This window comes from Pseudorasbora parva, chromosome 9, assembly GCF_024679245.1.
Source record: "Pseudorasbora parva isolate DD20220531a chromosome 9, ASM2467924v1, whole genome shotgun sequence".
Classification (NCBI taxonomy): domain Eukaryota; kingdom Metazoa; phylum Chordata; class Actinopteri; order Cypriniformes; family Gobionidae; genus Pseudorasbora; species Pseudorasbora parva.
In genome coordinates this window covers 24,601,290-24,673,378 of record NC_090180.1, presented here as the reverse complement: position 1 = coordinate 24,673,378, position 72,089 = coordinate 24,601,290, and the positions used below count along the sequence as shown (strand labels likewise).

The 72,089-nt window shown below is 41.2% G+C and overlaps 1 protein-coding gene, 1 long non-coding RNA gene and 1 pseudogene across 3 annotated transcripts; 2 read left to right on the top strand and 1 right to left on the bottom strand.

Annotated features, from left to right (window-relative positions):
• Positions 1-33,543: 33,543 nt before the first annotated feature.
• LOC137089836 (uncharacterized) lies at positions 33,544-35,130 on the top strand (the record flags this gene model as incomplete). The annotated part of the gene is made up of 2 exons (XM_067453409.1): positions 33,544-33,839; positions 34,303-35,130. Coding segments are annotated over exons 1-2 (948 nt in total), but the record flags the coding sequence as incomplete, so codon positions are not given.
• Positions 35,131-54,683: 19,553 nt separating this feature from the next.
• On the bottom strand, positions 54,684-59,774 carry LOC137089611 (uncharacterized). Of its 2 annotated transcripts, XR_010907726.1 has the most exons (6): positions 59,144-59,774; positions 58,981-59,041; positions 58,813-58,872; positions 58,582-58,719; positions 58,288-58,404; positions 54,684-55,206 (listed from the first exon to the last, which is right to left on the bottom strand). It is a non-coding gene; the product is annotated as an uncharacterized lncRNA (long non-coding RNA). The 2 variants fall into 2 exon arrangements; XR_010907725.1 differs by having other exon boundaries at positions 58,981-59,771.
• Positions 59,775-65,711: 5,937 nt separating this feature from the next.
• Positions 65,712-70,906, top strand: LOC137089835 (HMG domain-containing protein 3-like; annotated as a pseudogene).
• The last annotated feature ends 1,183 nt before the right edge of the window (positions 70,907-72,089 follow it).

Genomic DNA, 72,089 nt, shown 5'->3' with positions numbered 1-72,089 from the left:
TATCCAGTTATGATTTTGCTTTTAGTTTCTTGTTTTCTAAAGTGTATATTTGGTCTCTGAGGAGTGACTGAGGGTCTGGCCTAGAGATGTGTGATGTGTCACTAAACACTGGAAACAAGGTCGTGTGTTTAGATTTTTGAGGTATCACACACCCTTAACATGTCAGGAGTGCAGTAACACGGTTTGCTCACTTAGCCCGGCTTCCAGAGATGAAATATGGATTTGTCTGTCATTTAATTTATTATATTTTATTCCTTTTATATTTCCTTTTACTGAAACACTAAAGACTCAAGATGAATATTGCCTGTACTATTGTGTGTCCCTCTCACTGAAAGAAAGCACATGCTATCAGTATGTTTTGGTAAGAACTAGGGGTGACCCCTAATAGTCGAAGATTCGATGCATCGATATGCGGAGCCTGATTCGACCACCGATCTCATGGTCGAATCTTTGAGGGTGTTATGAAACGAGGATCATACCATTTTGGCAATATGGGGGTGCTCAATATTTTAAAGATGTGTCGCGGCGCTGAGCTGAGCATCGGTGTGCGACCCCTTTAAGGGCGCTGAGCTTCGCACCGCGCCTTTAAAATTAGAACACGTTCAATGAGTGTACACACGGGCGGCAGCATTCAGCGTCTGTCCGTGGCCACTCGGGAAGTCGTTTAAAATCCTGCTGCACCACAGAGCGCTTTCGTGCAGCTCATCTGTCAGTCAATTCAAAATTGAGCTTGCGTGTATATAATGGGCGCGTCAGGTTGTGGTGTGAGTGAGATCTTGAGGCGCGGGGCTGAGCTTTGCGTCCTTTACTGCCTTTAGGCACAATTGGCTTCAGAACGTGCATGTAAACGCACTCAAAGTGTTATTTTCCTCTCTAGGCAGGTATTGTTTTAGTTTTATTTATCAAAATGTTGTTTTATATATTTGTGTGATGTTCTGTATTTCGATTGCGGCTTTAACATCTTATGAGAAAACGGTTTATTAATGTTTATCCGGCACATTACCTTTTAGGCGATTTAAACCTAAATAAGAAAGCCATTGTCAGTTCGTCTGTCAGTTGGCAGGCAGTTTTGGTTGCTTTATTAAAAGTTGTTGCTGTGTGCAGTGTGTAAAGGAAAATAAAAATAGTTTAACCCTTTCTGCTGACAATGCCGTGCCCCTCCCAACCCATTCACACACACAGATGATTCGACTATCAGTCGACCATAGAGAGATTCGACAATTCTGATTCGATTGTCTAAATCCTTATTCGAGGACAGCCCTATTAAGAACTGGTTAGAACTGGAGCTTAATCAGCTCCAACCTGGGAGAGACTGTGTATCTGTGTATGTGCGCAATATTCTATGTTACAGATCAGAATGGTGTACAATGGGCACCCTAAGAGATGGGTGGACTTGTTGTTCTGGGCAAGCTGGCGCCTGCTCCAGATCTGGATGGTCACTATGGGCCTAATTCTGGGGTGAAAGCATCAACAAGTGATACGTCAGTGGAAACGTGCATCAGATTAACTGACATGAGTGGAAATTTACCATGACTGTGCATTGTCTCTGAGCCAATCAGAACCATCCACATTGCAGTCATGACGTGGATAGACCTTGAAAACGGTATAACTGTTGGGACAATTGTATGTACGATAGGGCGAGGTAACGAGACAGTGAGAGCGGGAGCGCAGCCTACGAACTCCCGCTGCAGTGGGGCACTGCAGCGGCAGTCTCAAAATGGCGGGGCACTGCAGAGGCAGTCTCAAATTGGCAGGGCACTGTAGGCTAAGTCTCAAATTGTCGGGGCAAGCAAAGCATGGCAATCAAGCAAAGCATGGCAGCGGCAGTCATAAAATAGCGAAGCACTGCAGTGGCGATGACGCCCGCCGAAATTAGCGGCGGACATGAAAGCGTCGGCTGCTGTGGCTGCCGGCTGAAACTGAAACGGGCCGTATAGATCGTGCAGTTGTTTGTGTTGATTTTTGCGTGTTGCTGGGAGAACGCTGAATGCGGCGTGAGAGTGAGACTTTTGGTGAGAACACACGATCAGGTCATGAAGTTGCGCTTTTGAATTCCTCTGGGATTATTATGATAATAATGGGACATGTTTCTTTTATTTTTATTATAACACATTATAACATTATAACATAATAATGATGATGTAGCACTGTGGAACATGTAACAAACACACATGTAAAATGTTTTTAACATTGTACATTGCATTAACTTTTGTTTACAGTATGTGTTACAGTATTGCAGGAGTAGAGCAGGAGGCTTAGTTTTTCTTACATCCTAAATTATAATTGTACGTTGCAGACTTTGCTGCTCTAAGTACTCCCCTGGAGGGAGTGTACTTGTGTGCAGGGTTTGTGTAGTTTATTTTGCAGCACAAGAGAGCACAAAGTGTGCTATTACTCATGCTCATCCGATTTTCTTTTACAATTTTTCTTACTATGCTGAATGTTCTCTCTGAGGAGGCATTGCTGTGAGTAATGCAAAGTAGTGCCTTCATCAGACTAGCCAGCTGACTAAACCTGGTCTCAGTCTCACTTTTCCCTACAAGGCCCCAGAATCTGTCCACTCTCTCTTCCTGGGTTAACTCCTTTATGTCTGTGACCTGGTAGTCTGTGATCTCCTCTCTCAGTTTATCTGCATCAAGCCCCAGTTGTGGAAACATGCAACCTAGCCTTGTCACTATGTGGTATGAACAACATTTCCAACACATTATCAGTTAGGTTAAATACTTCATACTTAAATGTACAAAGCTGGTATTCTTACAATAATAAAATAATTTGAGGGGATAGGTAAATCACAAAATAACAAGGTCAACCTGTGTCACATGCCTGTCCTGTCTTGTGTGCACATGTGGGTTTTGTCATTCTGAGCATGTGCTAATGTAATTGTCTGATCCCTCCCCCCTTGTTATCTGATTAGTGTTTGATTTCTCCCACCTGTTCCCTCTTGATTTCTTCCCTTTATAAGCTCCTTGTGTTTGTCAGTCTGAGTCGTATCCTTGTACTGTCTACGTCTTCCGTTCCCCTGTGACTTCTTTGTGGTATGTGTTCAGTTTCAGTTTATGTATTTTCTAGTTACGTTTTCCCCTTATTGGGTTTTGTTTTGCATTTATGTTTTATTTGTTATAAATAAATATATTATTCTTCTTGCACTTGAGTCCTCGCACCTTTTCCATTGTCTGTGATGTGACAACCTGTTTCAGGAAAGACGTCCAGGCGAGAGGCTGAATATAACACCTTCAGGTCACAGAGCAGCTGTGAGTCTAAGGGAAAGACCTTGAGCATCTTCCCAATGACTTCCACATAGAAAGCTCTCACTGTCCTAAGAGCACAATTATGACAGAATCACATATTAAAAAGGAATCATGAAGAAAGACAAATAAAGCATGCATGCATCATTATTACTAAGGTTATAGCTTACTCAGGGCTCTCAAGTCTCACGCATTGGGCGTGAGACACACGCATTTCAACCCGTTCACACGCTCACATGCCACACCTTGTATTTCTCACGCAGAGAAATCGCCAGGGTAACACGCGCGCTATTAGAGGAATCAAGCGAGTTCCCCATAGAGTTCTGATGGCCCTGCCACGCACCAGTTAATCTAATAAAATTAGAGACCGAACAGCCAATCAAAAATAGATTTGCTGTATCTGGGTAAGATATAGATATTCCCTCCACCCAAGAACGTTTACGTTCTGATTCCAAAGTCACATTCTGTGATTCACGCCACGGCCTCGCTCATTGAATCAAATGCTCGCTGAAGTACCGTTAGTTGGCAACTACAAGCCCCGATGACAGGCGCAGAGACAAAGATAATGGTGTCAAGTTAAGTTTCTGACAGCACTTTGTTTTCTGTTCTTAATCCCTCAACAAAACTTAAAGGAAGCCTTGTCTCAATCATGATTTGCATGAATTGCATTTTGCAATCGTACGTTATTGCGCTCTCACTCAGTGAACATCTGTGCTCACTTGCACTCGTCAATGCGGTGATGGACAGCTGTCCTCATTCGACTGGTGTTTGGATGTGATTTTTTTAAAACTCAATTTCATTAATTAATTTATTAAAAGTAACTAAATTTTGTAAGATCATTTTCATTTAAGTAATTCCAAACATCACGAGGCAGACGACATTATGATCAAATACAGTCGAGTTATTAACACGCTCCACAGCCCCACCCAGTGGATTTAGTTAAAACTGCGAGATTTAGAGGGATTTATAATGGAGTCACTGCATTTAGGCAAGCGAAGCAATATAGTAAAATTTCAATATTATTTTTATTTTTCGAACATTAATTACAGATCAAATATATTCGTGCTCACCCCTATTTATGGAAGCTGAAGTGTAGCGATATAAAATTTGCAATGCAATATGTAAAATGGCAATGCATTTCAAAATTTACATTTACATTTTCCATACCATGTGTGCAACATTTGGAGCAAAATAATAATTCAAATGGAATAATATAATTTACATTTGCTATTTCCTACACTAGTTTTAACATAAAATTTAAACATAAATTGTATATTGTAGGCTAATACTTTATATAAGTTGCAAAATTAAAATGTATTACAGAAATAATTAGATGTGTTTAACATGTTCAAGCAATTACAAAAATTATGCCACGTCACCGCACTAGCCATTATTTTTAATGGAAAGGTGACATAGGTGTTATTCAAGCATTAATTAAATTTTGCATGGTGGCAAAATATTTTTTTTTTACATTTTGTTATTTTAACTGAATTCAGAAATGCTTTTGAAATTAAAAACTTTGCTTTTAATAAACAAAATACATATTTGAAATAAAGACTGTTTGGAGTTGGGTGCTCCGTTACCTGAATCCACAGCCTTTGTTGTTATTTTGAGTGTACACAAATAAAAGTAGACAGTTTATAATTATGTCTTGTACTTAGCCTATCTGTATGGCTAAAAAATGATGGGGTATTGGTGTGGGAGTTCTTTTTCTGCTGTCATAAAGAGAGGAAAAAATACAACCATACTGATATAGCAAACAATAATCATAGGCAGCTTGTCTAAGATTATTTGAGAGTAAAATAATCTCTGTTGTAAACCACAGCTCACTTCAGCGCGACAGTGCTCATGTTAAGGTGACACCAACCCCTGTGCTGAAGGCCTCAAAAACCTGCTACCAACACCAATAAACAACACTAACCATTCTCTCTCTCTCACAGTTTATAGTTATGACAGTTTATAATTATGTCTTGTACTTAGCCTATCTGTATGGCTAAAAAATGATGGGGTATTGGTGTGGGAGTTCTTTTTCTGCTGTCATAAAGAGAGGAAAAAATACAACCATACTGATATAGCAAACAATAATCATAGGCAGCTTGTCTAAGATTATTTGAGAGTAAAATAATCTCTGTTGTAAACCACAGCTCACTTCAGCGCGACAGTGCTCATGTTAAGGTGACACCAACCCCTGTGCTGAAGGCCTCAAAAACCTGCTACCAACACCAATAAACAACACTAACCATTCTCTCTCTCTCTCTCTCTCTCTCTCTCTCTCTATCTCTCTCTCTCTCTCTCTCTCTCTCTCTCTCTCTCTCTCTCTCTCTCTCTCTCTCTCTCTCTCTCTCTCTCTCTCTCTCACTCTCACACACAAACACACTAATTAAATACATATTTATTTTATTTGTACGAATTTGTCATTTTTCATATCAGACCCCCATACCCAGCCAAACCCACGGCCGAAATCTCACTCTGAACTCAGTTCAAAACTTGAGAGCCCTGCTTACTTATATATTTTTGTCATTAACAAGGGGCTAGGTCTTCATTTTCAAGAAATGCTCTGGCCTCAGCCCCAATGAACAGATCCTCATTTGCCAACTGGTGTTCATGTCCATATGACACTTCAGTAATTGGTATATCCACAATTAATCTAGCTGGAACAATGTAGCCCAAGTATCTCTTGACCAGTCTTGTCATCTCACTGTGTAGCTTATGGATCATCACTCCCTCTGCCTATTGGGCAAAAATGGGTAAACTTTAATAAAACAAACATTTTTTTATTATTATTCTTTTATTATTTAAATATAATGTATAATAAAGAATGCTTGTTCTCCACTATTCATTCTGAAACACTGAAAGGCAGTGTTGAACGTAACCAATGGCTTAAGAGCGGCACTCAGAAACAGAAAGTTGAACTTGATCTCAGGATCAGTGAAGTAGCCTGCCAGGTTCCTGATTTTAGCACTCCTCTCATCTTCATGGCTATTAAAGTAAGCCTGCAGAGCAGCCCATTGATTCAGCACTCTTTGTATGCACGTGTGGAGGCTGAGCCATCGTGTACTGCAGTATTTCAGTAGATTCAGATTGTCTGTGTCTGTGAACTCCACAAACTCTTTATACACTTCACTTCTCTTGGCACTACTGGAAACACAAACAACAAAAAATAAGGACAAGAAGATTTACATGAATAGTGGATAAACTGAGTCATCCTTAAATTTACTGAACAGAATAACTAACAGACAAAATGTTCTTCTTTTATACTGACCTTTTGTGGAAGTGGCTATACACACCAAACAGTAAATCCTACACTGTGGTCTTGATGGCCTTCATGCCACAGCCTGTGACAAGTTGGGCAAGGTGGCATATGCAACCCACATCCTGGACATAAGGTTGACTAGATCTTAGTTTGGTGATGACTAAATGGTGCTTTCCTTTCATTACGCTGCCGTTGTCGGAATTAAAGGCCCCCAGGTTATCCCATGAGATGCCTCTATTTCTGTCATAATCAGACAAATTTTTTTCATGCCATTGAATTCAAATAAACTCACCTCAAAGAGGTTTCCAGCTTCTCATAAATATGTTCTGCAGTACCCACATTGCAGACTGGCATGTCAATACATTTGGTCACAACCTCAAGACTGTTCTCATCATACACTTGCCAGTATTACTAGTTCTTTTTCTGTCTGCATGTTGTTTGACTCGTCACAAAGTAATCCAAATGGCTGGTTCTGGCATATGTTTTTGACCTCATCATCAAGCTCTGGGGCAATGGCACCTAATATAATAATAATAATAAGAAGAAAAAGTGGTCAAAAAAGATTGATGATATAGATAAAAAAAAAAAGAATAAGCTCATTATGTATTAAAAAGTTTGTGTTTTGTTTTAGTAATGTTTTATGTCAGAAGGCTAACATTGTAAATTCCCATTTTAATATTATTTTTTATATGCTGAGGAAGGATGTTTTAAATAATATTAAATTATACAAAACTTGCACCTAAGCCACATTAGCCTACAGCCTAAACACAAATGGGAAGAGTGAGTGATTAGGTTGACTACATCTAGCATTCATTGCACAAACTTTTCATTAAGCACTTTAAAAGGTTTTTGTTTTCCAGTAGATGGCAGCAATCCTTCACTAAACTATGGCACATTTCACTTTTTCACTATGGATTAAACTGAGAAATGTAGAAATGAGAAATTATCTTTTTTGTGATTGTTTTTTTTTTTTGTTGCTTTAATTGTCTATTATTTGAAATAATAGTATTAAAAAAAATATTATTCAAAAAAATAAATAAATAAATCACTCTCTTTGGTGCCCTTATTGATGAGTGGCACTGGCGCCCCTAGCATGTGACTACCGGTGTTCTTTCAATGCTGGGCCCTGTAGACAGATTAACTTACCTTTAAGAAGCTGAGTTGTTTTAGTCTTTTCAGATGAGTATTTTCTAGCTATGGCAGAATCAGGAAACATGCCTGCCACACTAGCATTGAACTCATCACAAAGAGAAAAAGGAATTAACATTGCCATTTTCAGTTCACTCTGCAATACGTTTTCAGCCTGCATCCATACCTTTGTAATAAAGGTTGAAATCGCCGGTGTGCTCTTCTGTGCCTCCGAAGCGTGATTGTGCCGTTGTGATTTAATGTGCTGCCGAGTGGCACACTTTGCAAAAGGCATGGGAATTGTTGATGTGGCTTCGAGATAAGAAATTAAATTCCTCCGTCCAGCTGTTGTTAAATTTGCAGCTAGATTTAGGTTTTTTGGCCATAGCACCACCAGATGAGCCATCTAATGCAATTTCTTTCGTTCATTCACATTCCCTCATCTGCCTGCGCAGAGATCAACAGCGCAACTAGGTTGTGGGTTGCCAGGTGGTCACAAATGAGTTTAAAATTGTATGATGTGTCTATTGTGCGAAAAGGATGCTTTTCTCATACATGCTCTGGCATAATAATGTAATGTAATTATCACATAATAATGTGAATTATTATTAAAACGAGGTTGGGCTATACAAATTATGGGAGTTTCCCGGAGGAAATAACAAAACGGGAGGGAGGCGGGAGATGGGTGTAAAATACGGGAGACTTGACAGGTATGTTCTAGATGTAGGAAGAGAGAGGTCTTCTTGAGCGAGGTGTTATGTGGAGCGGAGAGACCAGCGATCTGGCGGTCAACAGGTGAAATGAGCAGCGAAGTCAGTCAAGCAGATTTGTCCTGGTGTCCGACACACCATGGCGATGGCCAAATCTACCTAAAACCAGTCCACCTTCATTACTTAAGTGAAGTTTTATTAACTAATTTCGGGAGGAGCACGTTCAGATAATTAAACAAAGGAGCATGTCTGATAATGTAATCAAGCCAGGTGAAGCATGTCCAGACAATTAAACCTAATCAAACACGAGTGGAGCATACTGAACTAATCAATCATCAATAACAGGTGGAGCGTATATATACAGCTGCCTTACCTTCCTTCAGTTGACAGTTTCTTAACATTTTTGGTCTGACCGTCTGCTACCATGCAACACCAGTCTTCTTCCGACAACAAACGCCGGCCTGCTCAACCCGCCGGCCCCTGGACCACTCCTTCACCGCAGGACCTCGTACTAGAGCCCCAGGCTACTCAGCGCGGCCGTCGGCCCGCTCGGCTAGCCTCGCTCACACCAAGACGCCGAGGCCAACACTCACCTCCACCAGCAAGACGGCCAACTACCTCCCCAGCTTCCTCTTACAGCTCGGCCGTCCCGACGATTCCAGCTATCGGGAAATGGACAGTAGTAGGATTGAGGCAAGCGCTGGTTAATTCCGACGTACAGTTCTCGAGGAAGATGAATAAAGCGGAACTGTACAGCCTCTACGTCAGCCTGCAGCCAGCCCACCGCTCTCCCAAGTCCACTTCAGCTCCCAGATCAGCCAACAGCAGGCAGAATCGAGCATGCAGAGCATAGTAGTAGCTCGAGCAAACGCAAGGCCGCCCCAACCTACAGCACAAGCATATTTGTCTTAAACGTATCTCCCTTTTTCTCAGGCTCCCAACAACTTTTCCATCCAAGCTCCGGAAGCAGCCCCGGCTCCTCTCTCTTCCAACCCCCTTCTGCAAACTAAATCTGCAACAATTTGTTCAGTTTTCCCCCACAGGCGCCGCGAGCTAAATGATTATCTGGTGATCATAGCCAAGCTCGCGCTGTCCTATGGGGGAGGACACTTTTACACGTATCACAAACTCTTTGCCGTAAAATGTGCCATGCGGCTCGCTCAGTGGAATCAGTGTGCCTACTGGGGTGCTCTCAATACAGATCTCCACAGCAGAGTGTTTCTGGGCTGCAGGAACATCTCGTGTGCAGTTTGCAAGTCAGTGGCACATTCTACGACGTCATGCCCTCAGATTAACCCCCGCCTGGAGACTACCCATGCAAAATCAACAAGTTATGGGCCACGACCTGCAACCAACTCCGCAAACTGCGATTCCAGAAGCGATCCCCCACGCTTCACAGACAAGGCAGCCTGGCTTTAATACAGGGAACTGCACCAGACAGCGTTGTAAATACCTGCATATCTGCAACTTCTGTGGCGGTGCTCATGCAAAATTTGTATGCCCAGTGTCTAAATCACTAAATAAAAAAATAAAAAAATACTTATTGACTCCGTTGAATTAACTCACCACCTGGACATCGAATTTACAGATTATTTGCTGTCTGGGCTTGAACACGGCTTCAAACCTGGCGTTGAATGTCCGCTCTCCCAGAACACCATCTGCAATAATCTACAATCAGCTCTCGCTGAACCCGAAGTCGTAGACAACCTGATTAAAAAAGAAGTCGAATCGGGTTTCATGATAGGCCCTTTTGACAATTCGCCTTTTAACACTTTTCGTATTAGCCCCATCGGAGTGGCTACAAGAAAATTTTCGGGTAAAAAATAATCAATCATAAGCGATCTCTCAGCTCCGCACCATTCCCAGTTTCCTAGTGTAGCCGGGTAAGGTGTAGCCCTGGTATGATTGGCTGGTGTCACTCAAGCTGATGAACCAATCTGTGTTTCTATTACACTGATTGGTCAGTGTTATTGGGTCATGAGCCTATCGGTGCCCATTATGGGAGTATAAAAGGGTTTGGTTGCTTGGAATGGATCTTCCTTGGGACTGGCCTCTTTATTGACGTTTGGCACTATGAATGAGGAATGGTGGTTGGAACATCCTTCCTTTCATTGTACTGGCTGTTAGGCAGCTTTCAGTTATTGGCATGCAAGTAGCTGTAATCCTGCATGGTGAGTGACCATGTGTATCGTAGTATGATGACTCGCTTTGTTTCGGTTTAACTGAACGTCCAGGGGTTTCCAGTGCTTTTAATTGGTGCCAAATGTACGTCAAGTGACATGACTGCACTGCTTTTTTGTTTTATTGTCATGTTTTAAACTTGCAGTTTGCCTGGATCTCACCTGGCCATGTTTGTGGTGTTAAATACAGCCACCGCATGGTACTAGTGTGTATTTTCTGTCAGTTCTGGATAGCGAAACCATATCATACTTGATCAAACGAAGCAAGACAGACCAAGCCCAAAAAGGCCACTTGATCTACATTTTCAATATCCTGTCTCCAATCCAACCTTACCAAACAGTTTTCACGTACCTCCAAAGGAGGAAATATCAGGCTAAATCTCCATCTGAACCCCTCTTCATAAACTCTTCCAACAAACCTATTACATGCTTCTGGTTCCAAAAACATCTAAAATCCATTCTCCAGCAATCAGGCACGCCAGCGCACAATTTTTCAAGTCACTCCTTTCGCATAGGAGCAGCAACAACAGCAGTGAAAAAAGGCCTCTCCCAACAGCAGATCCAAGCTCTTGGAAGATGGTCGTCAGATGCTTTTCAAAGCTACATCAGGACGGACCGTTTCCATATCAGGAAAGCTCATCAAACCCTTATAACATGATGAAAAAAAAAACATGCTCACCCATCCGATCGCAGTGAGGCCTGTTCTCCCGTCGGACGCAGCGTGAGCCCTCCCGATCGGCTATTTTCAAACCACACACACATTAAATCTCCTTACTCCTTCTTTCCGGCCGTTAGGGCTTTTTTCTCATCTGTTGCAGTGAGCCTGGCCCCCCTCAGACACCGTAAGAGCCTTCCCAATCGGCCTTTCTGATAAATGAGGAGCATTCCTCATACTCTGGGTTCGGGCAAAAATCAGAGCCCGGAGCCCTCCCCTGGACAGCACGCCAAATACGCATAATCTTTACTCTGTTTAATTTGATGTAAGTGTGAACTCGTGAATTGGTCCTTCGAGCCGGATTTGGGTCGTTACCATGGCAACCCCAGAGTCTGAAACGTCCAAGTCTGCCCCAGCCTCATCCCGATGTCCACGCAGAGCAATTCAGAGGCCTGTCTACCTAGATGACTACATGGCTGACTACGCTGGGAACCCATAACGGCCGACTGTTAGACCAAAGCAGAAGTCAATGGTGACTTCAACCCCGATCTCCACTCAGCACCCATTTGGAACCGCTGGTTCATCAGAGGACTTTATGTTGCAGATAATGGAAATTACCAAGCAACAGAGCGAGACTGCTAGGCGCCAAACCGAACTTTTGGAGAAAGTCCTGCTACATAGCACTCCTCAAACTTCTGCCCACTCCTCACTAGGGATGTAACGATATAAACGATATAGCGCTATTGCGGTGGTAAACGTGTCTCGATATTGTCGTGGTTGGGTTGCAATATTAAAAAGACAGGTGTCCATCAAAAAGCAAGAGGAATAAACAGTCCCGCGGAACAAATCATTGTTAACTACATAGACCATGATCCTTTGCTCTGCGTCATCACAACAATCCAATAGGATTGCACTCTGCACGCTGTCCACACTAGCTCACAGTAGCCAGCAAGGCCCGTAAGCGATACTTGTAAGGATGAAAACAACAAAACCGAAGTTGAGATTGTGCCCTGCAGCTTTTAAATCAGATGTCTGGAAACATTTTGGTTTCGCAGTGTCAAAAAACTGCAAAAGGAGAGAAGGTGGTGGACAGACGATGGACTATGTGCAAGCACTGCCACAGTAAATACACAGCAAATTACTGAGGGATAAAAACCTGGTGTTGGGCATCTAGTGATAAAATCTGGTGTTAATTTACAAATAATATATGCTTTATCACTTGTTTAGTGATAAAGCACAGTGTTTCCTTTGGGTGATAAAGCACAGTGTTTCCTTTGGGTGTTAACAATCAACATCTGCGCATGTGCAGAGCATTTTAAATTTCCCAGCTCATCCTTCGGTCTCTCCATCTTTATGGATTTCCCTGCACACACAACGGTTACAAGGACAAGGTATAGTATAGTATTATTATCTTATCAACTTGTGATTTATTAATGAGCTTGTATAATGAGTAACGTAGCCGATGTGGTTGACTTAACTCTGTTAGCGTTTTTTTTTGTTTTTTTTACCTCAGTTTAGATTTAGCATTCAGTTAAACATAACTGAATAACCCCCACTAACACACTAAATTTGTTAATGGAGGACGAGATTTACGTGAGTGACTTAATTTCGTTGTACTAATTTTGTAATAATGTAGCAGCATTAACATTACGTGTCATTTTTTAACTCACTGGACTTGGATAGTTATTTCTTCTCATTTGGCATAACGTCTTTCACCCCGTAACTGCGAGTTAATTCTGGTGTTTTGAAATGTCATTCAAATGAGAAAGCAGACGTTAATCGAATGAATGAATTGCTCTTAATTTTTTTTTCTTGTGTGACGCCGGGGCTCGATCCCTAGCCGAGCACCCACGGATAGCACGGTCCATCATTGTCGGCGCTGCGCATACTGATCGGCCTGCAACATTTTGCGAGTGAAATGCTCTATGTGTTCTAGCATGAGTCTTCTCGTGGTACTTTGATAACATATGCCGACCATTCTGTACAGCGCTCCAAAATGTCGAAAACATCGTAGGACACGCTTTTCTTCATGAACTGCTTCAGTCAATATATAGAAACTCAAGATCGAGTACAAGTGTGCAATGTCGTGGAATGTATACGCCAAAACTCATTTTGGCGTGCATATGATACGCTGTTTTTTGCGTGCATGTGATACGCAATTTATGGCGTATTATACATACGAACCCCCCACCCCACTACCCTAAACCTACCCAAGAGAGCGTGTCATATATACGCCATAAAGTGCGTATCATATGCACGCCGAAAGGAGTTTTGGCATATACATTCCACGACATTGCACACTCGTACTATTTGACATTTTTCGTCTTATTTTGTATTAGTTGAGCAGACATGCATTAGTGCCCTTCCATGCGCGATTTTTTTCTGTACAACTTAGTTCTAGCCTTTTCTAGTTGTAGCATTGTAAATCTGTAACAGTAGTGCTCATGTTTTGAATATAACGTTTTCTTGCTATGTCTTGGTATAAAAATAACCTGAAGTAAAGCACAAAGTGACCTGATTATTTTGAGTCTTTTAGTTTGCTTTCTGCTTTGGAGGATTTTTGTTTCATGGAATATTGTTTATTATTGCAGAAGGAAACCACTTAAGGCCACAATCTATGTATGGCCTTGGCATTTTTACTCTACAAACCTAAATGATCCTGAAAGGAAGACAGGCTATGTAAGTATCTCTGCTTGTTGATTGAAGATGTTTGAAACTTTGTATCTTAGATTTTTTTAATGTGTTTGTTTTAACCAAATTTGTCTCTTTAACAGGAACGATATATGTGTTTGGATCATTTTGAGGAGCGCTATCAACGCCAAGATCGTGGGATCGATGAATTGGGAAAGCAAGAACTGACAAAAAGTAAAATTGCGTACATTGAATGCAATGTAAGTCGCTTTAGATAAAATCATCTGCCAAATGTAAATGTATTAATTTATAAAGGAATAGTATTTTTTATCAGAATGAATTACAAACCAGACAGTTTTTTAACATTAAGGTTGATTTAAGATATACAATGTTGAATTTCTGTATTTTCAATTAAAACATTACTTGAGGAATGTTTCTTTGTTTAATCTTGTTTGAAACGCAGTAGAGATTTATCATGGTGTAACAACAAAGACTGTGAGTTTAATGTCTCGGGGAATAATTAACTCAAAAGGGATTTAATATTCAATATTCATGAATTTATGAATATAATTGGCTAGTCGTTCATTACGTATTATAAATTTCCGATAGGGAAAAATGTTTAATTAAATACAAGTAACCCTTTACGGAATTGCTTGAAATTATCTTACCAAGTTTGTCCTGCAAATTAGTTATAGACTTTCACATCAATTCTCAATAAGGGATTACTGCGTTACGAGCGCATAAGAAACATTAACTTTACTGATCAGGACAAGTTCAATATTTCAAATGGTCGTATAGTTTTACTTTACTAAAATAGTAGCATAAGCAGTTAGGTAACGTTAGATCATAAGTTTCATTGACTTTGTGTATGTGGAAGAATAACAGATTCAACTCATTAAATGTCTTTTGGAAGTTTAATAAACACAGACTAAAAATAACACTACGATTCACACAGAAAGTACACACTAAATATGCATCAAGAGAGTAGAAATATAGATAGTAACGAAAGAATACATAAACGAGAATAATGAATAGACTAAAATTAGAGAGATAAAGAGAGATAGGGATGAGAAACAGAATTAGGGATGAGAAACAGCTTTCCTTTAGTTCATCAAACACAGAGGCCTCAAGAAGTTAACTTGTCCCAACGGGAAAATAACACAACCCTCTTAACAGCAGTTTGAATTTGGAAATAAGAATACCTGCTTTTAGTTTTGGCTTCTCGCGTGTGTGCGTGTGTTCCGAGTTCAAATGTCCTGCGTGTCCGGCGGTTCTTTCTGAGGTCGGGGTGCAGCGGCTGGTTGCTCTAGAAATGCTCTGTGTTCTCCCTGAAGAAATGCCCTTGGGGGCTAGTAAGTTGATGAAGCAGTAGGGAAGCGAGGAGGGCAAGGAAGAGGGGAAGAGGAAGAGGGGAAGAGAGAGAGGGAGGGCATCCGAGCACCTCTTTTTAAGGTCTGGGAGTAGTCACGCCCTCCTGGGGTAGACTCAACCAATGAGATTGTTGGGATTTCCAAGCGGGAAATTCCTCTGGCCTCTGATTTTATGGCTCTTTGTTTCAAGCTTGAATCAGTGGGTCTCTGACGATTCATACTCTAATTAATGCAACAAACACACACTGCATTTTCTGAATAAGTGATATACATGGAAGTGTAAGTCGTGAAGTGAGCATTAATTTGATAGGAGACATGACATATATGAGGTTACCTGAACTAGTAAGTTGTTAAGACAAAGATAAAAAGATGCAAAATACCATACAGACGAAACATTTTACAAGACAGTTATGTGTTTACATACAATGTCCTGGGGTGCATGTTCATTTATAGATGGTTGTCTATAATTTGAGGCAAAAGCGTGTGTTTTACAAGCTTTAACTCTGGACTTTCATGTGGCCAAATTCTTTTGGGCCGTAAAGCATCTTATCAGATGGTTTCCAGGGTAACGGAGAATCTTTCTCTGTTGTGTTGGGGGAAGGTATGTTACTAAGCACAAAGCATTCAAAACATATTTGTTAAATGTAACTGGCGATTGTGTGTTTGATTCGCCTGAGTTGCTACATAATTCCCCCCTTTCGATAGTTGTTGCCCCTCCTATGGACAACAACAAGCGATATCAAAGGTTCAGGAAGATCAGACACACCACAGCAATGTTAGGCTCCAGTTGTTTGTGTCTCCTGGAGTGATGGTCGTTCCACGGCAGATAAGGCAGACAGTAACCAAGTTCAGGTCTCTGTGCTTGTTCAGCAGGTGTCGAGGCAGCAGGTGCCCTAACGGTGCGTCACCTGTCATCCAGAAGTCCGTTTGTGTGGTGCAGGTGTCTAGTTTCAGGAAGTGGTTAGGGGTCTGTGTGACCTGAAGAGGGTTTTAGACTGACCTAGTGCTCGTAGCAGGAGGGCAGCAGGCTGTTGTTAGCCTCTCAGTCACGAGAAGTCCGGAGGATTGGAGTTCTGCTCTGCTCTTGTGGCAGTGCTGACAGGAGCTTGCCTGAGCTGTGTTGGGCAAGGAGTTGGAGGCTTGTTCATGGAGCTATTTTGCTGGTGTCAGCAACTCCTGTAACTCTAAGATAGTCGCATCCAGCAGTGTGTCATACGTGGCTCTGGTGCTGTGGTGTCCAGCACATGACGTGTGTTGTGGGCGTACATTAGCATCACCCCCCTTTGCGGCCGTGGCACCACAAGCCGTGGCGCTGTGTTGCCATCGGGTGCAAACCAGAGAATGTTGTCCAGAATACGCATCATGTGTCTGGAGTTATGTAGATGTCTGTGGCTCATCAATGAGCTCAGAGTCAGTGATAGGGTGGTTGGAGGGGTCTGAGAGGTGGTCAAGAATTGTCTTTATTGCAGTGTCAGAGGCTTGCATATCTGCAATATCGTTGTTGGAAATCTGCGGAGTTAGCAATAGCAGTTGCAAGGCAGGCATTGTAGCCGGTGTCGATCGCTTGCTGTGGGTTAGCACTGCAACAATGGGGCTGGATGTGGGGTTTGGGGGTGCCCACATGTCGTACGGGTGGTGTGTTTTTACTGATTGCATTGCACAGTGAGAGACTTTTGGCTGAGTTGTCTGCCCACAGTGCAGGGATACTGTTCGTTGTGGTGATGTCATTCAGCTGTAGGCCATTCATGACCTGGGGGCAGAAGGTATCAGAGTCTTTGGTTAGCTGAAATGTGCAGAGTAGCGAACTTGAACTTGGCTTTGGGGCTGAGGCTGTGTTGTCACAGTGTGCTGCAGGGGGTCCCGTGACCTTTGTGACCTGGCAGTCTGGCTCTGCGAGAGTTCCCGTGACCTTTGTGACCTGACAGTCTTGCTCAGACGAGGTGTGTGTCTGAAGGGGCAGAGGGTCATGCACTTGAGCCCAGACTTTCAGCTGTTTGAAGTCCAGTACGGGTTCGAATCGGTCCAGCAGGTCTTTTCCGATGAGAAATGGATAAGTGTTCATAGGGGAGACATAGACGGGGTGTATCAGGCTCATAGGTCCAATTGTCAGGTGGATGGAAGCTACGTGCTTGAGCTGGATGTCGTTTTGGCTATACCACTGCACATTTAGCTTACAAGTGTGAAGGTTAAGGGTGCGATTTTGCCTCTGTACTTCAAATCTGAGTTTTTCAAACAGTTGGGCGGATATAAGAGTGAGGTCGGAGCCAGTGTCAACTAGGGCTTCGAGCTTAAATTCCCTTTCCATAGTGATGGTCAGATAGAGTTTTCGAGCCATCCCCTTCTCGATTAGGTTTCCCAGGAGTCTTGGTGTGGGGACCTGTGTGTTGCTTGATAAGCCGTCGGGATATGTCTCGAGTGTCTCATTGTGCGTGCAAATAATCAAAACAGCGCTTTCTGGTACGCTGGGCTGCCCCATGATGCTGTCTGGAGGCTGTTGCTGTCAGCTGTAGTGTGGGTGTGCTGCTGACGTGTGGGGGTGCAACAGTTAGTTCACTAGTCTGTGGTTGGGGAACAGTGTTCAGGGTGGATGATTCAGTTGCAGGAGGGTCGGGAAGGTTGATTTCAGGTAACATGTCTAGTCATGCTGTACCTGGTCCGTCCTTCTTGTCTTCCTTGTGAGGTTTCTGTCGGAGGAACTCTTTCAGGGTTTTTATGAGCTCTGTAACCTCAGAAGCAGCTGCACTTTCTTTGCCAGACGTGGGTTCAGGTCTGGGCCTGCCATTGTCCCGTCGAGGGTGGCCTCTTCGCTGGCTTTCTGGGCTGGGTGGTCCCGGAGGTTCGTTTCGGCTCCGTCTGGGTTGTCGGCCAGCTTCCCAGGTGCTCGCCCCCTTTTGGTTGTGAAAGGGGCGTGGCGGGTCCCAGGATCCTTCAGAGCGATCGCTCTGGTACCATCTTGACCACGCTGTCCTCTGCTGGCTTGGAGTGGTTTGAACTCTCTGTTGACGGGTCGGTAACTGTGGTTCTGTTGGGCGCCCTCTAGGGTTAGCTCTGGGTGGTTCTCAGAGACAGGGCAGATGGTGGGCTGTTTTACAGTCTTTTCAGAAATGGTTTTCTGTTTGATGTAAGCTTTGTGAGCCAAGTCTCTTAACTGTTGCGTGTCCATGCTGCGCGGGCACGCCAGCACCCCCAGGTGGTAACTGATGGTAGGGTGCAGGTTTCGGAGGAAAAGAGTTTTGAAGTTGATGTCCTCCTCCATGCCTGGGTCGTTACGTGCTCCAAAGTAAGCACGTTGCAGTCTGTTATAAAAGTTCTGTGAGGTCTCGAGTCGGGCTTGCTTGAGGTCCATGGCAGTGATGAGCCCCTGGTCTGACTCGGGATCGGAGTACTCACGAATTAGAGCTTGTCGTAGATGCCAGTAGTCCGCTTTGATGGCCTCTGGTTGTCGATCCAGAAAACGGCGTACGTCACGATTAGACCCTGAGCAGGTACAGTCTGTCCCAGTTGTTCGCGTGAGCGACAGTTTGCAAGTAAAAGTCTATGTCTTTTAAGTATGCGTGGACGTCGTGTCCTCCTGCCAGGTCTGGGCTGAAGGTAGGAATATTTCTGGCCAGCTTGTCAAGGTTCTTTGAAGCTTCGTGGCTGTTGACCTTGACTTCCTGGAAGGGCGTCCTTTCCTCTGCTGCTGACGGGGATTCGTGGAGACTGGCGGGTGATCTTTTGGTCAGGGGAAACTCTGTGTTGTGTGTTTCCCCCTTCCGGTCACGTTGCACTTTATATGATTGTCTAATTAAAATTAAAAAAAAAATAAAAAATTAAAAATTAAAAAAAAAATTAGAAGCTCAACTTAATTCAAATTACATTCAAAGCAAGTTTAAATGAAATTTAAATAAGCCTGTAAGGAAAATCAAATAAAAGAAAGCAAATCAAAAATCCTATCCTATAACGATTAATCTCTAAGTGGGAGTTATCCAAATAAAATAATTAATCAGAAAGGGATTAGGGATTTAGTGTTACACTGACTTAGCAGGATATAGCCACACGGTGGCGTCCTTCCTTCCAATTGGACTGTCTGTGATTTAAACCTAATTTCACTTTGAGTTAAGCCGGGCATACACTGGCCAAATTCTTTTGGGCCGTAAAACGTCTTATCAGATGGTTTCCAGGGTAACGGAGAATCTTTCTCTGTTGTGTTGGGGGAAGGTCTGTTACTAAGCACAAAGCATTCAAAACATATTTGTTAAATGTAACTGGCGATTGTGTGTTTGATTCGACTGAGTCGCTACAATGGTAAGATGTTATAGCATTGGCGTATAACAAGAAATTGTTTTATTCAATTGTATGTGTGACAACAATGGCTTTACTGTAGCGATTCCTGGCGAAAGCAAGAACTGACAAAAATGTTTTTTTATTTATTAAAAATGGTATTGAATGCAGTGTTTGTCGCATTGGATAAAAGTGTCTGCCAAATACATAAATGTAATGGAATTGATATATTACAATTTCAATAAATATTCAAATAAATTTGTAGTCACCTGATTTTTTGGGGAAAAAAATAAAATAATAATATATATAAATTGTTTTAAATTTCATTCACAGTGCCATTTTAGTATTTAAGTATTTACATTAAATAAACATTAAATACACTGGGTGTGTGAGATTAATCACCATAAAGTGTTAAATGTACACTTATGAGTAATACATTTCTCAACACTTTGAGTGACTAAAAAGAAACACTAACACAGTGTTTGTATAACGAACACTTTCGTCAGTGTTGTTTTAACACTAGCAAAGATGGACCTGTATGTTCACCCGGAAAGTGATAATTTTAACACCCATGGTGATAAATCTCCCAACATGTTTTTTGCTGTGTACCTGCGATACAACACAGGAAACACAAGCAACATGCAAAGTCATCTGACGACCAATCATCCTGAAAAGTTTGCTGATTCTCTCACAAAGAAAGTCCTGTCCGGTCAAAAAACCCTGAAGGAGGCATTTTCAACAACTATGCCACACAACAGCACAAGGGCTCAAGAAATCATGAGGTACATTGCGGAATGCATAGCGTGTGATTTACGTCCCTTTTCTGCAGTAAATGGCAAAGGATTTAAAAGGTTAGTGGCCAAGCTTGAGCCGAAGTATCAAATGCTGTCACAGGCTCATTTTAGTCAAACTGTGTTCCCTGCTTTTTACCGTGAGACAAAATAATGTGTCATGTTGAACCTTAAACAGTCTGAGTGCATTGCTATTGCCACTGATGGGTGGACTTCCAGAGCGACTCACAGTTACATAACTATTACGGCACGTTTTGAGGAGTGAATGGGAAATGCAGAGTTACGTTTTACAAACTAGCTTAGCGAATCACACTCTGGCGTAAACATAGCCGAAATCCTTAAATCTGCAGTCAAAGAGTGGGGGATGGACAAGATTGGAACAAGTTATTTGTTTCTACAAGCTGTTGTTACTGACAACGCAAGCAACATGCGAGTAGCAGTAAAGGAAGCCGAACTGTCCCCTCACATACGGTGCTTTGCGCACACACTAAACCTGGCCTCCCAAGCAGGTTTAAAGATCAACGCAGAGAGCCGCCTCCTTGGTAGTAGAGTCAGCAAGTTTTTTTCACCGCAGTTCTACTAAAACAAAAAAAAAAACTACACCAAACTAAACTTCTACTACACCAAACAAAAAACTACTCAATCTCCCTGTACATAAAATCATTATTTTTTGTGAACAATTTTTTTTATTGAATAGTCAGAACAATAAGGAGAAGACAACATATTTGATTGTTACCATCCCCCACCGCCTATGGTAGACTTATACTGTACTGAGAAATTACAGATCATTGCAGTGGAAAAGGTGAAAAGAAATACCTAATCGTCAGATACAAATAAATAAATGAAAGGTAAAAATACAATAAAAATTAAAACATATACACATACATATAAGTTAAATTAACATCAAAAAGAAGAAACAAAGGATTTAACCATATCAAAAATAGCTTGGATTCCCATCCTAAACATAGACAAAGTTTCAAAAACTAATGTTGGACGTTTGATGGAGTATTCTGTGTCAAAAATACTTCTTCCGGTTTCTCACAAGTTTCGGAGAGTTTTTTTTGAGTATGGATCAGCTTGACATCGATAGAGCAAGAGAGGAAATGCACCCCCATAAACATTCGCTCAGGTGCAGATCCAGTCGTCCGTGAACACTTATGTCGTTATAGTCCGCGCCGCGCTCTACTTTATTCCTATGGGTGACATCAAGCGACTTCAACGCTTCAGCACAGCATTCCGGGAAGGCAGCGCTGCATTTGAACCGATTTGAACGCAGTAATGGAGCCTTTTATGCATTGTCGTGTTTCTTTATATATAAACAATGGACAAATGGAGTCTTTAAACGCCTCAGATGTAAAGTTATTCAGTCAAAGTGTCAAAGTGTCAAAGTGACTCAAAAATGAATGGGAGTCAATGGGATGCTAACAGCAGGTGATGGCTTGGTTAGCAATGGCCGCCCCTAGGGGTGGAACGCTTTCAGAGTGCTAGATTACCCCCTTGCTCATGACGTGCTGGAGTGTGATCCAGCGTCGCCGCCATATTGGTTGGGTGTCTCCACTCAACGCTAGCATTCAGAGTCAATCGGAGTCAACGGAGAGCAGGCAATTATGCCCGTATTTTGTGCAGTTTACGGTTGCAATAACCGACTAAATATAGTTACCAGATCGAATAGGATTACATTTCACAAGTAAGATTGAACAATAATTTAGGTTATTTTACAATTTATACAATTATGTCATCGTGACTAACGTTACTTACGTGTAAAATTAACTACCCTGGAGTTACAGAGTGCAAACATACGCAAGAAGCTGTGCAAAACAGTTATTTTTAAAGGGGGGGTGAAACACTCAGTTTCAGTCATTGTCATGTCAATCTTGAGTACCTATAGAGTAGCATTGCATCCTGCATATCTCCGAAAAGTCTTTATTTTTTTTATAATTATATAAGAAAGATGCGCTGTTCCGAGTCTTTGCGAAAAAAGCCGAGCGGGTGGGGGCGTGTCGTGTGAGCGGAGCTAAATAATGATGTGTGCGCTGCTGCTATTCAGTGTTGCCAACTTAGCACCTTTGTCGCTATATTTAGCGAGTATTCAGACCCCTCTAGCGACACATTTTCAAAAAAGCGACTAGCGACAAATCTAACAACTTTTTCTGGAGTTATTGGAGACTTTTGGAGACTCTCTGAAGTGAATGCATATCGTTCTTACTCTTCTCAAGGAGCAGCGGGTGCTGCCGCGGGCCCCACCCCCGTCCCAAAACACTCACAGGCGGCCTAATCCTCGCGCAGCAGCCGCTCCCAGCTGCAGTCAGAGCAGGAGTTGTTTACCCTTTCACGTCCAGACTGCAAATAAAACGCGCATGCGCGTCAACATGTCAAGCTGCGGCTGGTGGATCCCGCCCTGGCTTACATTCAGCACACACAAATGTCTAAATGTAATTAAATCACTGCACAAAAACCAATCACTGCATTTTATTTGACTCACACAACCTCAGTCACTCACAACTCTGGTCCACTGTGTGTACACCTCTCTCTGAATAAAGCTAAGCTTGCTAGCATATCATGTCGCAATCTAAACTGTATAGTCAGAAATACAGAAAGGAGTGGGAATCAAACCCTGAATTCCGAGGTTGGTTAAAGCCGTTTATCAGTGATAATACAAGGGCATATTGTCTGTATTGTAAGGCTGATTTCTATGCTAAAATTAGTGATATTAAAAAACACAAGGCAACTCAAAAACACACTCAAAAGGCAAAGCCTTATAGTTCCACCCAAACAAAACTGCCATGTATAATACAAAAAATTGACTCTACTAAAAAGGCTGAGGCCACCATGGCATTAGCTATTGCTGAACACTGCTCCATGCTGGCATGTGATCATATTGGAGAAGCATGTAGAGCTGCTTTCTCAGACTCTCCTGATGTTGCCCATTTCAAAATGCACAGGACAAAGTGCACAGAAATGATTAATGGTGTTCTAGCACCATATTTTCTCCAAAAGTTGGTCACAGATGTGGGTGATCAGCGTTTTAGCCTCCTCCTCGATGAGTCCACAGATGTAAGTGTTTCTAAATACCTGGGAGTTGTGATAAGGTACTTTAGTGTCACCAAGCAGACAATTGTCTCAACATTTCTGGGGCTTGTTGAATTGGAGGGAGGAGATGCCAGATCCATAGCCTGTGCTGTTGTGGGTTTCCTCGAGAAGTGTGGTCTTAAAAAAGAGAAACTCCTGGGGATAGGGACTGACAATGCCTCCGTTATGACAGGGATTAACAATGGGGTCCATAAAGTCCTGAAGGAAGAGTATGGCCTCAAAGATCTGGTTCTTATTCGCTGTGTGTGCCACTCGCTGCAGCTTGCTGTAAGTCATGCTTCCAATGACACCATCCCCCGTAGTGTGGAGTACTTAGTAAGAGAGACGTATAACTGGTTTTCAGTGTCTCCAAAGCGCAGGGAGGCCTACAAGGCCATATATGAGACCATCAACTGTGGGGAAAAACCTTTGCAGATAACCAAGGTGTGTGCCACACGTTGGCTCTCTATTGAACCTGCGGTTTCGGGCATTTTGGACCAGTGGGAGGAGCTTAGGCTGCATTTCTCAGTCACGAAGTCCAGTGAACACTGCTACATTGCTGAGGTTTTATATTCAATGTACAGTGATCCTCAAAACATTTTGTATATGACTTTTTTGAAGTCAGTGCTGGGTGAGGTACAGTTGGCCATCAAGGCTTTTGAGGGAGAGCAAGTGGATCCTCTTAAGCTACTTGACAGCTTGGTAAGCCTGATCAAGTCCGTGAGCAGCAGGGTGATGAATCCACTGGCAAATGTTGATGTGCTCAAAGGGCCAATAGATGGATACATCAGTCCCAAACCATACCTTGGTTACCTTTTTGAGTCAAAGGCAGCTGAGCTCCATGTCACGCCTGATGATTTAAGCAATGTCCGTAAGCGGTGTGTAGCCTTCGCCATCTCTCTCACTAATGAGTTGAGGGTGAGACTGCCGGACAACATCGAAGCATTGCAGTACATGTCAGTTTTTAATGTGGAGGAAACTTTAAAGCACAATAAGAGACCTGGAGAAATAGAAAAAATAGCCAAGCTCCTCGGCTACTCCCCTGAAGAGATAGACAAGATTGTCCAGCAATGGCGTGCCGTCCATCTTAGTAAATGGAATAAGACAAAAAACACACTGGGTTTCTGGAATGAGATTTGGAAGTTCAGAGATGCAGCTAATATCAACCCATTTCAAGAACTTGCCATGGCTGCTGTGTCGGTGTTGTCCTTACCACACTCGAATGCTGAAGTCGAGAGAGTATTCAGCCAGATGTGTGTGGTCAAAAGCAAGCTTAGAAATCGGATGTCCTTGCAGACCCTTAACTCCATCTTGTACATTCGATATGGACTGAAGCTCTCTGGTGAGGCTTGCTATGAACACCAGCTGCCTGATAATGTTTTGCAGCTTTTTGGCACATCTGCTGCTTACTCATTTAAGTCAGCTCCCTCACTTGCTGAACCTGCTATAGGGAGCCTTGACCAAAATGACGATGACCCACTCTTTCTGTGAGCCAGCACAGCCTGTGTGTATTTGAAGGGGGATCTAAAAATAAAATAGAAAATACAATTAACCTGAATCAGGGCCAGTTACCGTTTTCTCAGATTGCCATTGACAGGTTTTTTCTATGATCACTTTTTGGTCCATTTAGATTGTTAATCTAGATTAATTTAAATTTAAAAGAGAGAAGGAAAACAATATTGTAAAAAAAGAAAAAGTTATGGTTAAAAATGTTAATGCTAAAGCAATGTGACATGTTCTAGGCTCCTAAGTGAGCCATAAGTTAAAAAAAAAAAAAAAAAAGTATATTAAAAAAAAAAAAAAAAATTAAAAGTAACTCCGCCAGTGTCTCTTTTAGGTCACTTTTGCCGGTCCCAAGCCCGGATAAAGGAGGAGGGTTGGAATTGTGAAGTAAAAAACAAGAGTCGACAAAGGAAAGGTCACTTGTTGCTCTTATTTAGGGTGTGTTTTTACTCACCTTTTGTCTCTCCAACGATTTTATTACTTTCTCTCCTACAGCGTTCATCACAATCACATGCACAATGCACATGGTCAATATGCAAGTGAAGCGATGGTGTCATTTAGCGACACAATATTGGACAGCCAATAACTACTTTCCTTACTGACGAGTTGATTTGGCAACAAAGACGTGAATCAATCAATGAGCAAGCTTCAAACGAGCACAGTGTTGCCACGGACCAAACGGTTATCTGCTTCTCTTTCATTTTAAATTTAAAGAATTTAGTTTGACCGTTTTTATTTCCATTCTTCTTGTGTGCTTATCACTAAATTGAGATAAGAAATGAGAAGAGCTTTATTGGGACAGTCGGCTATATCATATAAAAATACAGTAGAAGGGACTATGTGAGCACGAATTTGTCAAGAAAGCACATTAGGCAGGCAGAATGCAAGAAAGTATGCAATTTAGTGTGATGACTTCATGACATCATGAATATGCTAATTTACGCACGACGTCATCTAGCGACATTCAGCGACTTTTTGGCCAGGCTTTAGCTACTTTCCTTTGAAAATAGTTGGCAACACTGCTGCTATTGTGTTGAGTCGAGTGCGTCGTAAAGCTGTGTCATCCCTAACAGCGGGAAAAAAACTTTATTCAAAATAAAAATATGGCTTTTAATCAGATACAGCCATACATCTATGATCCGGAATCAGACCCAGAGGCTGCAGTTGAACAGGAGCAGCAGCAAAAACGACTAGAGCAGGACGTCTCTATGTGGTACAAGTTATACACTAACTATATAATATGCTTAGCGGTGTAACAACTATGACTTATGAGTTTAATGTCTCGGGGAATAATTAACTCAAAAGGGATTTAATATTCAATATTCATGAATTTATTAATATAATTTGCCAGTTGTTCATTACGTATTAAAATTTTCCGATAGGGAAAATTGTTTAATTAAATACAAGTAACCCTTTATGGAATTGCTTGAAATTATCCTACTAAGTTTGTCCTGCAAATTAGTTATAGACTTTTCAAATCAATTCTCAATAAAGGGATTACTGCTTTACGAGCGCATAAGAAACATTAACTTTACTGATCAGGATAAGTTCAATATTTCAAATGGTCATACAGTTTACTTTACTAACATAGTAGCATAAGCAGTTAGGTAACGTTTAGATCGCAAGTTTCATTGACTTTGTGTATGTGGCAGAATAACAGATTCAACTCATTAAATGTCCTTTGGAGGTTTAATAAACACAGACTAAAAATAACACTACAATTCACACAGAAAGTACATACTAAATAGGCATGAAGATAGTAGAAATATAGATATTAACGAAAGAATACATAAAAGAGAATAATGAATAGACTGAAGTTAGAGAGAGATAAAAGAGAGAGAGAGAGACAAAGAGAGAGGGAGAGAGAGAGACAAAGAGAGTGGGGAAGGGTAAGAAACGGCTTTCCTTCAGTTCCTCAAATACGACCTTCACGGAGTTAATTTATCCCAACGGGAAAATAACACACCCTCTTTACAGCAGTAAGAATAAGAATACTTGCATTCTTTTTGGTTTCGTTTTGGCTTCTCGCTTGTGTGCGTATGTTCCTGCGTGTTCGGTGGCTTTCTCCGAGGTCGGGAGGGAGCGGCTGGTCGCTTTTAGGGATGCTCCGTGTGGTTGAAGATCGGATTGTAGAAGAGAAGATTTTTGGAAGAGATGAGGCCTGCTTGGAGGGCCTGCATTGGTGGCATGGCTTAAGTGCCAGCCCCCCCGTGGGTGTTGGCTCCCACAGGGAGAGTGTTGGAGAAGTAAGAGCAAGAGATTTTCGGAGAAGAGAAGAGGGTAAGAGCAAGGGAGGGCATCCGAGGTCCTCCTTTTATGGTCTGGAAATAGTCCCACCCTCCAGGGTTAGACTTAACCAATGAGAGTGTTGGGATTTCCCGGCAGGAAATTCCTCAGCAGATTTTATAGCTCTTTGTTCTGAAAGTTTGACTCAGTGGGTCTCTGAGTCTTCATACTATAATTAATGCAACAAACACACACTGCATTTTCTGAATAAGTGATATACATGGAAGTGTAAGTCGTGAAGTGAGCATTAATTTGATAGGAGACATGACATATATGAGGTTATCTGAACTAGTAATTTGTTAAGACAAAGATAAAAAGATGCAAAATACCATACAGAATAAACATTTTACAAGACAGTTATGTGTTTACATATAATGTCCTGGGGTGCATGTTCATTTATAGATGGTTTGTCTATAATTTGAGGCAAAAGCTCTGTGTCTTAAACTCCTTGTGTATAAGACTTCATGTGGCCGAATTCTTTTGGGTCGTAAAACTTCTTATCAGCTGGTTTCCAGGGAAACGGAGAATCTTTCTCTGTTTTGTTGGGGGAAGGTCTGTTCCAAAGCACAACGCATTCAAAACATATTTGTTGAATGTAACTGGCGATTGTGTGTTTGATTCGCCTGAGTCGCTACATAATCCCCCCTTTCGCTAGTTGTTGTCCCTCCTATGGACAACAACGAGCGATATCACAAGTTCAGGAAGATCAGACACACCATAGCCATGTTAGGCTCCAGTTGTTTGTGTCTCCTGAAGTGATGTTCGTTCCACGGCAGATAAGGCAGACAGTGGCCAGTTCAGGTCTCTGTGCTTGTGCAGCAGGTGTCGAGGCAGCAGGTGCCCTGACGGTGCGTCACCTGTCATCCAGAAGTCCGTTTGTGTGGTGCAGGTGTGCTGTAGGTTTTCTGCAGCCCTGGGTGGAACCATGTTCCTCGCAATGGCAAATCAGTCCTTTAGGTCTCCTGCCTAGGAAGATGGACTGTGCATCTTGACACTTTTATGTCCTATGCTGACTAGGAACTTTTCAGAGGGTGCCTCGCATTGTGGCCAGGCTGGGTGCCTTCTGGTGATCCACTTTGGTTTCTCTGTTTCAAAGTTCAAAGTCATTGGGGTTTTGAGAATCCCTTCAGAGGCGGCCTTGTGTTCGTTTAAGGCCTTCTTTCTCAAATCACATGCATGACATAGTGTGGGGCTTGGCAGTATTGCCTACAAGGTGACTAACTGGTGTTGGAGGAGAAGGTTCTTGAAGCTGGTGTAAGGTTAGGCAGAGGGCTTGGGCTCCTCCCCCCCTTTGCGTTTGTGTGTAGGGCTGGAGGAGCTTGCGCTGCTGATGTGAAGTTCAGGAGAGTACGTCTTTCTTTTGAGGATTCATTTGCAGTTGGTGATAAGGAGTCCAGGTTGCTCTCTCAGAACAATGCCCGAGGCTGGACCCGGTGTGATGATGTCTGGTGGTGGCTGGCCTCTGATTGTCTGGAGGCACAGGAGCATGATCACGGCCGCGTTTCTTAGGCATTTCCAGATCTGTTGCATGGCCTCAGTAGTGAAGTGGATGCCTCTGTCTGAGTTGATTCTCAGTGGCAATCTTGACAGGAAAAAGATGTGATTCATCAGGTGGTATGCCGTGGTCTGGGCGGTGTCGTTGGGTGCTGGTTGACACTCCACCCACTTGGTAAACTGGCACACCACTGTGAGAAAGTACTTTTTGCCTTTTGTGGACCTGGGCAGGGGTTCTACCCGGTCGATTTGTAGGTTTGACCATGGGAACGTGGTCCCTCTGTGTTGCAGTGGGGCTCTGTGGTTCGGGTTTGCTGGTTGGAACCGGCAGCGAACTAGCCCTTCTCTAACATACTCTGCTGCATCTTGATGCATCCCAGGCCCATATGCCACCTGTTTCAGTGTGTCATACGTGGCTCTGGTGCCGTGGTGTCCAGCACATGGTGTGTTGTGGGCGTACATTAGCATCACCCCCCTTTGCGACCGTGGCACTACAAGCTGTGGCGCTGTGTTGCCATCGGGTGCACACCAGAGAATGTTGTCCATAATACGCATCATGTGTCTGGAGTTATGTAGATGCTTGTGGCTAGAGTCATCAATGAGCTCAGAGTCAGTGATAGGGTGGTTGGAGGGGTCTGAGAGGTGGTCAAGAATTGTCTTTATTGCAGTGTCAGAGGCTTGCGTATCCGCAATATCGTTGTGTGAAAACTGCGGCGTTAGCGATAGCAGCTGCAAGGGAGGCATTGTAGCCGGTGTCGATCGCTTGCTGTGGGTTAGCACTGCAACAATGGGGCTGGATGTGGGGTTTGGGGGTGCCCACATGTCGCCGTGTGGTGTGTTTCTACTGATTGCATTGCACAGTGGTAGACTTTTGGTTGAGTTGTCTGCCCACAGTGCAGGGATACTGTTCGTTGTGATAATGTCATTCAGCTGTAGGTCATTCATGACCTGGGGGCAGACGGCATCAGAGTCTTTGGATAGCTGAAATGTGCAAAGTAGCGAACTTGAACTTGGCTTTGGGGCTGAGGCTGTGTTGTCACAGTGTGCTGCAGGGGGTCCCGTGGCCTTTGTGACCTGGTAGTCTGGCTCTGTGGGAGTTCCCGTGACCTCTGTGACTTGACAGTCTTGCTCAGACGATGTGTGTGTCTGAAGGGGCAGAGGGTCACGCACTTGAGCCCAGACTTTCAGCTGTTTGAAGTCCAGTACGGGTTCGAAGCGGTCCAGCAGGTCTTTTCCGATGAGAAACGGATAAGTGTTCATAGGGGAGATATAGACTGGGTGTATCAGCCTCATAGGTCCAATTGTCAGGTGGATGGAAGCTACGTGCTTGAGCTGGATGTCGTTTTGGCTATACGACTGCACATTTAGCTTACAAGTGTGAAGGTTAAGGGTGCGATTTTGCCTCTGTGCTTCAAATCTGAGTCTTTCAAACAGTTGGGCGGATATAAGCGTGAGGTCGGAGCCAGTGTCAACTAGGGCTTCGAGCTTAAATTCCCTTTCCATAGTGATAGTCAGATAGAGTTTTCGAGCCATCCCCTTCTCGATTAGGTTTCCCAGGAGTCTTGGTGTGGGGACCTGTGTGTTGCTTGATAAGCCGTCTGGATATGTGTCAAGTGTCTCATTATGCGTGCAAACAATCAAAGCAGCGCTTTCTGGTACGCTGAGCTGTCCCATGATGCTGTCTTGATTAGAGGCTGTTGCTGTCAGCTGTCGTGTGGGTGTGTTGCTGACGTGTGGGGGTGCCACAGTTAGTACACTAGTCCGTGGTTGGGGAACAGTGTTCAGGGTGGATGATGCAGTTGCAGGAAGGGCGGGAAGGTTGATTTCAGGTATCATGTCTAGTCGTGCTGTACCTGGTCCGTCCTTCTTGTCTTCCTTGTGAGGTTTCTGTCGGAGGAGCTCTTTCAGGATCTTTATGAGCTCTGTAACTTCAGAAGCAGCTACACTTTCTTTGCCAGACGTGGGTTCAGGTCTGGGCCTACCATTGTCCCGTCGAGAGTGGCCTCTTCGCTGGCTTTTTGGGCGAGGCGGGTCCCAGGATCCTTCAGAGCGATCGCTCTGGTACCGTGGATGGTCGCCATTATGACCACGCTGCCCTCTGCTGGCTTGGAGTGGTTTGGACTCTCTGTTGACGGGTCGGTACCTGTGGTTCTGTTTGGCGCCCTCTAGGGTTAGCTCTGGGTGGTGCTCAGAGACAGGGCAGATGGTGGGCTGTTTTACAGTCTTTTTAGAAATGGTTTTCTGTTTGACGTAAGCTTTGTGAGCCAAGTCTCTTAACTGTTGCGTGCCCATGCTGCGCGGGCACGCCAGCACCCCCAGGTGGTAACTGATGGTAGGGTGCAGGTTTCGGAGGAAAAGCGTTTTGAAGTTGATGTCCTCCTCCATGCCTGGGTCGTTACGTGTCCCGAAGTAGGCACGTCGCAGTCTGTTATAAAAGTTCTGTGAGGTCTCACGTCGAGCTTGCTTGAGGTCCATGGCAGTGATGAACCCCTGGTCTGACTCGGGGTCGGAGTACTCACGAATTAGAGCTTGTCGTAGATGCCAGTAGTCCGCTTTGATGGCCTCTGGTTGTCGATCCAGAAAGCTGCGTACGTCACGATTAGACGTGGCCCTGAGCAGGTACAGTCTGTCCCAGTTGTTCGCGTGAGCGACAGTTTGCAAGTAAAAGTCTATGTCTTTTAAGTATGCGTGGACGTCGTGTCCTCCTGCTGGGTCTGGGCTGAAGGTAGGAATATTTCTGGCCAGCTTGTCAAGGTTCTTTGAAGCTTCGTGGCTGTTGACCTTGACTTCCTGGAAGGGCCTCCTTTCCTCTGCTGCTGACGGGGATTCTTGGAGACTGGCGGGTGATCTTTTAAACAGGGGGCTGTCGTCCCCCCTCGTAGCTCTTGCTTCGTGGCTAAAATGTGCGGAGTAACTGGTCAGGGGAAACTGTGTGTTGTGTGTTTCCCCCTTCCGGTAACGTTGCACTATATATGATTGTCTCAGTTCTCTTTGCACCATGTCAAGTTCATCTTTGAGCTCGTGTCTTTGCTGGATGAGCTCGTCGATCTCGGCTTGTGCCGACTGCAAATGTTTTGCATAGACTTTAGCTTTAATGTCTCTGTCTTTAAGTTCATCATGGGCTCTTTCCAGGAGGGATTCGCCACGCCGAAGCTTTTCGTCGAGGTGTTTCCTGGCGTCTTTCTCTGACTGTACTCGTCGGTCGGTGTCACGACGGAGCTCCTCCAGGGTCTTTTGAAGCCTTTCTATTTCTTGTCTTTGTTCTTTGTCTGTTTCGTCGTCTTTCTCTGTGTCTAGAAGCTGATCTAGACGAAGCTGGGTGAGGGCTTGGTCTCTCCGGGCCTCCTTGGCTTGAAGCTTTAGCGTTGCTGCCTCCTGTTCCAGGTTGTCGTAGCTCCCTTCGCTTAGACGTCCCGTGCGATGAGGACGTGGGCGAGGCTTCCGAGGATCTTGGCCACTTCCTTGTTGGAGTAGCTGTGCGTGGGGTCGTGTGTCATCAGCTGGTCTAGCTCGGTGTCCAGTTGCTCCTGGCTCGGCTGCCCCAGACTTCCTTGACTGGTGGCCGTTAGCGCTTCCAGCCATGTCGTTAGGCGATCCCATTGGACGACGGAACTGGGTGCACGGAACATTACTGCGGACGAGAGAAACACAGCACACACACACACACAGAGAGAGAGCCAATACAAGCTTGTTCTAAGCTAACGAGCTATCGTACGGATAGCTGGGAATTTTGGCTAACTGATGTAGACAGTTAGATAATTAGACAATTTAGACAATTAGGTGGGCGGTAGCCCTGGGGGGTCACTTGGTGAACTGCTGCTCGGTCGTCCCGGGACTATCTAATTCTCCTTGGGGTCTCTTGGTGAACTGAAAGAAACACAATCGTGATAGTCCAACAGTGAGGATAGGAAAGAGCACAGTGGAAACAAACACCAGATGAATTGGTCTGTAATGAAAGGAATGTCAGCGTGCGCGCCGGGAGTGTTAGGGAAAATTAATAGGCTTAATGCTCAAGATATACTAAAATTCGGCTTGTACTATGGGTTATCCCATTTAGCTCATCCGGGGTGAATTGAGGTCGCGTAAGTGGAAGATTAAATATCAAGAGCAATTTAGAAAAAGGTAAAAGTTTCTGTCAAGTAATGATAAAACAAAAGCACTTTTGATACTGTTTGTAATTACCAGACTGAGCTTTATTCCCAATGGGAGGGGAAAAGAAAAACTTTTGCAGAGAGAAAAAAATAATAATAATAATAATAAAAAAAAAAAAAAAAAAAAATAATAATAATAATAATTTTTAATTAAAAAAAATCAATTAAAATTAAAAATTAAAATTAAAATTGAAAATTGAAAATTAAAAATTAAAAATTAAAAATTAAAATAAAATTATAAAAAAAAAAAAAAAAAAAAAAAAATTAGAAGCTCAACTTAATTCAAATTAAATTCAAAGCAAGTTTAAATGAAATTTAAATAAGCCTGTAAGGAAAAATCAAATAAAAGAAAGCCAATCAAAAATCTTATCCTATAACGATTAATCTCTAAGTGGGAGTTATCCAAATAAAATAATTAATCAGAAAGGGATTAGGGAGTTAGTGGTGCGCTGACTTAGCAGGTATAGCCACGCGGTGGCGTCCTTCCTTCCAATTGGACTGTCTGTGACTTAAACCTAATTTCACTTTGAGTTAGAGGAGGTTATGTTTCTTTTTAAACTTCAAATTCGAATAAGGGTGTTTAATCAGCGAGAAAGGAGACTTGGTTGTTGCTAGAAAAATTGTATAAATGAAACTGTGTACAACAGTAAGCAATAAACAATTTATAGGCTCAAACTTATTTTGTTAAGGCAGAATCAAATAACGGAGAGTGAAACTATCCGAATTTATCCACACGATGGCGCTATTGCGCCCGCCCTAGACTAGAGTTAGTTAGGCGGAAATGCTCACCAGATGGCTTTAGCTGTGTCCCAATTCAGGGGCTGCATCCTTTGAAGGATGCATCCTTCTAAGGATGCAGCCTACATGGCCTTCAAAGGAGGCTCCAAATGTAGCCTTCATTGGTAATTGATAATTGAGCCACAAGCTGTTCCCTATTACCACTGCTGCCACCTAGCAAACTGTAAGAGGAGAGCTGCCATCCTGACAACTATGGAGCCAGAATTGCTAGTTTTTATTTTTATTTTGTATGAGTTACTGGAGGAGATGGTGGGGTTTCAACCCCGGCGCCGCCGGGTCATTTATCTGAGACTTTGCCAAGATCATAGGCAGGTAAGTTGAACTGGTTTTCTGCATTCTTATTGACGGATTATACATTTTATTTGTAGCTAAGTATTTGGTTTCAACTAACTTGTATAATCTTATGACACATGAAGAAACAAAATACACATAAAGCAGTTTGAATGTTGATTTTTATGTTGCCAAGATGATATTTGATAGGCTATAGTTTATACTCTTGACCATGGTGAATGTATTTAGACAGGGTTTCAACCCAGTTTTTGTTTGTAGGCAATTGAACCATAAAAACAAGAAACAATAATTTTATTTTGTTAGTTTCATTTTAAAAACGAGGAGTGGTGAAGGAACTAAATTTGTTTAATATACTTTACATTTGTACATGTAGACCTACTTTAGTAAAAAGTAAAATGCAACATAAAACGTAGTGCAGCCATCATATTACTGCCAAACCATCACTGATTTCTCAATTTCTCTTTTTCTTCTTTCCCGTAATTAGACCAGACCCCTGTACTGCAGGATTAACCTGAATGTCCCACTGCTGGACAGATTTTTTAGTGATTCTGATACACGTCCTGATTTTCGGCTGAGCAGGGAGGCCCTGACAGTGCTGCTGGATTTGCTAAATGAACGTCGACATGGATGGGGTTCCACAATCGAGACCCTGGTGTTTCTTTTCTGGCTGGCATGTGGTACATCATACAGGGTGGTCTCCAGAGCATTTGACATGCCTCGTTCCACTGTCCACCGCATTGTCCACCGAGTTGCTGAGGAGGTGGTGGCCATTCGCCACCAAGTAATTCATCTCCCCAACACCCCAGAGAAGCTGGATGCAGTTTGCCGTGGGTTTGCAGGGCTGGCAAGGCACAGAGCTTTCCTTAAAGCTGCAGGAGCAATCGACGGCTGTCATGTCCGTATCAAGCCACCAAGCGGCCCTGATGGTCATTGCTACAGGAACAGGAAACTGTTTCCATCCATCATCCTGCAGGCAGTTTGTGACCATCAGGGCCGCTTCATTGACACGTACGTGGGCTGGCCCGGGTCAGTGCATGATGCACGAGTGCTCCGCCACAGCCCACTGTACAGGAGGTCAGTGTATCCTCCTCCAGGGCACTTCATCCTGGCAGACGGAGGGTACCCATGTCTCCAACACCCACTCCCCCTCATCACTCCCTACAGGAGGCCAGTACAAGGTGTGGGAGCCCAGCGCTTTAATCTTCATCATTCCAGGGCACGCTCCATTATAGAGCGTGCTTTTGGGATGATGAAGACCAGGTTTAGGGCCATCTTCTTGCATGCGCTGGAGGTGCACCACACCTTTGTACCTCACGTAAGTAAACTGAAAATACATTTTAAAAGTACTGAAAACAACTTCAATCTGTCTAAATATATATATCTTTCCATTTCATGTCATAACAGCCTGTGCCATCCTCCATAACATCTGCCTTGAGGTTGGTGACATCATGGGCCCGGAGGATGAGCATGAGGATGATCAGGACGTGGCAGAGGATGAGGGGGGGCAGGATTTGGAGACAGTCAGTGGTGCTCCATGGAGAGACCAGCTGTCTGCAGCGGTGTCTGCCCTGGAGGAGGTACCCGCTGACCATGACTATTTGTAACAGGCAAGTAAGAGTTATAAAGCTACAATACCTAAGTGGAAAAATTGGTTTTGCATGTTTATAATATTTCATGGTTTGATTTGAGTATGCAAGTTCACTTATTTTATTCTTCCCTCTTTCTGAAAATAGTGACATGATAGCCGTTGATTGTGCCAGCCCTGCAAAGCCGTTGATGGACAATGCAGTGTACAGTGGAAATATGCACACAAACACTCTGGAGACCATCCCAGATGATGTCCCACCGGCAGAGACCTTACCAGGGTCTCTATTGTGGACCCCATCCCATCCAGCAGCACAATCAGGGTCTCCCTGCTCCGCTGAATGAGAGAGAGTGCACCCCCCCCCCCATCTTTTATATATCATTATTATTAAGTTTTTCTGTTGTTGTCAATAGTTAAAAACAATAAAAAATGTACAAATGGAAATTTGCATGCCTAGTGTTTATAAATTACTCAAAGTTTTCAGTTTCCATATTTGTTTATTTCCAAATACCAGCTTTTATATTTATAAATAAAAAAAAACTTTACAGAAATTGCTGCACTTCATTTACAACAAACTTAAATTCCAAATATAAATAAATATCACTTCAATTGCACTTACAAAATAAAATTTGAACAGAAATAACTGAAAACAAATATCCAAAAAGTACATAAATTATTTTTCAATAATTTTCTCAAGGAGAGAAAATAGTCTGTCCATCCTCTCCCTGCTCTCTTGTGCCCTCCTTGCCTCGGTTTCCCTTTGAACCACTGCATGAAAAGTGGGATTTTCGTCAGTAAGCGGCACTGTAGATTGTCGTGGAAGATCAGGTTTACGACTGTACACGGCAGTTTGCAGGCGACACCGAAAACTGCCGTGAATTGTCAGAAATTGACGTGGGCCTTGCTTGGCAGTTGTCCCCCCCAAGACCCCCCTTCCCTTAACTCCAGGGGAGGCTTTAACATGTAAATGAACATGCTGTGAGCTATACAAATGCAAATCAGGGTAGCAGGAGTTTGAACCCATGTGACATTTTTCTAAAAGGTATTAACTTCCTTCTAAGAAAATCTCTTAGATAGATCAGGCTCAGTATAGCCTAATTGTAAAATCTTAAACCTAAGCTTGAATTTATATATTTGATGAAAGTATTCTAGATTATTTGTGTGTCATTTGCAATCAGTCCCCGTGAATTCAGTGCGACTCGCAATTTTGACCAATCACAGCAACTTTTACCAATCATATATATATGTGTGTGTGTGTGTGTGTGTGTGTGTGTGTGTGTGTGTGTGTATGTGTGTATGTATGTATGTATGTATGTATGTATGTACAGTCTTGTTCAAAATAATAGCAGTACAATGTGACTAACCAGAATAATCAAGGTTTTTCGTATATTTTTTTATTGCTACGTGGCAAACAAGTTACCAGTAGGTTCAGTAGATTCTCAGAAAACAAATGAGACCCAGCATTCATGATATGCACGCTCTTAAGGCTGTGCAATTGGGCAATTAGTTGAATTAGTTGAAAGGGGTGTGTTCAAAAAAATAGCAGTGTGGCATTCAATCACTGAGGTCATCAATTTTGTGAAGAAACAGGTGTGAATCAGGTGGCCCCTATTTAAGGATGAAGCCAACACTTGTTGAACATGCATTTGAAAGCTGAGGAAAATGGGTCGTTCAAGACATTGTTCAGAAGAACAGCGTACTTTGATTAAAAAGTTGATTAGAGAGGGGAAAACCTATAAAGAGGTGCAAAAAATGATTGGCTGTTCAGCTAAAATGATCTCCAATGCCTTAAAATGGAGAGCAAAACCAGAGAGACGTGGAAGAAGACGGAAGACAACCATCAAAATGGATAGAAGAATAACCAGAATGGCAAAGGCTCAGCCAATGATCACCTCCAGGATGATCAAAGACAGTCTGGAGTTACCTGTAAGTACTGTGACAGTTAGAAGACATCTGTGTGAAGCTAATCTATTTTCAAGAATCCCCCGCAAAGTCCCTCTGTTAAAAAAAGGCATGTGCAGAAGAGGTTACAATTTGCCAAAGAACACATCAACTGGCCTAAAGAGAAATGGAGGAACATTTTGTGGACTGATGAGAGTAAAATTGTTCTTTTTGGGTCCAAGGGCCACAGGCAGTTTGTGAGACGACCCCCAAACTCTGAATTCAAGCCACAGTACACAGTGAAGACAGTGAAGCATGGAGGTGCAAGCATCATGATATGGGCATGTTTCTCCTACTATGGTGTTGGGCCTATTTATCGCATACCAGGGATCATGGATCAGTTTGCATATGTTAAAATACTTGAAGAGGTCATGTTGCCCTATGCTGAAGAGGACATGCCCTTGAAACGGTTGTTTCAACAAGACAATGACCCAAAACACACTAGTAAACGGGCAAAGTCTTGGTTCCAAACCAACAAAATTAATGTTATGGAGTGGCCAGCCCAATCTCCAGACCTTAATCCAATTGAGAACTTGTGGGGTGATATCAATAATGCTGTTTCTGAAGCAAAACCAAGAAATGTGAATGAATTGTGGAATGTTGTTAAAGAATCATGGAGTGGAATAACAGCTGAGAGGTGCCACAAGTTGGTTGACTCCATGCCACACAGATGTCAAGCAGTTTTAAAAAACTGTGGTCATACAACTAAATATTAGTTTAGTGATTCACAGGATTGCTAAATCCCAGAAAAAAAAAATGTTTGTACAAAATAGTTTTGAGTTTGTACAGTCAAAGGTAGACACTGCTATTTTTTTGAACACACCCCTTTCAACTAATTGCCCAATTGCACAGCCTTAAGAGCGTGCATATCATGAATGCTGGGTCTCATTTGTTTTCTGACAATCTACTGAACCTACTGGTAACTTGTTTGCCACGTAGCAATAAAAAATATGCTAAAAACCTTGATTATTCTGGTTAGTCACATTGTACTGCTATTATTTTGAACAAGACTGTATGTATGTATGTATGTATGTATGTATATATATATATATATATATATATATATATATATATATATATATATATATATATATATATAGGGGTTGACATTAACTTTTTTTGCTCACCGGCCACCGTGGCTAGTGGTTTTCCAAAGTTACTAGCCACTCAGCATTTTCACTGGCCACAATTTTGCTGTTTGGAAATTACATTGTATATGTTTAAAGTTGACTTTGGCATATATAAATTACTTGATTTTGAATCATTTTACTTTATTTAGAAGATTTAAAACCCTTTCAAACTTTCAAATGCAGAATGACCCCCCAAATCTTGTATATCAGCTGGGATGTGCAGGTGGGCAAGGGGTGGGCAATATAATAGATTATAATAGAATATAATAGGCTAATATGAGAAAGGTAATATGACAGGCTATGAGTTATTTTAGTTAGGATATATATATATATATATATATATATATATTATATATATATATATAATTTAAAAAATACCCTAAGCAAATTACAAAAACAATAGTTATTAAAAATAAAATAAAAATTCCGATACTAATACGACACAATGTAATTTATTGAATGTAATTGTCATTGGATACGACTTTCATCGAAAAGAATGTAACAAAATGTGGGCGTGGTCTGTGTTGTGAAATGAAACCACATTAAAAATTCCCTTAAACTGCGTTTGAAACATACAGCAAAGCAGCGACAGAGGAAAACACAGAGCCTGATATTATGCAAACATTTACCAATAATGTGGAAAGCGTTTTAAATCTGTTCAGTGGAAAATCCGCTGTGACGAATCTGTCCTCGTCTAACATCTGCTGTAAATCCAGGTAAAACTAGCTGCGTGCACGCGCCCGTCCCCAGATAACATGATCCCCAGTTGATCCGTAACACCGGCGGGAAGAAACAGCTGAATGCAATCAGTGGGCTATCTCGTCAGCTTGCTCAGTTTGCTGCCGATTTTAACGAGCAGTTAACTTTAGTAATCTCCAGGTTGCTGTCCATAGATGATAGGTTGCTTGCTTTGGAGTCGAAAAACTGTGTGGAAGATACTAACTTTAAGAAGAGAAGACGAGTGCCTAAGAGAAGACCAGTCCTAAGATTGCGGTAAGACTGTTATCTAAGCTAAAGTAACCTAAAGCAAAGCTTTTTAAGTAGCACAAGCTGAAATTAGCCTTGTAAAAGAACAAATGTAAGTTGCTTTATAAAAGTGTTTTCTTTTTCTGGTCATTTTACAGGAACCAGTACGCCGTCTTCACAACTTCGTCATAACACTCATTTAATTGTTTTCCAGCTGCATGTAAGACAGTACGCAGGAGCTTCAGGTACAAACATCCAGTTCTTGCATCGCACGCAGAAGCTGTGAAGAGTTCAGCTCGGAGTCGATTGAGAAGAAAGAGGGTAAGATTTATTAGATTAGATCCGTTTTTGGTCAGTGTGACTATTTTTCAGGTGCATTTTACGCAGTACATCGCGCAATACTGATTGTCTTTGTTTGTTTTTACAGCTGCTAAGGATGAGGTGGGCCTTTGGAAGTGCGCTAGCAGCGCTACCATAGACCTGATGTCTGATGAGGAAGACGGCATCGTTCGCGCGTTGTCTGGATGGACTGTTTGACCAGCCAGGAGCTCGCCGAGCTCTGTGCCACGCTGCAGTCGAGATTAGAGGCGATTCCAAAGAACAGGGCAACGCACGACAGACATCTGAAAAATGGACTTAAAACAGACAGAATGGCGCTAGTTACCTACAGCTCTGAAGCGGAAAACAGAGACTTCATGGTGCTGTAGGATTTTGGGCTTCTCGTGAGCTTCCTATTGTTGTGTGGGCAGATCTCAAACGTTTTGCATTTGGTTGTGTGTTTGTGTTTGTTCTAATAAAGCTCTTTCTTTGAATAAACTGCATGTCCCTGGCATATTTTCCTTTCCTCAATAAATGAATGTCCTTGATGGTTATAATAGCGTAGTCCATAGGATAACAATGACATGAATATAAAACATAATAGCATATCACATGAATATGAATATATACAATTAAAAAATAATATGCAAATCATAATTTTATATATGTGTGTAAAATTATTATAATTTGGGGGTTTAAATTTATTAATTTATTACCCAGGTTGACCAATAGTAACAGATCTGCCAACCAATCACGAGTGATATTTCTTGTTTCAATGTAGTAGTTTCAACCAATACTGAGTGAGGAAATTCAAGCCATTCCGGCAAGGCGCCGCCCAGAGCTGCTATTCATATGCTAATTAGAGCCATTAGCGCCAGCGCCAGCATGCCTCCGCAAGCTCCACATACGTCATGGTTCGTTTCCGTCAATATGTGGCACAGACGAACGCGACGTTCACAGGCTGTAAACTGACGTTAATTGTCGAAAATCAGGGAGATTTCCGGCCGTTTACGGGGACGAAAATCCCACTTTTCATGCAGTGAACCATCATGTCCTCCCTCATTAGCTCAATGAGTTCATCCTCCCGGCCCCTTTTTCGGGCTCGGGCTGGGGCTGCGGCTGGGGCTGGGGCTGGGGCTGCGGCTGGGGCTGCGGCTGGGGCTGGGGCTGCGGCTGGGGCTGGGGCTGCGGCTGGGGCTGCGGCTGGGGCTGCGGCTGGGGCTGGGGCTGCGGCTGGGGCTGCGGCTGGGGCTGCTGAACTTGACCCTGGTTGGTCATCAGGGATGGAGGCAATTAGGACAGGGGGGTTGTTGGAAGGCCTCTGTCCCAATACCTCATCCATGTAGACAAACCACGGCCAAGTTGCAGCAGTGGATTTCCCGCTCACCCCCTCACCTGTCCCAGGACACTTGCAATCCTAAGGCAGAGCATAGACCATGTTTGTTGTTAACAACAACAACAACCACATTTCAGCAAACATGTCAACTGACTTGCTTACCTTGTTTTTTTTTTTTTAAATTGTCCCATTTTTTTTTGGCCTGCAAGGGACTGACCTTCCCCAACAGGTCCATTTTCTCCAGAATTCGCCTAAAACAAGAGAAAAGGGAAAGACTTGTGAAAATAAATAAATAAATACCAAGACAGGGTGCAAATTGGTGGTGGTTGAGGACGTTCCCCCCTTCTATATGTAAAGCGCTTTGGATGTCTAGAAAAGCGCTATATAAATGTAATGAATTACTAATTATTATTAATCTTACAATCATTAGTAAATTACACAGTTGTACATTTCTATAGAAAATACTCCACAAATTGTATGCCTGGATCCTCAAGTTTGCTAAAGACATTTGTAGACATATCTTCCATGACAGCACTTTAAAAAAAACAACAACAGCAAAGTGAAAGACTATTGTATTATGTAGTTGTTGTCTCATTGCCAAGGCCTTTCTGTGGCCTATATTTGTATAACAATATGCAGCTAAATTAAATATTACAAAAGGTTAATGCCTTACCGCCAAGTCACAAGGGCAGAGTTTTTGGCCCCAGTAAAAAGAGCATCATTTTCAGCCCTCAGTTTAATGAACTGAGTAGTCTGCTCCTTTGTCCCTGAAACAAAACAAAGTATTAGAACAAGTTTAGCCTCAGACCACCTGACAAAAGAAGCTGCGCAGGTGTAACATTTTATTTTTTAGTAACAGTTTTTTTTTTTTTTAACACCCCTGGATTTTAACACTTGTTTCACCAGCTATTTGAATAACATTATGTATTGCAGTCTGTTTTTCAGGTAATTTTATCTATCACATTTCAGCTTTATTTTTGCTTCATTTCTTCTGCATTTGTGCTGCTGTTTTATTTAGCTACTTGAATATACATTTGTACTTAAAATTCAAATTTATCTAACGAAATATTCTTCTTTAATCTTCATTTAGAATCAAAAACAACATTTTCACTGCGATGGAAAAAAACAACAACAACTTGCTCTCCCGCTTGCCACACACAAAGCAAGGCACGCACCTTTGGACGCGGTTTAGCGCATAATTTGTAGACATATCTGCGTTCGATTTGCCCTCGGTGCACCATTTATTTCATGTTGTTCAATTTTATTTAAATTGATTTTTTATGGTTATGCAATCATAAAATATGATCGACATATAAAGCTTAATTCCAATACATAAATAGAACCTTCGAATGTAAATATGACAAAAAGGAAGTACGAAAAATATTAGCTATATGGTCAGAATGACCGTTTTCTGTTAAACAGACAACAAGATATATGTTTAAAATTATTTTAAGCAACTTGCTAGGCTACTTAATTGAGTAACTTTTGCTTGTCTATAGGCCTAAATGCTTCCTAATGAAATAATTGTTTGATATTTGGAGAACAAAAAAAATAAAATAAAAATAATAAAAAAAATAGCCTACTAAGAAAAGCATTTTGCTGATATTACATTTAGTATTTGATTAATTTAACTCAGCTGATTCGGTGCTTGGTCCATATTTATGCTTTTAACACTTGTTTTAGATAGCAATTTGAATTAATTAAAACACAATACTACTTACATTTATATGTGAATTCCTCAGCCACAGAACCACCTTTAGAACTCGCCATTTTCTTTTAATAAAACTTTTTCTTCATTAGGAATTTATGGCAGCTTGCATCCAATTAATACAAATAATTTTCGTCACCTGCGCGCTATGAATTGTGGGGTAGGGTAGGGTGCGAAGTGTCCATTGTTGTATCCTTCATTCGCCTGAGAAGTGAAGGGCGCATAAGGAGTCGCATTTTAATGACATTCCAAATTTGGGCAGCCTAGTCGTGCCAGGATGACGCAGTCGGTCTTCAAAGGGTGCAGCGTTTGAATTGGGACAGCCTTCGCAGCTCTGCTGTGACGCAATCGGCCTTCAAATGCGTCCTTTGAAGGCTGCAACGTTTGAATTGGGACAGTCTTCGTCGCTCCGCGGTGACGCAATCAGCCTTCAAATGCGGCCTTTGGAGGATGCAGCCCCTAAATTGGGACACAGCCTTTGTCTGGTTCTAGAGTCGCCCTCCGGCGTGCTGCAAGCGGCGTTGCAATTCTTGAGTCGCCCTCTGGCGGTTTGCAAGCGGCGTTGCAATTTCTGAGTCGCCCTGGCGTTCTGCAAGCGGCGTTGCAATTCTTGAGTCGCCCTCTGGCGGTTTGCAAGCGGCGTTGCAATTTCTGAGTCGCCCTGGCGTTCTGCACTTTACTGGCTTTTGCAGATCATTTAAAAATTACTCAACGAAACGGGTGAAGAACAGGAATTTATCGTCTGCCTATTCACGCATTTTACATGGACTCCAATAGACATTTATCAATATGGCTGACGGTTTTCAGCATTTTTGATTCAAATGTTTTAGGTCTCAGGTCTTTGGTTAGCTAAGCCAGACTTAAACCAGGAGTTATCGTTTATCTTAACGATATAATAATTATTCTGAGGCCCCTTATATTGTACAGGAGAGTCTCGCCCTGTCCCAATCTTCCGCAATGATAGAAACTTTCCGTAGTTCAGATCAAGCGGGATAACGCAACGTACGTGTCTACAGACTGCATCAAAATCTCATTATTTTGATGGAACACATAATATATTGCTCGAGTCAAATGTATGGATTTTCTACAATACATTTGTTAGGAAATCACGCGGATAAACCCTATTGCGCCTACGGCTGCAGAGTTATTCGGAGATCACGCGGATTTTCGTACCGTTCATATTTCATTAATATAATCCGGCTACTTCAACATTTCTCAGCATCTGTTTATGCTTGGGTTCGCTTTGCGCGTACCGTTCATAATTCACCAAACAACAACAAAACAAAAACGAAACAAAACGCGCGTGCAGGTTATTAATACCTCAAAAATACACAATGAATAGAATATGAATATCATTCACACATACACAAACGTTTGAAACTTGCCCGCATTCTCCACCAAATACATGTAACAACTATGACTTATGAGTTTAATGTCTCGGGGAATAATTAACTCAAAAGGGATTTAATATTCAATATTCATGAATTTATGAATATAATTTGCCAGTTGTTCATTACGTATTAAAATTTTCCGATAGGGAAAATTGTTTAATTAAATACAAGTAACCCTTTATGGAATTGCTTGAAATTATCCTACTAAGTTTGTCCTGCAAATTAGTTATAGACTTTTCAAATCAATTCTCAATAAAGGGATTACTGCTTTACGAGCGCATAAGAAACATTAACTTTACTGATCAGGATAAGTTCAATATTTCAAATGGTCATACAGTTTACTTTACTAACATAGTAGCATAAGCAGTTAGGTAACGTTTAGATCGCAAGTTTCATTGACTTTGTGTATGTGGCAGAATAACAGATTCAACTCATTAAATGTCCTTTGGAGGTTTAATAAACACAGACTAAAAATAACACTACAATTCACACAGAAAGTACATACTAAATAGGCATCAAGATAGTAGAAATATAGATATTAACGAAAGAATACATAAAAGAGAATAATGAATAGACTGAAGTTAGAGAGAGATAAAAGAGAGAGAGAGACAAAGAGAGAGGGAGAGAGAGAGACAAAGAGAGTGGGGAAGGGTAAGAAACGGCTTTCCTTCAGTTCCTCAAATACGACCTTCACGGAGTTAATTTATCCCAACGGGAAAATAACACACCCTCTTTACAGCAGTAAGAATAAGAATACTTGCATTCTTTTTGGTTTCATTTTGGCTTCTCGCTTGTGTGCGTATGTTCCTGCGTGTTCGGTGGCTTTCTCCGAGGTCGGGAGGGAGCGGCTGGTCGCTTTTAGGGATGCTCCGTGTGGTTGAAGATCGGATTGTAGAAGAGAAGATTTTTGGAAGAGATTAGGGCTGCTTGGAGGGCCTGCATTGGTGGCATGGCTTAAGTGCCAGCCCCCCCCGTGGGTGTTGGCTCCCACAGGGAGAGTGTTGGAGAAGTAAGAGCAAGAGATTTTCGGAGAAGAGAAGAGGGTAAGAGCAAGGGAGGGCATCCGAGGTCCTCCTTTTATGGTCTGGAAATAGTCCCACCCTCCAGGGTTAGACTTAACCAATGAGAGTGTTGGGATTTCCCGGCGGGAAATTCCTCAGCAGATTTTATAGCTCTTTGTTCTGAAAGTTTGACTCAGTGGGTCTCTGAGTCTTCATACTATAATTAATGCAACAAACACACACTGCATTTTCTGAATAAGTGATATACATGGAAGTGTAAGTCGTGAAGTGAGCATTAATTTGATAGGAGACATGACATATATGAGGTTATCTGAACTAGTAATTTGTTAAGACAAAGATAAAAAGATGCAAAATACCATACAGAATAAACATTTTACAAGACAGTTATGTGTTTACATATAATGTCCTGGGGTGCATGTTCATTTATAGATGGTTTGTCTATAATTTGAGGCAAAAGCTCTGTGTCTTAAACTCTTTGTGTATAAGACTTCATGTAACCGAATTCTTTTGGGTCGTAAAACTTCTTATCAGCTGGTTTCCAGGGAAACGGAGAATCTTTCTCTGTTGTGTTGGGGGAAGGTCTGTTCCAAAGCACAACGCATTCAAAACATATTTGTTGAATGTAACTGGCGATTGTGTGTTTGATTCGCCTGAGTCGCTACAGCGGCTTGTGTTATTTACATATTTATACTTGAATTATATCGTCGTATTTTTGTCTTTGAAGGTGTACATGTGGGAAGTGCAGTTGTGCACGTGTTTTTACGCGTGGTTTAGACAATTGTAACGTTAGTAAGCGGACTGGTTTTGCACGGCAGGCTAAGTTAGTGTTTACATAGAAAGACACGGAATAGTAGCGCATTTGAAAGAAGAAGCGTGCTTATTTAGTTCAACATATTTCCCCCCTCTTTGTGTATTGTTGTTTGGAGTGTTTTTACAATACACAAACATAAAGTTACACATATAGTGGCCAGCTAAACAAATGTACACGCACTACACATCGCATGCTCCATTGATCAATTAACTATACGTGATCATGTTTGGGCTACTTGATGAGCATAGGCAAAAACACAGACATTTGAAGCAGTCTTACTCACAGCCTGCGGTTCTAACGTTGGGACCTTTATCGTTGGGACTGCTCCATCCTTCAGCATTAGGCGATCGGAAAATCCTGTGTCGAGCTGGGCCTTGTTTATGAAACAGTCGGCACCGAAATGCAGCGAACAGATATAAACATTCGCGCAACTCAGTTGCTGATCCGGAAAAGCAAATTACATCCACTGTTGCCTTAACGCGGGGTTTTTGGGGAATCTGTGCAGGACTGTCTTGGTCTGGCAACCAAAAACGCACTTTTTTGGTGACATTGTAATTGTGCACATCACCTGTGCAGCAGCCTACGAGCCAGCGCTTTGATGGGGGTAGCCTGTTACTTTCGCTCTCTCCCTCTCTCTCTCTCTCACGCTCTTCCGGTAGAATTGTCCGTAAGGCCCATACAAGGAAATTCCGCCCCCATTAACGTCAAAGGGGACGCATGATCGCAAAAAACTTGCCGAAACTTATGACTAACCGGAAGTAGTATTTTTGACAAAGAAATACTCCCATCAAACGTCCACCTTAACTTTTGAAACTTTGTCCATGTTTAGTATGGGAATCCAAGTCTTTAACAGTGTAAAAAGATCAGTATGCATGAAACAGCATTTCACCCCCCCTTTAAAGGATTTTAGCTCCCCAGTCCCAGTTGCAAGACTGACAGAGTAATGGAAGATGCTGGAATGACCTGGAATTATAACATTTACTTTAGGCCTTTAAAAAATAATAATTCTGAGCTGGTACAGTACAGTATATATGGGAGCTTTTATGTATATGTCTCAGGTGACGAAATTCCACTTTCAAGGCAGAACTAATGTTCGCCGCGATTGCTTCTCACCGGACCAATAACAACCTGACACCGGGCTAGTTCCGGGTTAGCGAGAAATCCCCGCGAATGGGGTGATGAGTGTCACTACTCGATCCGTACCGGAAACACGATTTGTTCTGCGCATGCGCAAAAATTTTTCTACTTCCTGTTTGACATGGCAAAGCAATTTACGGCAGTTGTTATTTGAATTACTACCACTCGATCCGTACCGCAATAGTTTTTTATTTATTGCATAACTATAAATCAATACAAAATAAACAATAAAGAACAATGAATATGTGGTTATACAAAGAAGAAAATAAAGATAAATTACAATTTACCACAAAAAACTATAATATTCTATAAAACGTTTTCAAGGTTTTTTTATTTAATTTTTATTGGATGGGATTTTTTGAAGAGTTGATAATTATTGTTCACATGTTGTTACCTATAAAAAGGGTATTGAATGGAAGAGTTGTTGCACCTGCTGTCAATCACGTAACCATCTGGCACTGTTGGTTTTATTTGTCCTGCTTGCGGACTGAATAAAACTTTGAGAATCGGGAACTTTCTTGTCCTCATGCTTACCTGGATTTAAACATAACATTAATCATAAGCAAATACTTTGCAGTTAGGTTTGAAATTAAGGTAGGTATAGGCCTATCTTGCTTTTTCAATATAATATTTACCCATCATACAAATACAATTTAAGGCATCATCCAGCTCTTTACTTTCCTTAGTGACAGAAATATTACACAGTTGGTGAAATACAAGTGCTAATCGTTTCCCATAAACCTTAATTGAATAATCACTAACAGTGATGAAGTTCCTTAAAAACTGATTTGTACATTTAACATCTATCAAACCCTTGTAAAACTAGTAGAGGGATATTCAAATGCAAACTACAAAATGCATTCATTGACTTGTGGTCTACGATTCCGTCGTTTGCTCCTACCCTCGGCACAGAAAACTCAGTACCCTCTTGGGATTTAGCTCTAGTACTCAGGGTACTTCAGAGCCCTCCCTTCGAGCCTTTGGAGTCATGTGAGCTTAAAATCTTGGCGGGCTGGGCGACACCGAACACATTTGCTAGATTTTATACCCTCCGTGTAGAGCCAGTATCTTCCCGTGTCCTCGCCCCCAGTGGCCAGTAGCGCTAAGTGCCCGTTCTAGTGTCGGCTTGCAAACGCCACTCCCGCTCTCTGGGCCAGGTACATATGCTTGTGAAACGTTTTTAGGCTGGGTTCCATATGTAGTGGTTCCCTCACGGCAACCTCATATGTGAATTCCTCCATGGTACAAGCTACCCTAACCAACTAGCCCCATGTCTTTCCCTGGACAGAGTCCGCTCTGTCGTCTCTGGGCGTGTTCTTTCCCCCCTACAATTAGGTTGGAACCACCCCAGAGACTGCCATATGTTGCACTACCCTGCCAGGTTAGTCCTTATGTGTATTCCACCACCATGCCCTCCGTGGGCCGTGGCTCCGCAGCATTCCATCTTCTGAGACGGGCACACTTTCCCAGCGTTATCCAATAGTCATACAGAGTGGGTCTTGCAAAAACAGCAGTAACTGTCCTCCCTGCTTGGAGCTCTGACTTCCGTACCATACTAGACGGTACAGTGCGCTCAAGCAGGACGCTGGAAGGACCAGCCTCCTGGCGTCTTGAATAGGGATCCCAATTCGTCGGTCTAAGTCCGACATACGTTGAACGTGACCGACTGAAAGGGAACGTCTCAGTTACGAATGTAACCCTCGTTCCCTGAAGGAGGGAATGGAGACCTACGTCCCGTCGCCAGGCGCTGTGCTTCCACTAGGAGGACAAGTCACAAGTCGGCTCCTCAGCAGAAAAAGCGCTGAGCTACCATTCCACTTCCTATTTATACCTGTGCTGCGGGGCGGAGCGTGGAATGCGTGGATCGCATGACAAATTTCATTGGCTCATTTTACACACTCGAAGTGGGTAAGATTGGTCTCTAAAGTAAGATCCCAATTCGTCAGTCTAAGTCCGACGTACGTCTCCGTTCCCTCCTTCAGGGAACCGAGACGTTTCTATTTATTAAACAAATTTCCTTCAGTGTATCAACTCAAATTTTTTATTTCAATAAACTCAAAATTGTAAGGCATCCAGGTTAATTACTTTCTTAAGTTCAACCAACAAAAACCAACAATTTGTTTACAGTGTACCTATCTATTGCGCAACAATCCAATCCATTGGGTAGCGGTAATGCACCTTCAAGACAACCACCAATCAAATCAAAGGGCAGCTGAACAGACTTCAAGGAAGGAGACAGACACAGGACACGACAGCCGTTTTTAGAGGTAAGTACCAAAATATGAATACAATTCATCTCGTGTTTTATCTTTATTTCTTACAACTTGTGTGCTTCTCCTGGGCGAATCAGAGTGAACTGCAATGTTAACAGAGTCACGTGAATGCCCTCGTACACAACCAATGGCCAGAATAATCTTAATACATTGAGTTTCAGTTTGTTTTTCACCAAACCCTATCATATTTTTATTCATCTTTATTTCTTACGATTGGCATACACATTTTAGTCCGATTTCGAACCAAATTCTGACTCGTGCAACTCTTTTTTTTCCCGTTTATTGTGAGGTTCCTTAGATGATTTTAGTACATTATCAATATGATTAACGTAAAATGTGCGTGCAACGAGTAAAATGTGAATTTGTGGAAACGGTTCTGCATTCATTGACTTGTGAGTCGATCCTATTTGATTCATTTGGATTGAGAAAATATAGGATCGTCTCACAAACAAGTCAATGAATGCATGCACGATTACGCACGATCCACAAATGCACATTTTACTCACTGGCGTTGCACGCACTTAAATCATTCCATATTCGTCCAGTTTAGAAACGAGAGTCGCGTTAGATGAATTTCTAGCATGGCAGTAATTGTGTTCGTCACTCGTGCGGGTATCACAGCTGAAGCAGAGCTAGAACTGATTGACCTGTTGGCGTGGTGAGGGCGGTGCGGTTGGCACGGTGAATCAGCTCGTAGCTCTGCTTCAGCCATGCGAGGGCCGACCACAATTACATCATTACAAATTAATCTTTAATGCAGAAAGAATGAAAACGAAAAGAGGGAGATATTTAAGTTCTGTAGGCAGCTATATCAAACTGCAGAAATTTTGCAAACTGTTGTGCCTCCAATTCATGTTGTAATAATCTCTTCCAAACCACCGTGTAATCTTTCCAGCTCCTTTTTTTATTAATTTAGCTACCTAATCATTCATTTACTTTTCACTTTCACACTTTAGTTATTAATTTATTTACTATTAAATACAATAATATTATTAGATAAAACACCAAATATATTCACTTTGCTTTTCCATCCTTGTCTGCATGACTTTAAATGAAAATCTTTAATTCAGCATGTTTTAACTGGAATGCAAAGATTTTGATAAAATGTGAAGATTCACTTAATTTTGTAGAACATTTATAATGTATATTTAATCACATTTCCAAATATTTACTAACTTCTTGTTGTTGTTTTAGATGCCTTACAAGTGAATGCTGATAAAAAGGAGGCATCAGAGTTCATCTTTGGTGGGACGGTGCAAAACCAGAAGGCTTGAGGACATTGCCCATGGTGGAAACACCTGAGTTCAGAGTATTTCATTCTTTCTTCTACCTTCTTTCTTTCAGTAGTTCTGTCTCATTTCTGTATTTATTGGTGAGTTTACATTTGTATTTTACTTCCATTTAGCAAATGCTGGTTGTCATGTTTTTTCCAGGCTCTTCTCATTTGTGTTATAAATTCAGATGTAATTGTTTTAAGTCAATGTGAGATTTACTATTGTAACTGTTGGACATAAATAAATACATTTGCATGTAAACTGAAGGATGGTGTTTACTTTGAGTGACTTTTTGATACAAAATCAAATTGATTGCAGCCATAAATGGTCTCTGATTGAAAGGAATAAAATAAAGAGACAATTAACTGGCATAGAATCCTGCTGTACATAAAGCAAGATTGTTCTATTTTTCAGCATTGAAATAACTATTTCACGGTGCAAACCTGATGAAAAATCAATGTTACATTTCAATATTGATTCAATAATATTTTGATTGATACATTAACATTGATTCAACGCTGATTCAGTGTTTGTCTGCTATCTGGGATAGCCAATGACCACCATCGAATCAGTCCAGTAATACTCTTGAAGTTTTTCACCTTCAAGTTCCCTTCTGATGATATCACCATTATGGACTGAAGTCACAGCTGAGGATAATTCGAGCCTATGGATAGTCGTTAGCTTGGTAGGGGCTACTCACGCTTTCCCCATGACAAGTGAGCAACTAACCTGCCCAGTTTCACTTACTGCACAGAGATATGAACATGCACTGTATCCACTGAAACTTGCATCTGAAAAATTGTGAAGCTCGTACAGCACAGCCTTGTCAAAGTTTGATGGATGGTAGCTTCTTGGGATCTTCAGGACTGTCAATGCTGGCACGTCTCTGAGCCATGACTCCCATTATGGCAGAATGTGCTCGGGAAGATATTCATCCCAGCTTATAGCTTTTCCCTGCATAGCGCCTGAAGTATCTGTTTGCCAATTAGCAAGACTGGAGCAACAAATCCTATAGGATCATAGACAGAGGCTACTGTTGAGAGAACTCCTCTCCTTGTCAGTGGATTTTTCAGACTACAACCCTGAATTGGAATTCAGCTGCTTTGACACACCACTGAATGCCAATTGCTCGCTTGATGTGAAGTTCTCCTAAAGCCATGTCTAGATCTTTAGTTTCAGCACATTCTTCAGGAGGTATTGTGGCAATCACTTCCTTGTCATTCGACACAAATTTGTGCAGTCTGAGACCGGGGATGGCCTGGCAGGCCTGAGCCCGAAACGATAGTCGTTAGAGCTGGCGCGGATAAGGGTTGCCTGAACTTGGCAGCACAGCCATTTTGTGTTTGTGACACGGGGGGGTAGTGCTTGTGTGTGGCGGTGTGCACTGTGCAGTGGGCGCCGGAACATTTATAGCATAAGTGAGAGGGGTATATGAGTGTAGGAGTGGGTTTGTGTGCAGGCGAGCGCGTTTGACAACGGGCTCGTTGACTGCGAAGTTGAAGTTGCCAGTCACTTGGTTGCAGGGAACTGGGAGGCTGGGAGGGTAGAGATGGGTTCCGGCCGAGGCAGGAGCTAGCCATCTTCTCTTTCTCTCTGAGGGTAGGACGGCTTCGGAGGCTCGGGGTTCAACGCAAGCTTGGGTCAAGGTCCCCGGCGTTCGGGCTGTCTGCTGCGGTTTGTAGAGCGGGAACATTGGCTTGTTCTGGAAGCCGAGCGAGGCAGAGAAGATGGCGAAGCCAGCTTAGCGGGCTGAGAGGGCGGAGCCCTATCTTGACGGCCTGACGAAGAGCTGGAGTGCTTAGGAAAGAAGTGTCTCATGGCCTGCGACGCCTTTTGCGCTTTTGTGAAACGTTCCGCGAATCCCACCACCAATGGCCTGAAGAGACCAAGGTCTGCAATGGCCTATGTGAGCATGCGGATCAGCTCCACGTTGATCTTCCATGGATCATCCTCCTCCTTTGGCGACGGCCCACCGAAGGAAACAGAACAGGCCGCTGCGAAGGAGGGGCGCAGTTCTTCCTGGGTGAAGGTGACTGGCGAGGCACGTGGGGAATTACCCGGCGTGCAGTCGCTCAGGTGGCCTCTTGTCGCGACGCTTCTTCCGGCGCGGCCCCAGGGGCAGACAGAGGAACCTGATCGAAGGTGACGAGGCGAGCCCAAAGGGTCTGCAGTGCCATCTCGCCACACTCGGGGCAGCCGCCTCTGGAGAGCGCAAGCTGCGCGTGATCCCGTCCGAGGCACGTCATGCAGATGATGTGACGGTTGCCGTTGAGAAGAGAGGCTCTGCACGAGCTGCAGGAAATGGAGATTCCTGCATTTGAAACAACGCCTCGTGCTCTTTTAGAAAGTGAATCGAAAAAGGATATAGTGCCGGATGGCGTAGCTGGAATGGCAGAGATGAAGTCGGAGACCAGGGGAATCCGACGTCCTCACAGCTGCAGGTTCCGCTGGTTGCTTCTTCGATGGCGGTTGCTTCTTCCGGAGGTTGGCGATGGTGTCACTGAAGGAGATAAAATCTGACACCTATGGAAAATCAGGGTCTTATATAGCCTCCATTATGCTAATTAAAGTCCCTTTTTCAGCTGTCTCTGCCTCCGCATGGCAGCAGCAGGGAGAAGATGAGAACAAGAGCAATTGGAAGCATTCTTCAGTAGAGGTGAAGCACAATGTGGCTTCTGCAACAACAACAAAAATGTGACGTGAGGCCATTTGTTTTCCATTAGCCCTTTTAAATACACTGGGCCCATCATGTAGCCTCTGCTCTGACATCATTTGAAGTCATTTTCGGAATGGAGTAATAATGACATTCAATAATGACTTTCCAAAATCCACCTGCTTCAAGCCTTGAAGAGTAACCAATATGTACCGTAGCCTATGTTTTTTGTAGGCTATGTTACCTTTTTTTTAAGGCCCATGAAAATGCACCAGTTTTTATCATGCATTTATTTATATTACATTTATAATTAAATTATTGGATGGATGGATGGATGGATGGATGGATGGATGTCAGAGTGACCAAATGAATGAAATATGATTTGTTAGAGAAAACATTGCATTTCATAAAATTAATCTGTTCTAGCCGGTCAGAACAAGGAGCAGCTCACCTATAACCTTTCTGCTCCAACTCTCCCAGCTCATGAATTTCTCAACAACCATGTCACCATAGGTGTAATTTGCGGGTGGGACGGGTGGGACATGTCCCCATCACTTTTTAAAACATCTTGCTTCACGGATGAACCTAACTAATACAAACAAAACATCTCTGGTTAACTAGAAGAGTATCATTTTGTTCGTTTGTTAAACAGGCGATCTGGCGCTCGTTGCCGCTGTTATCAGTGGTGTGGATTTCTCTCGCGGCTCATGCAGTCTTCACACAGACGAGCGCTTTAATCTAACGCTTAACGCATTTGCAGAGACTTTCTATTTGTTCCGGTCAGATAACGAAACAAAATGCACAAAAACTGTCCCTGCTCTTGATGTACAACCAATGATGGTGTTCTAGCCTGGATGCCAGCCGAACTTTATTTTTATCCACAAAATCGGGCAGTTCAGTCTGGCCTTGCTCCATAGAGGAGTAATTATCCCCGAACAGAAACTGCACTGTAAAAAATTATTTGTTGACTTAACTTAATATATTTTGTTATCTTTTTGCATTGGTTTTTTTAAGTTTCTCTTACTTATTTGGATAAGTTATCTGAACTAATTCCATTTAGTAATAAAAACTTCCCCTTTAGTTTTCTGAACTTAAATGTTCTAGTCATCATAACTTCACTTTAGTTTTCTGAACTTAAATGTTCTAGTCATCATAACTTCACTTCAGTTTTCTGAACTTAAATGTTCTAGTCATCATAACTTCACTTTAGTTGGTTGCAAAGCTGCTTTAATAAGTATTAATTGCATTACTATATTGATTTGTAAATTACATTTGATTTAGAATAAAACCTATAGCAAATTAAAATCACAGCAACACATATCAGTACACATTTATATTTATTGCAAAAACAAACACCAAAAACAACCACACAAAAGGTCTGAAATGTCCTTTCTTCAGAAAATTGCAAAAAGAAACGGCACAGACTGTTAAACACCTCTGATTTGGCTTTATACCATTTTAATTTAAACTTAATTTAAGTTCATTTTAATTAACAATGTGTAAGCTCTCAAGCTTCAGTACATTTATCAATGAGCATAAACAGCACATATGCACCAGTGTTACCTCACTGCATTTTTTTCAGCTTTGCAGCTCTCCCCAACCATTAAACCTAGATTAAAAATAAAAATAAAATAAAAAGTTGGATAACCTCATAGCTCGAGCCCAAACAGTGTGGCAAAGGCATTTAGGGCATCTTCTAGATCCATGACCACAATCTCCGTCTAGTATGACATCCACATCCACAACATCATCTGGGAAGGCACTATCATGTCTGATGTCCTCACTCATGGTCAAGATGCCCTACATTAACCCCATGAACAATGTCTCTCTCATCATCATCTGGCTGGAAAAAAATGAGACACAGATACAAATTTTAAGTGGTGCTGTCATAAAATATTTATTCAAACATACATTAAATACTAAAGAACAGCAATACAATAACTATGCAATATAGTAAATATACTTTTTTTAGCTGACAGAATATTTTTTCTGAGGTAAATGTGACATGACATTGCTTAAAAGCTATTTATTGACGTTTATTAACGTTTGCGCAGTTGAAACACTGCGATTACATGAGACAATACAGATTTCATACATTGTACTGTATCTTTAAACATATTCTCTGATGTTCATACATGTTTATTTCATGCTGTATCTACTAGTAAAGTGCAATATTCAAATGCAAAAAAGCAACAAAAACAACATTTAAAACCACTGTCATATTAAAGGGTTAGTTCACCCAAAAGTGAGAATTAGCCCATGATTTACTCACCCTCAAGCCATCCTAGGTGTATTACATTCTTGTTTCAAATCGTTCATTCACTTGGCCAAATAAAAAATGTGCTTGTCCGGAAAAAAGTTCGATATTTTTTTGTTTTTCCGTGTGTGTGTGCGTTGTAAATATAATTTATTCTGAAGCAATATTCTCCCCAGTGTTCAATCAGCTTTGACATATTTAAATCTGCATATTTGTGATTTAAAAAAAAAATATTGAATCATTTGAAATGTAGGATATTTTACCTTTTATAAAGGGGATTTTCCCCCTAATCTTATTAAATAAAGGCTCTGCTTCAGGTTTCATTCTATATTGTTAAATTTGATCAATACATTAAATTAAAATAAGACAATATAAGGGCTGTTACCAATCAAATAAAATAATTTACACTGAAAAATCACAACTACATTAAATAATGTTTTGAGATTTGTAGTTTTGAATAGACAAATACAAATGTTAGAAAGTATGTTTAAACATGAAACTAAACCTCCAGTAGGTGGCAGCAGGTGGCCGTCTTAATGAGTGAGCCATTGAGTCGTTCATTCAAACGATTCATTCAAACACTGAATCGTTCAGTTGCTGTGAGACGCGTTACGGTTCTGCTGTGAACGATTTTCGCTGCTGAAATAGAACAAACACACTCAATATTGCATCTAAAATGTAAGTGACTAAGTGAATGTTAATGTAATGTTTATGGAACCGTCATGAAATCAGTCACTTTCTGTCGTGATTGTATTCAGGAAACAGCTTAAATGGCTCTAGTGTTGTAATTTCTCCTCGAGAGGCTGCACGAGTGTCAACAGCGCAAACTTGTTATCGTCATTTCATCATATATTATTATCCACTATTGATCGCCACTTACACTAAATTAATGCACAATCATTCTTGCATTTTGGTGATTCGCTAACGTTAGTTTATTTTTTGTTTTAATCAGGCCCTTGTCCATCGGGCAAGTAAAATTCTCTTTCACTTGTCCCAGACAAGCGTTAATGTCGAGCCCTGAATCAGTTATATTAAAAAAAAGTTCTGGCTAATCCAAAAATTATAAATGGCAGTGAATGGCTGCCCAAATTTTGAAGCCCAGAAAAAAAGTGCATCTATCCCAGGGCTCGACATTAACGCTTGTGGATTTTTCGAAGGGACAAGTGAAAAAGAATTTTACTTGCCCGAAGGACCTGATTAAAACAAAAAATAGCTAGCGAATCACCAAAATGCAAGAATGATTGCATTAATTTAGTGTAAGTGGCGATTGATAGTGGATAATAATATATAATGAACTGACGATAACAAGGTCGCGCTGTTGACACTTGTGCAGCCTCTAGAGGAGACATTACAACACTTGACCTGTTTTCCTGAATACCACCACGACTGAAAATGACACTGACTTCATATGACAGTTCATAGCAAAACAATTAATTAACATTCACTTAAATTAACATTCCCTTAAAGTCACTTACATTTAAGAAGCAATATTTAATGTTTTGTTCTATTTCAGCAGTGAAAATCATTCACAGCAGAACCACAACAAGTCACAGCAACATGGCATTTGTGAGATGTGAGTTACTGAACGATTCAGCGTTTGAATGAATCGTTTGAATGAACGACTCAATGACTCACTCATTAAAACGGCCACCTGCTGCCACCTACTGGAGGTTTGGTTTGATGTTTAAACATTATTGGTCTATCCAAAAATACAAATTTCAAAACATTATTTAATGCAAATTAAATTTTTCAGTGTAAATTATTTAATGTGATTGGTAACAGCCCTTATAGTGTCTTATTTTAAATGAATGTATAGATCAAATTTTACAATATAAAATGAAACCTGAAGCATAGCCTATATTTAATAAGATTAGAGGGGAAATGCCCTTTATATAAAGTAAAAAATAATAATTAAAAAATTCACAAATATGCAGATTTAAATATGTCAAAGCTGATTGAATACTGGTCAGCATATTGCTTCAGAATAAAGTATAATTAAAACACACACACACACACACACACAAAATATCAAACTTTTTTCCGGACAAGCACATGAACATGCTTAATGTCAAGCCCTGTATCCATTATAAAAATAATCCAGAAGGCTCCGGGGGGTTAATAAAGGCTTCTGGCGGACCGCCTTCAACTTACGAAATAAGTGTAATGCCTCTCGAAGTTCAAAAGGTTTACGCCACGTCCGACGTCATCGTCGCGGCAATTACGTTTCTTTTACACCATGTCCGATGCCGTCGCTGCGCCAGTTGCGTTTTTCTTCCCCTCTACATCCGACGACATCGCCGTGCCAGTTACACTTTTTCCGTAACTTTAATACGGAAGGCCGTCCCGCCAGAAGCTACATATTTTACATTATAACTTTTTACATTACAAACCCATCGATTCACATCAGAATGTCTTTATTAACCCCCCTGGAGCCATGTGGATTACTTTTACAATGGATGGATGCACTTTTTTCTGGGCTTAAAAATTTGGACTGCCATTCACTGCCATTTATAATGCTTTAGATTTTTTTTAAATATAACTCCGATTGTATTCGTCTGGAATACACCTAGTATGGCTTGAGGGTGAGTAAATCATGAGGTAATTTTCCTTTTGGGTGAACTTACCCTTTAATAGTTATTTATTTTACCTGTATCGATTCAAACTCACATTTAATAATTTTCAAGGAGTTTCATGAAACTTATCTGTATCTGATGGCGATCTGAGAGAGAGACCATGCAGTGAAGCGAGATGTAGTTTCATCCGATCCGTAAACCAGTTCAGTTTCTTGTCAAGGAGCAATAGATAAAAAAAAACATAAAAAAAAAAAAAAACATTTTATAGGCTTATTGACAACATGTTGCAATGTTTACACTGTACAATGACTCAATGTGATTTAATTAGGGCTGAATACTTCAAATTTCACAATTTGATATTATTTAAATTCATAAAGTTAATATTTACCAGAAATTGCAGCAAATATAGTGAAACTGCTGTCCACCTCCAACCACTCGAACAAATAGACGGCGCGAGTTGTTGAGAGCTCCATGAACCCCGCGAGGTAAAAGCGTGTAACGTTAGGAACTCTGTATTTCAACGGCTCTGGGAGCACAACACACACACACACAAATATAATTATAAAACAATATAATGTCATAAATACACTTTGTAGATGAGGTTAAACACGTAACTTACTTTGTGTTATCTTGGTTAAAAGTAAACTCCATGTCTGCACTGCACGGTGAGTCATGTCCCCTGAGAGAAATTTTTTGGCTCGTTTAAACGCGCACAGCATATAAGTTACATATTGGTATAAATAAATAAATTATGAAAAACAAATGGTAAATGAGATAAAACACTTACTTTATAATATTTCCCTGTGAAAAAGTTCTCTCGCCTCAGTCGCCTGTTTCTATCCTCCGCTCTGCACCGCGAGTCAAAGAAGATATCTCTAAGTTTAGGTGCGCACGGACACACACACACACACATACCATCCTAACACAATATAATGTTATAAACTTCATACTGTTAATGAGATAAAACACTATGCCGGTGTAAACACTACTCATTTGCTCAGCATTGCGATTGAAGGGAAATGGCGTCTGGTCTGTCAGTCGGTGGGGGAGGGGATACGGGGGCGCGCGCATACAGCACGTGCATTTCCTGGATGTACATAATTATCCTCTCCGCCAGATGGCGCTGTTTTCACTAGCCGTGTTAATACAAAAACTCTTTACTCATTGACTCCTTGAATTAAGACTTGGTTTATATGGTGTGGAATGGTACGTATTAAATACGGTAAGTTAAATAAATGTGCTCATATCTATATAATTAGAGTGTTGTATATAAATCAGCTGCACATAGTAGATTAAGTTTAGTTTACTGTAGTTAAATAAATAGACTAAAGTATAATTGGAGTAAAATCCAGAACAGTTCAACTTATGTTTTTAAGTTAAAACAACAATTATACTTGTTCATTCAACAGAAAATCTAGTGTAGTTATTTCAACATATGTTTTTGAGTTAAAACAACAATTATACTTGTTCACTTAACTTTCAGTCTAGTTGAGGACAAGAAAACTTAAAATGCCTTGTTGTCTGGACAATCTAGTTATCTCTACTGAAAAAAATTTGTTGAAATAACAAAATCGCAAAAAAATTTTTTACAGTGTGTTCGGAACAATGAAATCATCAGGGCGGGCTTTAGACGATGACGGACAGATGATCAACAGTATGCACGTCATCAAAGGGGCTTGGATTATATTTGTTCAAATCCTAAACGGAGAGCTTGTTTGTATCTGCATTCACCATCACAATTTCTCTCAGAAATGATAATCATGTTGGGTAAGTACTCTGTGTATCATTATTATTATTATTATTTTTACAACACCGGCAAAGATTGTGTATTCCAGCTTGATTTCAGCTCGTGTGCAGACAGGGTTGACAATGCGTCACTTCGCTGCTCTGATTGGTTGTAGGTCTATCCAATTGATGTCTTTCCTGGTTCGGTTGAAACACGCCCCATAATCACAGCCCAATGGAGCAGTTTCAGACTCATATTCTGACTAGAATTGAGTATGACCACGTCAGGCTAATGGTCAGCAGCATAGCACCAAATTTTGGGCCCTGGGTACAAACCATCTTGCTGGGCCCCCGTACCAAATGCCATAGTGATAGCAATGGGTGGGGTATTGCATTTTTATCATAAAAAACACATAGAATGTAAACAAAATAAGCCATTTGTACATAAATTCTATACAAATGTTAGTGCATGTATATGTAGAAAACTGACTTCTAAGGGCCCCCACCCCTGCCTCGGGCCCTGGGTACTCGGTACCCTTTACCCCCCGAGTCCGACGCCCCTGCTATTGGTATTCGGTTTTGATGAGAGAAAAAATAGGCTACGAGGGCAGATTAGAAACGAGAACTTCTGACAAGTTTAACAGACTAGACCAGGGATTATAAGCAAAGTGTGCAAATCTATGCCTTTATTCACATGAAAAATCTTGGCACAACGCTATATTGTGTTTAGATGCAATAATTAAACGAGATCTATATCAATAAATTAACTATTTAATTGATTTCCGGACATCTTAATGCAAATTTTTCTGCAATTGTTATTGTACATATTTTACATCTGATATAACATTGTATCAGCAATGCTACCCCCCTTAATACGCCATATAGTGCATATCATATGCACACAAAAAACTGCCTACCATATGCACGCCAAAGCTCATTTTGACGTATGAGCGCATTCAATCTTATTGTCTTCATTCCTGGGTAGACTGTGCTAATCGGATGTGCCTATGTAATGGAAAAAGTAACTGGGAAAGTTCATAAAATCTGGCATACACGTTTACAACATGACAAGAGGATCAGTGAAATTACTTTATGTAGCCTGCCTACCTAAGCACATAAAGCACTTAACATTTGCTGATGTGGCACACATTCTGTCTGCTTGTCTGTCTGTCTATATATCTATCCATCCAAACAACCCTCCCATCCATCCATCCATCCGCTTTTATGAACTCCAAGCTTTATGGCCTTAGTGACTCTATTTTTTTAAACATTTAGCACTTAACATTTGCTGATGTGGCACACAGTCTGTCTGCTTGTCTGTCTGTCTATATATCCATCTATCCATCCATCCATCCAAACAACCCTCCCATCCATCTATCCATCCATCTGCTTTAATGGACTCTAAACTTTATGCCCTTAGTGACTCTGTTTTTTTTTACATGGTCCAATAGTATGCTTTCATCTTTAAATTAAACTTGTTCTGAAATTCTGAACATTATTGCCCTTTACAAACACAGATATCCTAAGATAAGAGCAGATCCCTGGATAAATGATGCCACTCGCACACTTAGCGCAGCGCGGATGTAACAGGTGATCCACTGGATGCGAGGTTAGTGATGGGACATCTGAAGCGAGGCTCCGGAGCTTGTGTCGAGCAAAAAGGGGCGTTCCAGATGAAGCCCCGATTCGAGGCTTGTATCGTTTCCGTGAAAATCACGTGACGATGACAAACGAGGCCTCGTTTTCTGTTGAATACGTCATTGCTTCATTCGGAGTATCGCTTTTGGATAAAAGTGGTTCGAAACCTCGCGCCTCTTGTGGGGTTTGCAGTAGGCATTTGCATATGTGTTGAGGTGTTGGTTGTATGTAGTAGCGATATCATTATATATCATAGCTTGTATTATATATTATATTACATTATACTTACTTTAGTAGATTATTAGAGTAAATTAGCCTCTATATCTATTTGTAATACCTATACTACGTAATATATATATATATATATATATATATATATGTGTGTGTGTGTGTGTGTGTGTGTGTGTGTGTGTGTATATATATATATATATTAGTAGTAGTCTTATTATTAATAATATTATTATTATAAGACTAGACTGTATTTAGGGAAAGCTTTTCCCATCCCTGTTGCAGTTCCACAATTCCAGTCCCATAAGCACTGCACTATTGCACTCATAATCAGCATTGCACTCACTATAATTTATTTACAATCATTCTGGGCATTCACTGTCATCACTAACCCAAAGAACTACTTAATAGTTGAACACAAAGTTGTGTGTCTGTGTGAGTTGTGTGTGCATAGGTTAATACAAGCAGAGTAAAATACTTTATTAATACACAGGCAATAGAAATAGCCCACACTATGAAAATTTGGTTGCTCAGGATGAATAGATTTGTGTGCGATGCATTGCTTTGCACAGCAGGTGTCACTAGGGAGCACACTGTTTCATGAGGCTTCAGGTAAATGAACCTTTTGGTGAACCAATGGGCTGGAAAGCCTCAGTGGTTCAGGAAGCCTCATTTGGCCATCATTAGGCGAGGTTGATGAACCCAAGTGCAGTTTATTTAACATAAATCCAAACATAAACAAAAGACTTGGCAAAACAACATAAAACTTTATTTGACTATACGAAACACTCACCAACAGCGGGTTACAATATCAATAACTGACAAAGACTATGGCAAACATGAGGGCTTAAATACACAAGGGCTAATGACAAAACGAGGGACACCTGTGAACACTGATAAACTCATAAACCAATGAAAACAAGACACAAGAGGCAGGAACACATGAGGGCATGGAATCACATGACAATAGACCACATGACCAAACCAGGAAGTGCATGACAACATGACAGTGAACATGAAAACCTAAAACCTGAAACATGAAACCTACACCAAAACACCCTGTGACAGATCCCCCCTCTATGGGCAGCCCCTGACGGCCATACATAAACAAAACAATCAAAGTCTTGGGGGGCGGACTTGGGGGAGGCATGGTGGGCCAGGCCCGTGCCAAGGCACCGGACTTGGACCCTGGCGTAGTTGAGACGGGCCTGGGAGCATGGGTGGACCGTGAGGCGTAGGCGGACCCGGACCCCCAGGCGTAGGCGGACCCGGACCCCCAGGCGTGGACGGACCCGGACCGTGAGGCGAGGGCAGACCCGGATCCCCGGGCGTGGACGGACCCGGACCCCTGGGCGTGGACGGACCCGGACCCCCGGGCGTGGACGGAGACAGTTGGCGGTAGAGGCAGTTCAAGGGGCCATGGCGGTTCAGGCAGTTCAAGGGGCCATGGCGTGGAGGCAGTTCAAGGGGCCATGGCGGTAGAGGCAGTTCAAGGGGCCCCGGTGGCGTGGCCTCGATGTGCCCCTTATGCGCCATGTTTGTAGTTTTTAACGCTTTTTGTCCGCGTTTGTAGTTCTAATCGAATCCCCATATGACCTCGCAGTGGGTTGTGGGCAATATCAGCCGTTTGAGTGCCCATCGATTCATACTTCGAATTCGGACCGGAAATAGTAAACCATCCGGGTACCCTTGGAATACTCTTTTCAACATACTATGATTTGGGACATACTAATTCTATTTTCAAATACTATTTAGGATGGATAGTATGCGAATTGGGACGCAGGGTAAGGCAAACATGAGGGCTTAAATACACAAGGGCTAATGACAAAACGAGGGACACCTATGAACAATGATAAACTCATAAACCAATGAAAACAAGACACAGGAACAAGGCAGGAACACATGAGGGCATGGAATCACATGACAATAGACCACATGACCAAACCAGGAAGTGCATGACAACATGACAGTGAACATGAAAACCTAAAACATGAAACATGAAACCTACACCAAAACACCCTGTGACAGCGGAGATGGAAGAAAGACAAATTACATGTATCTTTAGAAATATTAAGGAGCTATCTGTCTGATTATCGAAGGGTTGTAAAGGAGGCAAAATCAAACTATTTGTCAAATATTATTACCAATAGCGGGCATTGTCCAAGGGTGATGTTTAACACAATTAATTCCGTTGTGAACCCAAATATCTGTTCTCTGACAGATGCATCAGTCTCCACTTGTGAAAATTTTTCAATAACACATTAATACATTTAAAGCCTTTAAATATTAAACTAATTTATTCAATGAAAAATATGTATCTTTCAGAAATGTGTACTTTTCCCTTGCAAATTCATATTGCTTATCGATGTTGTGGAGCATTTCTGTAAATGCTGGTTTGTTCACAGTATTAAAAGGCTGCATTTCCTAAGCAATGTATCTCATGATACTCTCAGGTCAACGTCCGGCATTTTATACTGCGCCGTTTATATTTTGTTGCCATATTTTGTTGCTACTCTTACCGATACAGCTTTGGAGACACAAGAAAAAAACAATGCCTTAAACAACAAGATCAGGCTAAAAGCAAAGGTGCCACATTTACTAGCCTTGTAAGCATTGGAGGCCCTGACTACAAGTATTATATATCTGTGTATGAGCCAAAAAATTCATATTATAGCAGACTGGGAAGAGTCTTGGTTAATTACAATTCCAAGAGAAACACTTGGCACTGCCCTTGTATTAAAGGTAGGAAATCATGTTTACATAAGAGCATTGCAAAATGGTGTCTCTTTCAAATGAAACGACAGCTTTTCACAACGCGGTCACAAGCAGAGGCAGAGATTGAACCACCACAGCATGACGACCTTTGTGGTCAAAATTGGGAATATCCTCCAGAGAGTGATGGTCTGAAGCAGATGGTACAATATATATACCACAAGAAAAAGCTTCCTGACACACTATCAGATGTTTTTATGGAGGAAATAAAGAAGGAAGATATTCCTCAACATCTTGTTCCTGAGGAGGAGTTCTGCTCTCTGTGCCCTGGACCTGTTCGTCTCAGTGCTCCTGTCCTCATCACAAGACATGCTAAAGTGGCAATGTTCACTGGTGTAGTGACTGGTAGGAATATATTTTCAATATTTAATATACGTGAATATTTAATATCTGTTAAGTCAATGGTTTATGGCAGTTTGCAGTCATTTTGCATTGTTACAATACTGGGGTAGTGTTAAATTAAAGTATTCCATACACAAAGTAAATTGCAAGTGATTGTTTTACCTCATCATGTCTTATTATTGTCTTTTTTTCCCCTTTAGGAATATCCACATACTGCAAGAAATGCAGTAATTGTGGTATGTTTTACAGATACCAGGACTGGATGCATGGGCTTCACAATTTTAGTGACAAAGTGCTGCTGACCATCTTCCTATGCCATTTTATAAGGAATTCTGTTCAGGTATTGTTTCTTACATGAGTTATTTGTGAAATGGAAAGGACAATGGGTCTCATTCATTAATAACTTCATTGTTTTTCATATTTATACGCACAGGAGAACTTCTCAAGAAAATGTCCACCTAATTCAATATACTTTTGTGCACACATGAATTTGTTCCTAATTGTTTGTACGGACATTTCCAAGTACGCAAGCTTGGTGAATGAGACCCATTATTCTTATTCTAAGGTTCTTCCTCAGCTGAAACTAATACATGTTCTTTTGATTATTCTCACTAAGACTCATGTGTCAGTTGGAAGAGTGCGTTCTATTTTGCAAAAAACAACACGTGTGCCTTACCCAAAGGAGTCAGAGTTTCTTCATGGCATTTACATTTTGAGGCACTGACCCACCATGAATACAACTTTTCATGTCTTAAATGTGGTCATCATCCTCCAGTTGTTGTAATGGATTTACACAGAAAGGGAGCGTTCAGCATGGCAGGTAAAAAAAATATTTTTGAAATTAATTTAGTTTATTTATTTCATTTTCTAGCTTGCAGTCAAGCTGTGTAATGTACTTTTTTTATCCAGTCAGTGACATAAGTGTACCGTGTGAAACCTACAATGGGGAGGTGAATTCAGAGGACTTCTGGGAGACCCTTTCAATGGAGAGGATTGCAGCTGGCTTGTTGAAAAGTAAGTCTGTTGAAATCACTTGTTGTTTTTAATTTAACATGACAATAATACACAAAAATGTAAACTGCTTCTGTCTCTTGTGAATGCTTAAGTTCTTCGTCATATCTGCATATCCAATGTGTGCAGCTGGATGTAATGAGGGAAAATAGATCTGTTGCAACTCTTTGAAGTACAGTGAAAAGAGTTTATGATGATGTTTTTCATAAAACAACAAAAATGTCAATTTTTTTCATGAGTTTGTTTCACTACATTGTTTCTTGTATGATCTTAGGTGGAGATACAAATCCTTACACCGTAAAACCCAATTTTGATCACTGGGCCCCCTGGATCGGCAGATACACACGTAAGGTACCAACTTTGTTAAACACAGAATGGCAAAAGGTGCAGAGCTCAAGTGCACAAGACCTCATTACTGAAATGGATATGACGGAGGAAAGACTCAGTGATGAATTAATGAATCTAAAGGTATTTTACACCTTTCTGCACTTCACTGTCCTTTTCTGTAGTCTTTTACATTTTGCAATGGACCCATTTCACATTTCTGGTGTTCACAGAAGCAGAAGTCGTAATAGCAGTGTAAATGTTCATAGAATGTTGATTAGGCTGCATTAACTAGGTCAGCCGGAACCGGGAACACTTCCCATAACACCTGATGTACTCGTTACATCATAAAAAGAGTGACATCTACGCTAATGTTAGTCTCTCTGTTTATCCCGAGGTTTATCCCGGATCTGGGCCCTGTCCGGATCGGATGGTGGACCTGCCTGGACATGACCAACGCATCCTGGAGTGTCTGCTGAGCCGTGTCAAATGGTGTCTCCTCCGAATTTGCCTCACTGGCACGACATGCTCAAAACCCGTCTTCGGCGCAATAATTCCGATCTTTATGTATTCATACTCTTGTGTAATCGACGCCCCATCCTAAATAAATCTGTCTCTTCCGTGATACCCTGAAAATTTTGAATAATCCGATCTAATATGATTTCCGAACTGTAAGGTTGCCAGAATAATAATCTTACACGGTGTGTTAATAGGCCAGAGGAGAACTGGCACCCCGACTGAGTCTGGTTTCTCCCAAGGTTTATTTTTCTCCATCATGCCCCGATGGAGTTTTGGTTCCTTGCCACTGTCGCCTTTGGCTTGGCTTGCTCAGTTGGGGACACTAAAAATATGATTAAAGTTATTCAACTTATTATAAAAATAATATGTATGAATTAGGTCTTATTTAATTCTATAAACTATAATACTGATCTGCCAACATTGTCGCTATATGATAAATTAAAATAAGCTGATTACATCACTGTTTTCTCCAGTACGACTGTACAGCCAAATCTAATTTTGTCGCAATATGACACTGTGAAGTTGCTTTGACACAATCGTGATTGTAAAAGCGCTATATAAATAAAGTTGATTGATTGATTGATTGATACCTGGATAGGCATGATCACATATGTGAAAAGGGTCAATTTGAAAATAATGATAATTGTAAGTAAAACCAATCATGACCATATAGGCTTAAAGTAGTTGTCACCTTCAAATTGAACTAACATACAATTAATAGTGGAAATTATAATTGTAATGGTAGTATCAAACATAATTGTGGTCTAACAACAGGTTGCAGACAATCGAAAACTCTGCAAGGCCTGTGGTGTAGGCAAGGATCAAAGACTGATCTTTTATCTAGACTCAGAGGAGAGATGCAAAACAGAACTGCATACGACAAGATATTTCAGAAGATTTGGGGAGCGTCAGGTACTTGTTGTGCTCTGGGAATTAAAATGCACATTCTCAAAGTTATTGACTGTGATTTCCTAAATAAACTATTCTTTTCAGGTGGATGGGCAGTCATTTTATGCCCTTGTGGTGTGGTTTACAGTGTGAAATGTCTCCTTCGGGCTGAAAGTCCTAGAGACTTTTCTGACATGTTGTTCTCGTGGAAACACATGCCAAACATCTGTATTTATGACTTTGCCAGAGGTCTGGCCACCCATGGTAACTTACGGAGACCAGAAGCAATGCCATTTACTCCATTTGAAGGCCGGCTGGCAGAGGATACAGAACACAATCTGAGGGCTGCACAGAGTGGAACCCTTACTGTAAGCCTACCTTGGTTGAGTGACAAGAAGTTGGATGAAGATGCCAACTGCCATCCAGTGACTGGATCCTCGGCTCACTATGCCCTATATGACAAATTCCACGAGTCAAATTCTAAGGATGTGCGAGACTCACTCAGAAAGATTCAGCTTGTTCCAGAGCTGGCTGGAAGAGTTCATACACAAGCTGCAGAACAACTTTTTTCAGGAATGCGGAAGAATAACTATTTCCTGAATATGATGTCGCCCACCACTCATATGTTTCTTGTCAGAAATATTTTGCACATTCAAAATGAAGAAAAAAACAAATCAATGCTGACAAAAATCCAAAAGGGCCAGTCAAAATTAACTAGAAACCTCCAAAAAGATTTGCTTGGACGTTTGGTTGTTGGTAAATTATTTATATCCATGCTTTACCTTGAATATTATTTATTGCATTCTATGCACATTTCAAGTCTTTTTGCATTTATTGTGTCTTTAGATACAAAGAGCAGGGCTCCTGAAATTACCAGACTGCACATGATAAAACCCACCAAAGCTTGCTGGGGCAAGCCACTGACTCATTCACAGCGTAAACTGGTAATATAGCAATACAATTGCAACTGCAGTCCTCAATTTTGATTACATATATATATATATGTATATATATATATATATATATATATATATATATATATATATATATATATATATATATATATATATATATATATATATATATATATATACATTTTTTTTTTTTTTTGACTTATTTATTTTAATTTTAATTTGTATGACAGCAACTTACAATAGAGAAACATAAGCAATTTGTCACAGAGCCAGTTTCATTCAATAACTGAACATGTCTTATCTCATGATAGATGGCTCAAGCTTTTTCGGGTAATATTGAGGATGAAGTGGCATGCGTGGAATCAACAGTAATAAAACAGAATGACTTAAGAACTCTAACGGAACATTGTGAGGTTGAAGAAAATGTAAGAAACACTAGCATAATAAACATGAATCAAAAATTATAACTTTGAAGGTTCCATTTAAAGTATTCTCTCCCCTCCTCAGGTGTTGAATTCCTGCTTTTGTGTTCTGCAGCAGATTGCACTCTCACAGGTTTAACTACAAAGTCTTAAGACCAGAAATAAATAATAATAATAGTAATAAACATTTTGATCAAATACTCAAATTAACATTTTTTCTTTTGTTTTCAGAATGTGTACATCTATCCTGTTGACAGCCATGTCATCGTGACATGGTTGCCACCTTTTTGTGTAAATCACATGGACGGCTTACCTGTATGTATGGCTTAAATTCTTAGCAAGTCTGGAATTCAATGTGGTGTACATTAAATCAGTTATTCTGTCTAATATATTAATTTATTCATTATCCATGTAGCCTGACATTAGGAACATGGATGCTGTTGTCTTTCCATCTTTTGTGCCAGGACACTGGATGCTCTGTGTGAGTCTGCTTAGAAGTTACATAACTTTAACATACTTTAACTTTAACTCTGTCGAACAAAGTGAAATCAGCTAATTTATGCATGTTATTTCTTGATATTTGCATTTTCTAACAATTTAAAACATGGTGGCATTTTTCAGATCATGAAGCCAAAATTGAGAGAATTGTATTTTCTCAATTCTCTGAGAAGCCCAGGTTTTGGTGATGGCACTTACATTGCCATATACAGGTTTTGCTTAGAGTGCATTGTTTAAAAATGTTATGTTCTATGGTTCATCCTGGTTTTGTGTTCAGTTATTCTCTTTTTCCCCCCTGTACAGTTCTTTTTTTCTATTTCCATTGACTTTGTTCTCATCCTAAACAATTGAGAAACACACATTTTTTTTTGCAATAACTAAATTTATTGATCCAAATTTTGTGCATTTTTGCAATGAGAAGAAAGCCATGGAAAAAGTTAAGGTGGGACAGTTCCAGTTAAACCCCGCCTTTTATTATTTTCCAGTTTTAAGTTTCCTTGCCCATGAAATATAGTTTTATTGGTGTAGTTATTTAAAACCATATTTACTGTTTGGCTGTTTGCTATTTTTCTTTCAATATTGACAGAGACATTGCTCAAAATCTTTGTCCTGGGCCATGGACAGAATTCTCCTCTGAGGACCTTGATGTATGTTGTATTTTGCAATAAATGCAATGTTTTTACCTTTTACTGTCTTCAGTGAACGTTTTTGAATAAATAATTTCAGATTGTTGTGTGGCAAACTCTTATTACAAACATTATCATGTATAAACATGTATACCTATGTGTAGGATGTTCCTCAGCAAGAGATGTCTTGTAGCTGTGGAGTCTTCACGCTAATGGTAGGTTCAATTGCTAGTAGTTCTGTGGCTCTCATTTTAGAATTTATCCAACATGTCAGTAATTAATACTTCATTCATGTTACAGTATGCTCTCTATATCATCTTGGGGGGAACTTTTGACTTCTCAGAGGTGAGTTTGCCAACTGGCATAAAATAAAGTCTGTAGGTTTAAGATTTTTTGATAAACTTGTGCTTTTCCAAACTATAGACTGACATGTCAAGTATAAGGAGATGGTGGTCTGTCCTTTTGCTGGAGATGTACCCACCAAGGTATACATTTTTTCCTGGTATTAGTTTGTGCAAATTGATACAAGGATGCCAAAATGTAAAAAATGTGTGTTATTTTGAATTTCTTACCTGCATCCAGTCAGTCCTGATATACTGTATTATTAATGTATTTTCATGCCATTAATTAATTTAGGTCACTTATGCAAAGGAAAAGGATGCAAATCAGTGCTGACAAGAGACAAGAGACTGGTATTGTTTCCTTTGTCCGAGGAGCTCTATTACTGATAATAAATGTTGCTTTTTGACTTGCTGATCTTCTATATTGTCTCTTCTCTGTAGTTGCAACCAGTGACACACCCCTGAACATACAACAGGCATGTATATGCCATTTTACTCAACCTTCAAAGTGCAAGAGAATTATTATCACAACAAGCTTTTTTTATATCTACAGCTTCCCCTGCTAGTTCTCCGAACAATCTTGCTGGAGGTTGTTCAGGATGGCGATGATGCAATCCGCACCCTAGCCCTCACATGCAAGTGCTTTAACAGCATTGTGTGCATGGAAAGTTTCCGCCGAGAGGCTCACTTTCGGTGGTTGGACAGTAGGTTTTATTAGTGTTTTTTTTTTTATGCTTCCCATCTTTCATGATGTCATTGTTGGGTTCATGACAGCTGTCTATTTCTTTCACATTTATTGTATATTTGTCAATACATTATTGCATTTTTGCCTTGTAAATGTGGTGGTCTTTTTTTTTTTAAATACATTTATCAGGTGTGGTGAACTGGAAGGCATTTAGTGAGAACTTAAGAACCCTGTACAGAGTTCCCTACACAGTATCTAGATGCCTCCAGTGTGATGCTCTGTACAAAGATCATGGAGCAGGCTACAGAGGGAGAGGACAAAGAGGCGTGCTACAGGGGTTTTACTCCTCAGATGACTTTGAGGGATACAGCGGAAGTGATTGTTTTTATGAGGCTGGTGGAACCATCTAATATTTTAAATTAGATCCTCCTTTTAGTTTCTGTTTTTATTACTCTTACTTTTATTATTGTTTTTGGAGAATATTGCAATTTAAATCATTAGTATTTTTGTTATAGTGTTGTGGCCATGTGGTTAATAAAGTAATGTTAATGTTTAAAGTTTTTTGAGTCGTCATCTTTTTGGTTTACGTGTTATATTTATGCAGTTTAGACGATCACTTAATATTGAGAATCAGAAAGAGCTTTATTGCCAAGTGTGTTTACTTTACACAAACAAGGAATTTGTCTTGGTGATGGGCAGGAAGTACAGGAGTACAGTACAAAAAAAGTGAATTTATACATAGTTACACAATTACACAATAAACACATGTTATCACACAGTAATATTATAAAGGAAACAAAAAGTAATTGGAGCAACAGTTCCTGTGAATGTGCAGTGCAAAGTCATTCTGTAAAAGTACGATAAGATAATGCAAGGTGCTTATGTATTTGTCATTTTGATATATATATATATATATTGTGACGGGGTGAAGAAGTACACGACACGGGGGCAGGTGAATTTCCC